This window comes from Numida meleagris, chromosome 19, assembly GCF_002078875.1.
Source record: "Numida meleagris isolate 19003 breed g44 Domestic line chromosome 19, NumMel1.0, whole genome shotgun sequence".
NCBI lineage: Eukaryota > Metazoa > Chordata > Aves > Galliformes > Numididae > Numida > Numida meleagris.
Window position 1 is genome coordinate 4,489,147 of NC_034427.1, and position 67,217 is coordinate 4,556,363.

Sequence of the window (67,217 nt, forward strand, 5' to 3'; positions counted from 1 at the left end):
GCTTTTTACAGAGAAGTCTGGTGATTTTTCACTGATCTAATGTCATTTTTGTGCTGAGAATGAGCTGCAAGATAACACTACAATTTCACTCTTCAGCATAAATATTTCATGTAGCTCTCAGCAGATGCTAAAGTTAGTGCCTGTATAAACATCTCAGATGAAATCCTGGCCTCCAAGTTGTCAGTGACAAAACTCTTATTGACTTCAGTAAAGCCAAGACTTCATCTTTGGTCTTTAAATTGAACTTAAATTTGTAGCGACCACTGGCAAGGGGAAACCCACTTCAAAGGAACGCTCTGACAGTTGGATGTTTATCTCCCACTGATCTAAACTGTAGTAATCTCTTTTTGTTTCTCAGGCTAGCTTGGAAATCACATTGAGAGAAGTTCATCAAAATAGTTCTTTTGTTCTACTGTTTTCCAGCAAATCCAATGAAGTAACTTCCCTCGAGGAATTTTCAGTACCACATAGGCCAACCCCAATAACAAAGAGCAAGTCTAGTAGGAAAAAAATAACAACAAAATGTTCATGCATAGAGATTAAGAAATACATTAGCATCCTTCAGAGACCCAGGGCACTGGTGAGTCTTTGATCTCTTCTTAGCTCTGCCATACTGTGCTGCATTTGTGGCTTTTGGACTCACAACACAAATCATAGTCTCTTTAGGGCTCATGGCCTATGGAGACCACGTGGAAGGGAAATATCTGGACACTCCTGGACCAAACATCTATTCTTCTGTAGCTATGAGGGGCTTATCTTCATTACCAAATAATCGATTTCAGGCCTGTGTTTCTTCAAAACACCGTTCTGCACATTGTTTCCTAGTAAGAGAAGCTGAACTGAATCCAAAGGCAAATACCAAAGCCAGAGTTCAGGTGATGGACGCTGTTTTCTACAATAACATAAAAAAAGGCACCCAGCTATTACAGTATCTTATAAAGTTCCTTGGAGGGAATCCTCCAAAACTGCCTTCCTTCACAAGGAGGATCAAAAGATGCTAGATGATTCCTCCTGGTAAATGTTTGTGGTCGCGAGGACTCTACAAATGCCCTGTCTGAAAATGAGCTCCAAGGAGCTCTACAAGGGGAAGCTGTACACAGGAATTACTGGAGAAGCATGGTCAACATGATTTCTGTGTACTTAAAGCCTCAAGGAATAAAATTGTTTAGGAACAAATCCTTGGGAATCTGCTCGGTTATTAGTGAGGAGAGGACATTTTGGTAGTTCCAAATGGCATTACACATTTGTGGACTGGAAATTACAGTTCAGTGTGTGGGCATACTTGATTGGACAGTCTCTCAGTTGATGGGTTCTTCTGTTCAATTACTATTAAAATTCATCAAATGGAACAGAGCGGTTTTAATGCCTGTAATTGTTGTACAAAATGCTCTGTAATTGGTCTTACAAATGAAGCTGAAGAGCAAGATCAAACTCCACTGAAAATGAAGCTGTCTTTCCACTGAAGAGTTCAAGAGTCGCTTTTAAAATCCATTTTGTAGGAAGGTGTTTAGCCAATTTCATCTCCAGTTCATTTTGTGTGGCAGTTTTTATTTGGTTATTTTGGCTTCTGATATGTAAATGAAATCACCAGCTCCTGAATTTGGCTCCATGCACTCCCGTGCCTCGTAAATCTAAAGCAAGGGCAGTGTTGCAGGCAGTCAACTGGAGACCAACTTCAACGGCATCTCAGGTGGATTTGGGGTGATTTGGGAAGTCCGGCACCGGGATGAAGTGAAAAGACTGCAGGTTTGTGCCATGCTGCCTCTGGTGGAGGAGCCAGATCCTGAAGTTCTGTCCTTTTGGCAAATCTTGCCAACTTCTGCCTCATGCTTTTTGTGGGTGGGAGAGAGTTATTTTTAACCTTGTCAGATGAAATGAGAGGTGATTTGAGAGCAGGGAACAAACAGACAGTGAGAATTTAAGCTACTTTTGCCACGAAAAGCGCTATCACCTGGAACTCTACTTTTAGTGAAGAAAGTGGGAAAGCAAGCATGATACTTAGTCAATTTTCAGAGCATCAGTCTTATCAGATGTTCCACAACAACCTCATTGAACTGTTGAATCAAAAGTATCCCAAATTTTCATTTAAATATTTTCCTGCACAGCAAATGCTTCCCTCAAATTGTGGAAAACATGGATGCAAGTCTACTTGACTGCCATTCAGTTCTTTGGTGTCACCAACCACTGGACCCATCATCCCAGGAGCCAGTATTTACTTCTCCATTCCTTTCTCTTATCTCTTAAAGACTTCATACAATAACCTCTGTTCAGCAGCTTTCTGCAACTCCCTTCTCTCTGCCCCTACCCCTCACCCCAGCTTAAAACTTCCTGGTTGTCACCATCCATTCTGGAAAACACAGCTATTTGTTCATACTGCTTCTGTCAGGTCTTTTCTGCTTTGTCTACTTTGAAAGAATTAAAAAGAGGGCTCAGAGGGGATCATTCCTCTTTGTACAGCGAGTCGAGAGCTTTCCATGGCACCTCCTCTCATGAAATGAAGTGATGGCTGTGGAAGAAGAGCAAAGCAGATCTTAAACTGAAAAAGCTACGTTACCACTCCAAAGCAGTTTAAAATCCCTCTCCATGTTCCTGATTTGTTACCAGAGTATGCTATTCACACATACGCATGCTGAATTTATCATCATTAATCTGCACATGTGAAAGAAGTTCTGTACAGCAGCTCCTGAGGAAAAAAAGAGAAACTGTGCAAAAGCACTACAATTATGTATCGCCCCAGGCATGTCTACAAGCAGGTAGCTGCAGGAAAGTGACTGCTTCTAATTAAACTCCAAATGTAAATTGAAAGACCAGAATTTCAGATAGCGCCTAACAAAATTAAGAAAAGGTCGCAGATAAAGTAGTATTTTTTAAAACCTGCCAGCTCTGTTTATCAAATGTGATTACTTAGTACACCATTCAATGCTAATTGGCACACAAGTTCTTTTGTGCTTATTTACTTTGAAAAGTGTCCATGAAGCATCAGGAAAGGCCCTAACTCTGCCCCCAGACCCACAGGTGGCTGAGTCTGTTCCACCATGAACTTCTGCAGAGGATGAGCAATGTGAGAAGTGGCAGAGGGCCTTGGGTTTGTTGGGCCCAGAGCAGAGGAGTCTGGGGGGAGGCCTCATGGCGGCCTGCAGCTCCCACACAGCAGCCTGCAGCTCTGAGCTCTGCTCTCTAGGGACAGTGACAGGGCTGGAGGGAACAGCATAGAGCTGTATCAGGGGCATTAGGGAAAGGTTCTGCCAGAGAGGGTGGTGGGCATGGAACGGGCTGCCCAGCAGGTGTGTCAGCAAGTGTGATGAGAGGCACCTGTGTGCCATTAGGGTCACAAAACCTTGCTCCTTCAGGCCTTCTGTTGGGGGAGGGTTTTTATTTGTTTTCTGGTCAAAGGGTTGTTCTGTGGTTAGGGGGCATTCACAGCTCTTTTGGGATTTTTATTTTTTCTCCAGGAATCAAAATAATTGTGTTCAATTTCAGCAGAAGACAATTCCATATTTTGGTAGGAAAAGCCACTTGTTTGTGGAAAAGGTACCTTGCTATGAAAGCTGTGATTTAACTACAGTTTAATTATGTGTCAGAGCAGCCATTCTGATTGCAATGTTCAGGCTGTATTAGTAATTTCTTCTAGTTTGTGAAAATTACACCCCTTTGTAGCCACAAATAGTTTGAAATTCTTTTTACTCATTCATTAAAAATAAACCTGAATTTCTTCAGCAATTAATAGTTAATAAAAAATATATATGTCAATGTTTATGGTCACCTGTGAATCAGCACCCAGAGAGCTGTTTTGGGCAGGTGGCATTCCTGTTGTTTGCTGTTCTGCCTGTAGCTAAGCAGCAAGCTGAGAATTGTTTTAGCTGAGCTCTGAAGGATATTACAGCTTGCCTCATGCAGACTGGTAGGTGAAATGCTGGTATTACAAATGTGAAGATGAATAGGTGTCTTTGGATCAAAACGTGCCTTCAAAGTCAAACAAAAATTACAGGCTTGTTTGAGTCTATTTTAATGACAATAACAACAGAAGGAGGAAGATAAAGGTCTTGAGCAGGGAGTTTGGGGGAAGCAGGAGATTGCTAGAAACAGTTTCTGAGATCAATTGATTTGAATAATACTCTTGGGCACAGAGAGCATAGAGAGGTAATGCCTGAAAAGAATAAATCAAACATCTCATGGCATTTTATGCATTCATTCCTTTCCTAGACATTGCTTTTAGTTTTCAAAAATATGAACAATTCCAGGCAAGCAGAGAATGGCCTGTATATTTCCCACCCTGTGATGAATAGTTGCATGTTAGCCTGTTCATTTAATGACAGCTATATATAGTTCCCATAATAAATCAGACTCCAGGACACAAATGTCCTCCGTTTACTTTTGAAACACTGTTTGTTTTGTTTTGTTTTGTTTTTTTTCCTGAGACTTGTGATTGTTGCAAAAGTCTGATGCGTCTACCCACACACAGCTGCACCCAAACAGCTTGTCACCTGCAGGTTTCAGTCCAGCAAGATCCTTAGTCCTCCTAGTGCTGCACGATGCCCCAAGACGCCAGTGTCTTGCAGGATCAAAGCCTGCCTGGGTTGCAGAAAATGGACTCAGCCCTCTGTGAGCAGTTAAGGGGAAAGCTCAGTCTGAACTTTGCATGAGAAGTTTCTTTTAATCTGACTCTCGGTCAATTAGTTTGATCATTACATTATAAACACTTGTCATCTTTTGTAGTACATGTCTTTGAAAAGCGATGCTTGAACTTCTCAGCCCCCACAGTAGCATATTTTTAACCTGAAGTACTCTATGACTTCTCTGCATGATAATTTACCAATATATTTCTATACATACATATATATACTGAAATTCTCTTTCAATTTACATATTAGCAATATTATTTGGGCTGAAAGGTGCCCAAGTTAAGCCATTCTATACCATCCTAAGTTAGAACTGCGACTTCCAGATAGCTGGTAAAACACTAATCATTGTCTAATAAGATGATCTGACTCCTACATGCAGGATGAGAAGCACATGAGATGCATTCTTACACTGCTATAGCCCCAAAACATTATTCTCAAGAGAAAAGGGGGGAATTTTGATCTTTTTTTATTTATTTTGGGAAAACTTTCCATGCAAATAAATGTAGTACAAAGTATTGAGAACTGCTGAAAGACATACAGATTATGTATATTTTTATAGCCACGAAGTCATTCAAATGGCTTTCCTTCCATTTCATTGTTTGGCATAGATCACTTATTGTGCATATGTTTTCAGATGGAAATGCTGAATTAGAGTATGGCAAAATGGATAATGCAGCCCTAATGCTAGCATGAGCTAATAAGAAACTAGCAATGAATCTACTGCTGCAGATTGAAGTACATGCATTTCATATTATTACTCAAGGCTTGTCTCTTCGATTAGATGATTGCATAACCCTAATATTATAAATCTTGCATGATGTGAATTGTTCAGCTGTAACCATAATCAGTTTTTACTAAGGTGGCATTTCTGTCATCTTGTTAAACACAAACATTATATATACGCTAGTCATAATTTTATAACAGTTGCTTTTAGCAGGAGACGGTTTTGTCAGTAAGGAGCCGCAGTTTAGCACAGGGATGCAATGAAAGTGCTTAAGTTGCTCATAATGTCAGTGTTTGCTTCAGAAAATATCGCTTTGTATATTCTTTCATTTTCTGAGTGCAAATTTCTCTTCAAAAGAAATGGAAAAACTTGCAAGCTCTTAGACAGAACTCTCTGAAAACCACTTTTCAGATCTTCTGAGACCCAGGTTTATTTAATCAAGTGGAAGCTGCATGCTCTGCAGAAGCTGCGGCACCCTGTGGACCTTCTCCAGTGCTGCGACTCAGCTTGGAGAGCCCCAGTTATTTCAACCCCATTTTCCACAGAGGAAACACGGTCGATCTCCTCATGTGTAAATTACCTCTGGCAGGGCTTTATGGGGATGCCGCTGCCACCAGCATTTAAGGGTTTAAGACCCCCCCTATAAACCTCAGCAAGGTTCTCCTTGCCTATCAATTCACCAGGGATTTGCGCAGTTAAATCTCACAGCGGGTAATAAATTTCCTGGCACATCATGGGATGAAGGGGACCCGACTGGCACTGATGTGCTGCGGCGCTGATCTTGGTGGGTTGAGTCCAACTTATCTCCTTGACAAATTTATTGCCTTCATCAGGTGCTCTGGAGAGAAAAAGCCAAATCTTTGCCTTGTAATGGGCAATTTCCTATTTTTTATTGTAGATCTTGTGTTGAGATAGGCCTTAACAAAGTGGAACATGCTGAAGAGATAAGAGCAATTCAGGCAGTTCCACATGCTATAATGCACAGAAGGCCCAGAGACTGCATAACCAGGGCCATGGGATTGCAAAAGAAGAGTTACAAGCTCTCCTCAGCTCCCTGGCTTTACAATAAATCTAATCAAGGGAGATTTCTCATTGGTCTTAATGGCAGTGAAAATAGCCTTATACTCAATAATTTCATATTCAAAATCACATCTTAGGTCTAGGCTGGTAGAAAAACTAAGTCCAAATAACTTTTATCAGATGATCTGTTGACATGATTTTCTTATAGGAGTTATAAAACAATCAGTGCAGGGGCCTGTTTGGAACAGAAGAGTTGTTTTTGTTTCAAGCATGTTTAACATCACTGGCAAGCTTGACAATGTAGAAATCTGTCTTCAGAGATAAGTACCAGGCATGAGGCAAAGGTAAGGGGGGAACACCAGGACTACAAGATTTGACTGCACAGTGCCCCTTTTGACTCAATCAGAATTAAGATGAGATAGTTACCTTGGGGCTCCCTGACTGCTCGCCGCTCAACCAAGGCTGTGCCAATAAAAGTTCATACACTCACCAGCCATTCCCAAGCCACTTGTGCACATCAGAAATTTTTCTGGCAGCTGCTTGCTCTCAGCCTGTAGAATTCTTGCTGTAGCTACAGTAGGACTTGCAGAGCCTTGTTGGACAGTTATTAGCTGTATGGTCCAGAAAGGGACCAGCAGCAGCGTCCGGCTTCCAAAGCCTCTAAACACTGGGTAAGTCCAGATGCACATCTTAAATTTTATACCCAGATCTTACTGGAGCTTTATTTCACAAGTCCATTAGGGGGAGGGAGGGGTGGCTTGTGTGGCCACTTGTCCTGCAGTAAACTCTGGCCAGCAGTTTGTCCACAAAGTTTGCTGCACTGAAACCCTGACTGACACTGGGACAGATTTCTAACACGGTTGGGAGGAAAAAATAGTTTTTAATATCAGTTTAAAAAAAAAAAAAAAGAATGTATGGCTCCTATAAACTGTTAAACTTCACTTTATTGATCATAAATCTGTGTTTTGCTCAATGCAAAAGTTTTTCATCTTACACAGAAAAATGCTGAAACAGCTACAAATGCCAAAAACACAAAGTTTTCTCTCTTGGACAATTTATATGGAAGTTATTGGATTTTTTGTTGTTGTTGTTGTTTAAAAGCATTCTTACCACACTGTGCTTGCCCACTGGGTTTGGAGAAATTGCCTTTCATTGCCAAGCTTTGTCCCTGACCTTCTCTGATGGGAAGAAATCTGAAAAACAAAGCTAGCCCCTTTTACATACTGCTGGAGTTGAAAGGGTTGAATAGGATAAGAAGTACAAGCGATGGGAATGAGGGTTCAGTAAAATCAGGGAAGGACATATGCTTTTGCAAACGTACTGCTAAAGTAGTGCACAGGCAGCTAAACTGCTGTAGAGCACAGGGCTCATTGCAGACAGGCACCTTGTGCCCAGCTTTATCCCATGGCCCACTCCAAAAACCAGCCCAAAATACGATGGATTCTGTCAGTGCCGGACCACCAGGCACCCCATGGGGACTCATCTGAGAGTGAATGTGGCCCCTGGGGTACAGCCCCCTGCTCAATGGCTCTGGGCACAGACCCATCTGTGTCCCAACCTCTCCTTCTACAAGTGGGGTAATGCACCTTGGGACCAAGAGACTAACAGCCCTGTCTTGGTATTAATGATCTGCAAAAGCTGGGAAGGTGTAGAGCAGGCCAAAGAAGTCTTGATTTATGAATAGTAAAACAGAAAACTGGAAAGAAAAGAGTATTCTAGACCAGCCAAGGGTGGTACCGAGACAGGGGAGCTTTACCCTCTGAAGCATGTATTTAACATGGGTAATCTTTATAGAATTGTAGAATATCCCAAGTTGGAAGGGACCCACAAGGATCACCGAGTCCAACCCCCGGCTCCATAAATCCAAACCCTATGTCTGAGAGCAGTGTCCCAATGCTCCCTGAGCTCCAGCAGCTCGGGGCCGTGCCGACCGCCCTCTGGGGCAGAACCTGTTCCTAACATCCAACCTGACCCTCCCCTAACTCAGCTCCACGTTGTTCCCTCATGTCCTGTGTCAGCAGATTGAATACACTTGGTCTCCTGGGATTTTTATTTTTTTTCATGAAAGCCCATTGAGGAGGAGGAACAATAGGATAAAGTTTTTCTGTTATTTTGGGATTTTTTCTTTTACATTTAGTTGTCGCAAATGATACGAATTATGCTTTTTTTCTGTTGTAACCTGGAAGCCCCCTTTTTTCTGCTTGTTCTCCATCATGTTGTACATCATCACTCTGTGCTTCCTTACAGTGGTCAGCACCTCCGTCGAGATAATGGACTGGATCATCACCTGGACAGTGTTTCTCTTCAGTCATAAATCATGACGGGAATACTGTAAACAAAGCCATGAAATATGAACCCACATAAATAAAGGCAAGGAAGGACTGAATTGCCTGGGGAAATCTGTGCAAAGAAAGGGAGGAGGGGGGAGACTTGCACTGTCAGAGGAACCTCAACAAATGCATATCCTGATTTTAAAGTTTAACTGTTACTATAATTATTAAGATTGGCCTGCTCATGTGTCTCACAGGAAGAGGCTTTGTTCTCCTTTCTGCTAATTTCATGTGTTTTCTGTTCCTCTTGGGTTTTACTTTTATTTCTGTGCTTTTCCCACTTCTAGTATTTCTGTCTACAAATACCTTTGTTATTTCATCATCCTTCCCAGCACACACGGCCACCAGCTCTTGGGCAGTTTCTTCTTCCTTTGCCTCTGTTCTGCTAAATTCACATACTTCTCGGTACCGAGCTGAGACCTCTAGACAGCTCCTACAGTGAAAGAGGTGGGTCATACAAGTCTCGAGCTTTAGCTCTCATTCTTGTTCAAAAGCTGGGATACATGCACGCTGGCATGCTTAATTAAACTCAAAATGTCAAATCATCCTTCACAACCACCAAGCCCTCACGAATATGAGCAGCTCTATGGTTTTAGAGAATTTTGTGATAAAGGACACAGCATTTAGCAGATGGTACTATTAGGAGGAAAAGTAAAAAAAGGAGGAGGGGAGAAGAATGTTAAAAATTAGGAAAAAATAAATAGCCTTGAAGTCCTAGACGGTGTAGGGATTCCTTGATGCTAAAATTGTTGTTAATCCTGTAAATGAGATTTTGCTCTTTATGTTTATTGAAACGGAGGCGAGGGGAAGAGAATGCATCGCTGCTTTACACCAGTAACTGAAGCAAATCTGCATGTCCAGTTCACTGAGGAGACAGCTCTGTTTTCCTCAGCATCACTGTAGACATACCAGGAAGTCCAGAATACTTTGGGATTTAAAATTTTGAGCAGTTATTTTATATGTCATATTCAGTGGTTGACCTTGCTGTCCTGAGGCTACTTCCGTATGACAGCTTAACTGCTGAGTGCTTATTTAGCTTAATACTGGCTGCCACTGCTAATTCCCTAGCCCGTGGGATTCAATACTTTGTGTTTCATAGAGCTGAAAGACCCTATTTTTAAAAACAGTAGTTGTATCGAAAAGTGATGCCAGTGCATCACCAGTCTTTCAGAGAAGGACTTGACGAACCCTCACTTTTAGTGTTTTATTGAAGGTTTGGTTCAGTTTCCTTCTCACGAGCAAGGATTTTCACATGGGTGTAGTTTTATTTTCTAAAATAACAAACATCTGTCTGTTCGGTGATGTGTGTGTATCAGAAGACAGAGTAAAATAAACAGACTGTGGGGCTTTGATTTGGAGCACGGTTAAGCAGTGCAGGTAGAGCTGTGTTTCTCTTGGATCAGCTGCTTTGCTTTAGCTTTGCTGTGCACTTAAATGCTGCAGACGGGTTTTTCAGAGCTTATAAACTTAGCAGAAATAAAAAGAACTATGGGGCCTGACAACTGAGAGAACCTTCTAAGTGGCACTGAAAGCCACTGGGTCCCCAGCTGCTGGGGAGTATATCAGAGCCTTTGCAGGGTTTATAAATTCTGCTTATTTACTGGCAGGTTTCTATCCTGGTCATAAAAGCCATAGGTCAAAAAGCTCTTTTGGATGGGGAACAAGAAACCCAGCTTTCATTTAACTGCAGCTTCTTGCACAAGCCTGTGTAGCTCATCAGTGCAGCAGTGGTGTACTGCCCTACGTGTCACTGGGGACCTCTTGCAGTACAAGTGTCCATAGCTCTTGGCTTTGTGTAGAGCAGATCCCCGAAGAAGTGAGCTCCTGTTCAGTCTCTATTTGCATCAATCTTTGCTTTTTACAATATGGGAAACCCTGAAGGTTTGCTCAGATGGGTTTTTGTCCGTTCATCTTAACCCACTGCCTGGGCTGCTCCCAGCCCCTGGGGTGTGAATCAAAGCTGTTGTTTCCTTCCCCTTCACGCACCCATGTCCATCTCAGGAAATCTGGGATCATGAATAGACCAATTTGTCCACGGGAGCCCAACGAGCTCCTCCCCGGTTCCACATCCCTTGGCATTGCTGTGGGCAGGCATCTGCCTGGCAGCAGGACTAGGAATCTCCAGGATCACATCGGGTTCCTTCTGCGTATCGCAGTCCCGGCTCAGCTCCACCCCACCTGACAAGATGCTTTAATGGATAGGCAGTGGCCTTCCGTGGAGGGGCTAAATTTAAAACTTTCCTCTGCTTCTCTTGTCAAAGTTAAAAGCTTTTCATGCCTGTGTTAATGTTTCTTTCTTTTTTTTTTTTCCTCCTGTCTTCTGGCACCAATGACAAATACTACATCTTGCATTGAGTAACAGTATATTGAATGGCTGGCAGAGGCAGAATACGGCACCTGTAATTTATCTCTGGGAGTTTGGGTTGGATGACACTGCTGGGAACAGACGGGGGCTCTGAGCTGTCACCTGATTACTAATTCTAGGATTTCTCCTCCGAGAGTGAGAAGGAGTGAGCTAGGATGAAGGGTACAAAAAGCAAATCAATAAACAGGTTAGTGTTTGCATCATTATTAACACTCGGGCTGTCAACATACCCATTGAAACTATCGCTCAGGGCAGCTTCAGATTTAATGGTCAGTGTAACAGATTTACTGTAAATGTTAGCTAAGGCACAGCAAGGAGTGGGGGGGTCTCATTGACAAATAACAGAGATTTCAGTGGGACGCATGAAGCCGTTTATGTGTGTGCATAAATAACGCGGCGATCCGCGCACAGAGGCGGGTGGCTTTCTGCAGTATTTCTTCCTGCAGGGCTGTGGCTCGTCCCTGCCCGCTGCCTCCCCTCCGGCAGCCCAATGCAGCCACACATCAATTCAATCACAGAGAGCTTTGATCCCAGGACCCCATCACAAGCCCTGTAATAGCCTGGAGGAGGGAGGGGAGGGAAGGGTGATGCTGCCATCTGCACGCTGAGTCAGCCCATGGAGTTGGGTTTTGTTGGCTTTTGCTCCTGTCATCTTCCCTTCTCCGTATACAAAGTCGTCTTTGCAGAGGTTCCTTGGGAGAGCTCCTGGCATTTCCTCTTCCCTGACAATGAGTCATACCTCTATGGGTAATGGGCAATGGGTCCTCATGCTTTCCACAAGTAACAAACAACCAAGCAGCTCCGAGCACTATAAATGAACGTGTGATCAAGTGTTTCTGCTTAAATTACCAATGAAATGATAAATCTGCGGCAGAGTAAATTGGCTGAAGATGAATCCTCCTGACTCCTGTCTGTGCTGCCGCTTTTTCAAATGAAAACCCTCACAAAGAAATTAAGCTGGTTGAAAGGAAAAGCACCTAAGTTCTCATAGCTTGCATGGTGGAGGGTTTCCCAGATTGCACAGTCATCTGGGTCAGACCCTTCTTCAGGAACACTCTGCTGCTTCATTGTTTTTTGTTTTTAAGAGGTTCCCACGGGCACAATTCTGATGGTGCTTCGATCTCCAGGTTGCTGTTTCTGCTCAGTGTTGCTGCCAGGAGAAGGGACCTGGAGGCTGAGGGCAGCACACGTATGCTCAGACTCAAGGGCTGCTCACTGCCCTGTAGGTGTGAGGCTGATGGCAAAATGCTGCTCACTGCTTTCATCTTTCCAAACTGCAACTTCATCACCTGTCCTCCAGGCAGACATCTGACATGGGCTAAGTCTCCTGGCCTCCAGAATGAAAGGGTCCATGCTGGGATCACCTAAACTATCTGGACTGTGGCACCAGAGAATCACAGCATCGTGGAATCATGAAGGTTGGAAAAGACTGCTAAGATCATCAAGTCCAACTGTCAACCCATCACCACAACATCCACAAAACCATATCCCTAGAGTGGACTCAGACAGTGTCAAAGATGCTTGAAAGTTCCTAGATACATCCTAAAAATAACCCAGCAAAGATCTTTCAGATGCTTCTCATAGGAAACTTCCATTCAGAGCATAAAGGGATAGCCAGAAGAAACTTGGGGCAGCATTTGAGGCTGTTTGAGAGCTGTGTTTCTGCAGGACATGGAGCAGGGCTCAAGGAGGGGGTGAGGTTGGTCACCTGGGAGGTATCTTAGGATCATGAGCAGCGCAGCTGCCTTTCTTTGGTCTGCCCCAGACTTACTTAGCTGTCCTCAGCATCTCTAGATGCTTTTTCAGCTTAGCTTCCTACTGCAATGTTGATTAGTTCTGTAATTAGTGCAACCAGTCTTTAAACACAAAATAGAGAAGAGAGAGGTATCTCTCAGTTCTTAACTTCATTAAAAACAAGCCCAAGATCATAGGGTCATAGAATCATAGAATCACAGAATCATAGAATGGCTTGGGTTGGAAGGACATAAAAGATCATCATGGCAGAGCTCCCTGAATCCTTGTCAGATAGGCAAGGTCCTGTGATGAGGCAGAGGATGATCCCATTACCACCAGCATCTCCAGGCTCTGGGATGGGCCGTGCAGCACCTGCAAGGGTTTTCCACATTTCATGGTTCCCATCACCTGCTGGGACCCTAACTCCTGCCCAGGCTCACTGGGAATGAGCAGGAATCACTGGTTCTGTGGGATGCAGAGGATGCAGACAGGGTTGTCTGGTGTTATAGTTTGTAAGTGCAGTTATTAAAATACTCCAGCACTTGCTCAGCCTCCAGTAACATGGATTTCTGTTCTCATTGCTTGATTCTGTGTTGTTATGTTGTGGTTGAAACCCACAAGAGGTACCATAATGCTGCCCCAGCTGCTAGAACCAGTGCAAGAACTCAAGGGTTACCACTTCAGAGTGGTCAGTCATTGGAACAGGCTGCGCAGGCAGTCACCATCCCTGGAGATGTTCAAGAAATTTGGAGATGTGGCACCGAGGGACATGGTTAGTGGGCATGGTGGGTGGGCTGGAGTTGGACTTGATTATTTTAGAGGACTTTTCCAACGTTAATGATTCTGTGATTCTATTATTCTATTATTATATGAAGTCAGACGAAGATCCCAGAAGTGCCTATGGGACAACCTGAGACTGTGCCACCCACACATGCCCCACTGCCACTGCCCAGCTCCTCGCCGCATAGCATGTCTATTTGTGCCACAGAGATGTCAGCTCAGCCTCCAGGGTTTTGTGAGACTCTCAACATTAGAAGCTCAAAAAAAATCCCCTAACAAACAAACAAAGTAGCAGCTGCAAAGCCAGCATTAACGTGCTTAGGTTTGATTTTGATTTTTAAAGGGCTACTGACAAAGGAAAGCTCTGGCTCTGGAGCTTATCTGCAGAGTTGAGATCCAATGCTTCTAGAAAAGAGCAGCCCCATGAATTCAGAGCCGCTTGCTTCCTTTAATCTGCATCCTATTGACTAGGGCAAGAACACCCCCCTGCAAGCATTAATTGGAGCAAGCGGTGTCTGACGACTTTTGTTTAAACTGTAGAGGACTCCTCCCTGGTGGGAGATGTTCAGCAATCAAAGAGAAGACAAAAAACAACAAAACCTGCACACAGGCTGGCTGTGCAGCAGATAACCCAGCAGAGAGCGGCCCTGGAGCTGCGGGGTATTTGGACAAGGTGACCTCGCACTGAGCACATTAGTTGTATTATCGGCCTATAAACTGTCTCGCTGCTTTACGTACCCGTATGGCCCACATATTGAAGGAGAAGATTAGCTTGATTATCAATGGGGGAATGAGCCAAACAATTACTTTCATTATTGAATATCCAATTAATTATTCAAGAGGCCAATCAATTATTCATATCTCATTTAAACTGGGTGGGGGGAGAAGTGTTGCCACTTGGCAGAGCTGTTCGCAGCCTCTTCAGATACAGCAACAATTCTGCTGCAACAAGGTGGAATGGTGGTGGGAGCAAAAGCCAGCCCCCCCACATGATTTTCCCAATAGATGTCCATCATTATTGCCTTGTAGCATGGTCCAGAGCCCCTTCCAGCTCAGCACTGATGGGCATTCGTAGAATCATTCAGGCTGGGAAAAAAACTAAGTTCCCCAAGTCCAACCCACCCCACCGTGCCCACTGACCACATCCCTCAGTGCCACATCACCACGGTTCCTGAACACCTCCAGGGACAGTGACCCCACAGCCTCCCTGTGCAGCCTGTGCCACTGCATCACCGCTCATTCAGACAAGAAGTTTTTCCTGAAGCCCAAGGGAACGTACCCATGTTGTGTGAGCACTGACACATTGAGGATGTGGAGGTATTCGCTTTTATTTCAAAGGAAAAATGCTTTCATTGAGAAAGCAAGAGGGAGCCTTCTGAAGAAATCAGAGTCTTAACTGCTTTTCAGTGTCTTATAGCATGATGCAAAGTTTTTATCAGCAAAATATTGGTGTCTTGCTTGTTTCATTTAAATAATTAATAATAATAACCCTCTGCTTGCATTTGCTATGCTTTGTTTTGCATATTGCGCCTGTGCACGGTGCAGGACGCAGGAGTATGCCCAGGCTGCAAATGGCAAAGAAAGGCCAAGGTCTGGGAGCTCTGCCCTTCCGTCAAACCACCCGCACAGGCGGCCACAGCTGGCTGCAACTGCTCCAAAACCAGGAACCAGCAGGAATCGCGCCGCGTGTGCAAGACAAATGGGTCCCTGGGACATTTCATGCCTGGGAATGCTCCTTCTCCCTGCTCTCTCACACAGTCACCCGTCCTCTCTGCAGCCAAGGCCCAGCCCTCAGCTAATCTCAATTTTATTTTATTTTTATTTGTTACACAAGCAGATGTGAGTGATACCGTATTGGAAACAAATTGTCAATTACCAAACAATCAAGCCCTCCATTTGTTTGTTAGATTGGCTCTCAAATAGTCCGATTAATTATAACAGCACTAATTATTAAGATACACTGGTAGTCATCTCCTATTTCAGAGAGAAGGAGAAAGTCCTTCCTTCTGCTTTTGCTGTCACACAGTAGCAGCCTCATCCAATAGGGCGATTTATCTCTGTCAAGCCAGTAAAATGATAATGCCAATTAAATCACACAAGTAATTGCTGCCTGGGTCCCGGTGGATTTCCCTAGCAGGCCGGTGAATACGAATGCTGCTGGCTGCTGTGCGAGGAGCCCCATGCCCTCCCCACCATCACGCTGGGGACCCCAGGGCAAAGTTGTCCCCTGCAGCTCATGTCACAGTCAGCAGTGGGGAAAGTCAGTTGGTCTCAGATAGGGTTGCCCCTGAGGAACCCTGGCTCCTGGTCTGCTCAGACCTGAGCTGTGTCCTCATTCCCTCCAACCAGAAACTCAGCTGAGCTTCCAGCCAGGGCCAATGTACATATACACTGTACAAAGATATATATATGTGCAACACATAGACACATGCAACCTGGTCCAGAAAACCTGGTTATTCATGCCCACAGATGCAAAAGGATGTGTGTGTCCACAGCTCCCATCCCGTGCCTTGCACTTGCTGTAAGGAATCGACATCTCTGCACCTGGGCAAACCCCACCTAAAAAGAACGGTGTGATCTAACCCAATCTTGCTTCTCATTCAATTAAACCCCATGAAAGCAGGCACGTAACCTTGTTAATACCACATTTATTAGAGGGATGGGGGACAGAAAATTAAGATATACTTCATGTTGTTGCTAATTAGAAAAATTGAGACTTTGCATCTGTGCAAGGCAGAGCAACATGTGGCATTAACAGATGTGAACTCATTACACAGCTGCATGGCAGGGAATTGTGCCACCACAGCAACAAAACCTCAAAATCAGATTTTTCCCAGTGCCTCAGCTTCCCCTAGCCTCCTCCTCTCTTCTTCTCCAGAAGTTGGTTCTGTTTTTTTTGCTGCTGTTGCTTTTCCCCCCATTTTCCCAGCTCGATGTTAGAAAGCAGGGGGCAGCGCTTTTTGAAAAGATTCGCTGCCCAGCTCCTGGGAAGCTCAGAGCAGAACAAGCCAGGCTGCAGTGTGCCAGCATGGGCACTGGCTCCTGGTAAAAGACAAGCAAGAGGCCCTGCGTGGCTGGAATAGAGTTCCTCCTGCCTGCCCCCAGTGCAGGGATTCCTGCAGGGGGAGTGCAGAAGGATTCCAGATTTCCCTGGGGTTTACGCTCTGCAAAGTGGAGGAAAGCAGGAGTAATACCTTCAACGAGGTGTCACAGATAGAGTGTTTCGGCTCCTCCCCTGGGTGCTGTCTAGCACCACCAGTCCACTTGTCATCGACAGCCAAATGGCATGGAAATAGGTTGCTTTTGTATTGTTTCCTCTGTGCGTTCTGCTCAGCTTTTTGTCTCCGATGGCAGAAGCCAGTCCCCGGGGGCTGTTAGGAGCCTCTGGAAAGAAAGCAGAGGTCAGCCTTGGGATTCCTTTGCTACAGGCTTACCACGGGGGGCTCTTTGCTCTCCGGCACAGTTGAGAGCAGCCCAGTAAACTGCTGCATAAAAACACAACAACTTTGGAAGGTCTCATCTCTGTTTTACTCAGCTGGGTTGTCTGACAAAGCTCTTCCCTTCATTTGTGCAGGCAAAGAGGTGGCCAGCCTGGATTTTATCCTAGCTGCTCTGAGCAGCCGCTGTAGCAATGTTCCTCTCTCCACCATTTTATTGGGGCCCTTTATCCCTCCTTTGTCCCGTGCAAACACACAGCACAGAAACCCGTCACCCCACACGCTGCGGAGGCCTTCAGTCCCTTTGTGCAGGCTGTTTCATTTCATAGACTCAAGGGTCACTTTTATTGTGGTCTCTGCTAAATGAAATCACAAAAGCAATTTAAAATCGCTTAAGCAAATCATGAAAGATGCAATATGAGGAAAAGGCTGTGAATAATGGTTAGCCTAAAGCATTGCAACAAAGGGAGTGACTGTGCTTCTATCGGGTCCTTTCTCTTGGTCTGTATCCTTCATGCTGAATTCCTCATCTCCTGCCTCAGATTTTGGGCAGGAACTCATCAAAAGAGAAAGACACTCTTATCAGATTTCTAACATTGCCTGCTATTCTTCATGGGAAATGATCTCCAGGATGTAAAGAGAGCTGCACCTTGGTGCAGCATTTCCGATATGCAGTAGCCAGAAAAATAATAAGAAAAACACAGGATTCCAATTTTATCTCACAGTGATTTTGCTGGGAGAAAAGCAATGCCATCATACTCCGTGCACTTCATCTTTATCTGACCATCTGACATTGCACAGTGCCTGCTGGCTGCTGCCAAGCTTTGTCCTAGAGCTCAGTGGTCCAACATAGAACGAAGGCTGCGAGATCAATTTTCTGCTTCCCATCCCACTCCATCCCATCAACAGGGATATGCTTCATAGGATATTTTAGTTGTCACTTGCATGGCACCGGTCCCCATGCTGCCATAGCCTCCAAGCTGAGCTACCACGTTAGCTCAGATTTTCCAGGGTGCTCAGTACAGCCCAGAGAAGACGACCTTTCTATCTCTTCCCTCAAGAAATGATTCAGTAAATGCTTTCAGCATCCATGCCAAAATAAACACCCTCCTTGTAAGCATATGCTTGATAATAACATTTCTCACTTCTTCAATTAGCTCAGATAATCTCGCTAAAAGCTATTAATAAACCACCTTTAGCTGAGGGCACATGTGCACCTGTGCGTGCAGGAAGACAAGCCATCTCTGGTAGAGTGAGAGCGTCAATGAAAAATGAACTGCCTGAAATTAACTTTAAGCATCCAAGTGATTAAACCATTGTGCAGTGATTGTGTACGATACTCCCTTCCTTTAGCAATTAGGGCTGTATTGATCAGATACCGTAAGGAAAAGGACTAGCGGAGTCATACTCATTCAGGCTGCCATAATTAAGAGTGATCATCTATTGTTGTGGAGCACACACAGCCCAGCCCCACAGCCACATGGACACGTGGATGGAGCATCTGCTCAAAGTCAGACTGGGAGCTGGCTGAAGTTGCTCTGTAGCACCAGGATGAAATCCGTGTCTTCCCCCAGCAAGAAAAAACACCTAGAAGAGTTCTCCTTGCTGTCATAATGAATAGTGGTCAATATTGTTTTGGTTTTTTTTCCCCCTATAGTATTGAAGGCCATCTCCTGTCCATAGATGCCATTTGAAGCTGGCTCCTTGAGCCTGTCTTTCCTAGTGAATTTGTTTCTTGCAACTTCTACTGAAACCTGACTAAGAGGCAATGTGACCAAACTCTGCTTTACCTTTTTTGTGGTGCATGGCTCCAGCCTGTGAAAACTGGCATGAAGTAACAGCTGGCAGACTGTATAGAATCATAGAGTCACAGAATCAGTAATGTGGGAAAAGATCTCTAAGATCACCAAATCCAACCCTCCCCACCGTGCCCACTGACCACATCCCTCAGTGCCACATCCCCGCATTCTTCAACACCTCCAGGGACAATAACTCCTCCACCTCCCTGGGCAGCCTGTGCCAGTGCATCACCACTCTTTCGGTGAAGAAATTTTCCCTAATATCCAACCTGAACTTCCCCTGGTGCGACTTAAGGCCATTCTCTCTCCTCCTATCACTGTTACCTGGAAGAAGAGGCCAACCCCCACCTCACACAACCTCTTTTCGGGTCATTGTAGAGAGCAATAAGGTCTCCCCTGAGCATCCTCTTCCCCAGACTGAACCATCCCAGTTCCCTCGGCCGCTCCCCATAAGACCCCATTGTGCTCCAGACCCCTCACAACCCCATTGCCCTTCTCTGGACACGCTCTAGGGTCTCAGTATCCTTCTTGTAATGAGGGGCCCAGTATGTTCGTTATTTCTATGAGAGAAGTCCTTCAGCATTTAAACTCTTGTGGTAAGAGATATTTCCTTGCTTACTTATGCTAGTTTCCCATATCATTTCTCAGTGTATTGATGTTACTTACTCTGAGCCTCAGCAGTATGACATGTATCAACAAAGGTGTGTTAACTGTTGGTTTGGGAAAGGATAAGGGTCATTTCCTCCCAAAGACCACAGAACGCAGCATGTGGAAGTGATGCCATGGTTTATTATTCATCCACAAGACCTTGCAAAATTTGATGCTGGCATCTAAAAAAAAAAAAAAAAAAAAAAGGAGCAATAATCACTGATATTTTCTCCTGCTGCTGTGGATATCAAAGTCAGAATGGTAGGGTAGGGTAGGATAGGCAAGCAGGGATGGTGCAGGGGTGTCTGGTCATGCAGTCCATGTTCACATAGAACACTCTTTTGATAAAAAAAATAAAGGAAGGATACAGTCCTGCACTCATTTAGGCAGGATCCATTCATTTCAAACACATCTCACTACTTTATTCAGTTTATGTTCTAGCACATGTGGTATGGCCTCACCACTGCTGTCCCTGTTCTCCCTGCTCTGCTCTCCCTGCACATCACTGCTCACCTCCATGTCAGCTGCTGTTCTCTGCTGAAGGTGGGTCTCCTTTCTCCCTCTCAGTGAGGAGCACTTGTGTTCCCTTCTGTTTGACAAAACCCATGCCCTAGTTAACCAGTATGCCCAGGTGCTGCTAAGCTGAGCCTTGGCATCATGCCATTCTGTTTTGCACCAATTCTGTTTCCCTGTATACTTCGCAGTGTATGAGCTGCTGCAGGATGAGATGGAGATCTCTGCTTGCTCTTCTCTCTCACAGCTCAGTGCTACTCAACAGCTCACGCCCAGGCAGAGCAAAGGGTTAAGCACGAAGAGCTGGAAGAGACTGTGCTGTCCTGACACAGCGCTGCCCTTTTGCCTCTTCCTCGCACACACACGCTGTTCACATAGCCTGCATTCCTCTCCAGTTAACACCATTAAGCTTTGACCTGAACGAGAGATAGAGCTAAATATGTGTGCACCTGTCCTCTTATAATGACCTGCTATTATCATTTTCCACCCCTCTTTTTTGATTGATGGATATTATATGCATAATGACCCTCGGGATTTTTTTTTCCCTTCTTTTTGTTAGGCTTTGCTAAAGCAACCTGCAAATTAATTTAATATCTTCTTTTGGTTGGGAGCTATGAAACGAGGGCTCGAGGCTGATGATGCGTAAACCATTTGTGGCATGTATTTAATCTCCGGACAATGGATAGAGATGTTAGTGCATGCTACACTAAGTTCTATTTACGCTGGCTATTAAGTGCAGTCAAGCTGAAGGCAATTGGAGCACATTACAGGGCCTAATGGGAGAGGATGCTACACAACAGTACATTAAAGACTGAAAATGAATTAAGAAGGAAGCATGGCAGAGAAAGCAGACAAGGAAAGGGTTCTGTATACAGATAACTCTTATTGACAGCACAAATATTCATGTACTCTGAGTTCCCAAATCCAATTTTGGTATCGGATACCACTCTAGAGGGAACGTTTTGAACTCCATTTTCATGCAGATACACAATGACTTGCAGTCTGCCCCCTCCCACCATGCCCTCAGCAGCTTGCATAACCTGATGCTGGGAAGTACATCCCTGGTACAGACTGAGCTGGATTGTCCCTGACCAGCCAAACCAGACAGACTTTTTCTTCCTGCTCCCCAAAGTGCAGCAGGGCCCAGGAGTTCAGAACACACCTTGCTGAACTCCCAGTCCTGGTCGTTTTCTCAGCATGTTTTGCTCTGGTTGCTGCACAGTGAGAAAATTCATTCCCCCTGGGAAAGACAGGTGAAAAATGCATCATGGGAGAAGCAGATGAGTTGTGAACACTGTGTCTTCGCTTCTGCTTTTTTTCCCTATTATCATGGTGAGAAAAATGTAGAGATGACAAAACACTGGCCTACTGTCTTTTCAAAAATCAAGATCCAAGAACCTGAAAGTATATTATTTATCCACTCCCCACCATGCAAACAGAATTCTGGGAGTTTGTTTTTATGCATAAAAGTCTCCATCACAAGAAACCAACTTGCTGTGTTCCCCTGAGTAAAGTGGGTTTGGTTTCACTGTTGGAAGAAAAATCCAGTTTATATTTAAGAACTTATGCACGAGAAAGAGAAGCAACGATAGCCTCCTGAAGGCATGTGCTGGCCCCCTCAGCCCTGCTCAGTGTTCCAGTAAAGCTCTTCCACCATCAGGCTGTGGCTATCCCTGTTCCCATGGCAGGGATTCACACCAGATCATAAAACGGCTTGACTTGGAAGGGACATCAAAGGTAATATAGTTCCAACTCCCTGCTGCAAGCAGGGTTGCCAACCTCTAGATCAAGAACTAGATTAGGTTGCCCAGGGCCCATCCACCCTTTGAACACCTCCAGGGACAGGGCATCCCCAACCTCTCTGGGCAGCCTGTGCCAGCACCTCGTCACCCTCTCAGTGAAAAGCTTCCCTGACATCTAGACTAAGTCTTCCCTCCTTTAGTTTAAAAATAGTTTAAAACTTTTTTCCCTTGTCCTATCACTATCTACCCATGTAAAAAGTTGATTTGTCTCCTGTTTATAATCTCCCTTTAAATATTTGAAGGCCATAAGGTAGTCTATCCACAGCCTTCTCTTCTCCAGACTGAAAAAACCCAGTTCCTTTAGCCCATCTTCCCAGGAGAGGTGCCCCAGCCCTCTGATCATTTTCATGGCCCTACTTTGGAGCCTCTCCAAAAGATCGACATCCCTCCTGTTCTGGGAGCCCCAGACCTGGACACATTTCTCCAGATGGGGCCTCACGAGGGCAGAGTAGACAGGGACAATCACCTCCCTCGCTCTGCTGCCACCACTCTTCTAAAGCAGCCCAGGATACTGTTGGTTTCCAGGCTCAAGTGCACACTGCTGGCTCACGTCAAGTTTTTCATCCACCAGGACCCCAAAGTCCTTCTCCACAGGGAGACTCTCAAGGAGCTCTTCCCCCAGTCTGTATACATATCTGGGATTACCCTGACCCAAGTGCAAAACCTTTCACTTTGCAAACACCACCTGACACATTCCCTGCTCCCTCAAATACATGCTTCTAGAGCACAGTTTGTCCATTCTCCTTTTGGCATCTATTTCAGGACAATATGAATCCAGCTTCCCTGTCTGCATTGCCCAGACATTCCCTGGCTGTAAACAGATCCCAGGGTTGGACGGTGGGATGTAGCTGTGCCACCAGCACCTGCCCCAGTGAAACTCAGCTCCAGTCCTGCAGACAAGACCAAGGTGTGTGTCTTTCCTTCCCAGGGACTTCCAAAGACCAGACTTGTCCCTCAGGTCACAAGCTCCTTGCTACTGTTGGCAGTGGTTTCTCCACTAACCTGGTGGCAACAGAGAATATCTTCCAAGGATCAGAAAAAGAAACATCACTCACACCCAGCAAGCGTACCAGTAGCAGACAGAGTCATGGAATCATAGAACCATAGAATCATTAATGTTGGGAAGGACCTCTAAGATCATCTAGCCCAACTATCCACCTACCACCAATACTGCCCACTGACCATGTCCCTAAGTACCACATCTACCCTTTCCTTAACACCTCCAGGTGCAGTGGCTCCCCTACCTCCCTGGGCAGCCTGTGCCAGCGCATCACCACTCTTTCAGAGAAGTTTTTCCTAATATCCAACCTGAAGCTCCCTTGGCACAACTTGAGGCCATAAATAGATGCATGCTCAGCAAGGAACTAATCCTGAACACATATTTAGACAAGACAAGAGAGTTTTCCTTCAGAACAGGAATATGTTACTGAACAATTTTTCTTTTTTAAGGACTCCAGAGTCTTACTACCTCCTCCTCCTCTTCCCTCTCCTTGGAGCACCGGTATAGAGCAAGAGCATAAAGGAATTGCTTTTCACATAGATGGTTTATTCTAAAAGCATGTCTGGCAATAAGAGGAGAATCATTTAGTAACCATCATGTTTTGACTGAAAGGGAGAGCTTTAGGTCTCTTAAAATGCTAACGGTAGAAATATATCTATATATCAATTTGTTGCTAACATAAACGTGCCAAAACCAATACCTGAGCATAAAATGCTATGTACACAGGAAGTTAGGCTAGTCAAGCAAGGCATTGACTAACAACGTGTACTACTGTCTGTGACAATTTCAGCACCACCTCCCGCACTATTCCTGTGCCCACAGCCCAGCACACACAGCTGCAGACACCTTGATCCATCCACCCTGCCCTGCTCACTGGTAAACCACCAACATCGCTCTGGGGCCACACGGATGGGCCCGTGAGTAGCACAAGGCAGGCAGCACTTTGTACTTTGCCTTCTCATGAGTTTTATACAGCTTAACAAGTTCTCCACGGTTCAGCGAGTGCTTAAAAGGTTCAAAGTTTCTGGCTGTTTATAAGAATGTCTGTGGTTTATCACCAATGCAATAAAATTGCTGGAAAAAAAAAAATAATCATAATCTATGGATCCAACCCAACAGCAATGTCACAGCACAGCTCAGCACCCTTCCCAGCCAAGATACAACAGTCATTTTCAGATGAGTAAACTCCATGCTGAAGCCAAGATGAGAGCCCATTGTGCAGCACCTCTTGGTGACATGGCACTATGACATGGCTATTTCCCAGCCGTGGGAATAGCTGTGTGCTGGGACCAGCCTCACCTGGAAGGATGTCACACCATCACCATGGCACATGCACAGCTCTAAGCATTCCACACGCCCACAGACAATGGTTAAACCACTCCTTGGAACTGGCTCACATGTGCTTACACGAGGGAAGGGAGCAGAGCAATGTCACTGCTGACGCTGCACCACCATTGATGTAAGTGTACTGCTCTAGAAAAATAAACACGTTTTTCTTTTTTTTAAAAAAAAAGATCATTTTTAAAACACAAGGATCAGTCACCACCTCTGATTGTGGTATTTATGTTCAGGGAATTGTGCCATTGCTCGAACAAGCACTGGGAAGTCCCTTTTTTGTGCATGTAGTGCATTTGTAGGGTGTGCATAGAGGAAGACAGCAGAACAAGCAAACTCAAGGAGAAAGTAAAGCCTTCCAGTGAAGGTACAGGTGAAAGAGAGGAAGATGGAAAAGTAACAGATCCTCTAAGTGAAGTGGATGGATTCTCTGCCAGGAAACCTCACTGCTTTTGCTGCCCCAAAGCTCTGACAGTGCTGGTGAGCAGAATTGGTGCTCTCCCAGGCCCAAGAGGCGCAGAACAGAATTACAAAAGTCATTATAAAACATTAACTCAAGATCATGAGCAACTGACCACCCACACCCCTCAGTTTTGTCCTCCAGGTCACAGGCTGACATGCCTCTCGCCCAGCTTCTATGCTCTGCGGCACCTGGCAGAGGGGTGGAAAGTTCACATCTCCCGTACAAGCGACAGAACACTTCTGCTTCACAAGGTAATCCATATTTTCCATTTGTCCTGATGACTTTGTGATAGCTCTCAGGAGCTCAGAGGCTGCGTATGCCCCTGATAACCTTGGGGAGTGGGGTACATAGGGGTACTGAGGGTAGGAAAGCACAGTGTCCTGATACAGGAGCTTGATATGAGGGCACAAGGGACAGCACTTAGAGCAAGGTTGGCAAGAAAGGGGAGAAGAGCCTGAGTTTTTGTAGAGAAAAAAATCTTTGTCTCAACAAAGTTGCTGGAGAGGTAAGGCATGGTGTTGCATAAGCATACCAAGAGTAAGAACCATGTGTTTATTTACCTGACTTAAAGTCAATGTAGAAGTACACACAAAGGCTTTTGGATTCTGAAATGTCATCACCAGCACAAAAAAATAAGTGCTTAGGCATTGGATTACTCTATTAAACAGGAAATTGTTCAGCTTTCCACTGAATATCTCTTCCCCGCTTCATTTTCCACCTTCTTTTGCCCTCTTCATCATTCTGGAAAGTCAATTTTTAGGATTTCGCTAAATGACCACGGCAGACAGGCTTGGCAAACACAGCTCTGAGGAGAAAGGCAGACCGAGGCTCTGCAGCCCTCGTATCAGCCCTTCCTGCCATGGGAAAGTGGGTATTTTTACTTTTCTGATTTCCCCAATGAGTTTCCCATAAGGAACAGCCTTTGCCCTGTAGCCTGCAGGTCAAGCAATTAGATTAGTCAGATCCATTTACCAAAACCTAGCTTTCCCTTTTTACATTTTTAATATATTCCTTAATCAGAAATGATTGAAATAATTATAGCTCAACATTTGAATTTCATAGAAGTTTTTGGGAAAGCTCCTGAAAAGAAGCCTTTCTATCCCTTGTGTTGTTTTCTTCGTCCCAGTATTTGTTGTTCCTCTTTCTGTTATCCTCATAAACTTTATTCCATAGATTTTCTTTGAGAAGGTATGAAATCTGATTGTTCATCTCAGCTCTCCTATAGCTCCTAGCAGCCCATAATGATGACAGCTTTTCCAAGGGTCATTTTTACATATTTTTCATAGGTTTGTATTTAATCTAGTAAAATAAGAAGCTGGTTCACCATCTATCCGTCTTCCATAGTTCTACCCTGAGTATTTTATAACATCTCTGGTATTCCAAAAAACAGCCCTCTGCCTCTCTCCTTTCCTTAATGTCATGTTTCATGAAGCAGCAGTGATAATCTGAGCTGCCGCAATCAGAGAATCAATAACCAAAAATCCTTTCCTTACCTCTCTCCATAACGTGCTGAGCATCAGTCCACAACACTGCCTGGATCATACGTGTCAGTAGTGCTGCAAGGTCTGTTGTACCAAACTGAACTCATCTCAGCCCCTCTTTGTAGGACCACACACACTCTTCACCTACACATCCCAAGCAGCCCCTGCAATTAATACCTAATTAACAAACAAAAGCAGAGATGCCAGGTGGAACAGCACAAAGCCATTCACAGCTCACAAAAGGGAGCAATTATCTCCTGCTAGTTAAGGATAGTGAGAAAAATGTTTTGTTACAGAATGAGGCGATATGGCCGAGATTGTGTTTAAAAGAGAAAAATAGGCTCCAGCTCAACTGCAAGATGTGGGCTTTGGTTCGGGGGTCAGAGGGGTGTAAGAAAGAAGGGGACAGGCTCTTTTGCAGGGTCTGTTGTGACAGGACAAGGGGAAATGGTTTCAAACTGAAAGAAGAGAGATTTAGGTTGGATAAAACGTTGATAATGTTTTTTACAGTAAGGGCAGTAAGGCACTGAGGCAGGTTGCCCAGAGATGAGGTGGATGCTCCATCCTTGGAGACAGCCAAGGTCAGGCTGGACAGGGCTCTGAGCACCTGATGGAGCTGTGGGTGTCCCTGTTCATGGCAGGGGAGTTGGACCACGGGGCCTTTAAGGGGCTCTTCCAACTCAAATGATTCTATGATTGCTTATGGAAGGCAACACCTGGACCAGTGGCCATTCTGAGCCCCTTCTCGAAATGGGATCTGGAAACCCACTGCCCCTCCAGCAGGTTTTAAAACAGATTACTTATGTCTTTCCATGTAAGCTATGGAATCACTCCTGCAGGAATGGGACCTGCGCTGCCCACCCATCTCCACTGGGGTTTTCGGGCCCCGTGATGCGATTTGCCGTGTGCCACATGCCAAAGCCATCAGCAACCCCACAGCACACACAGCTCCCTGTCCTGCAGGGGCCAGCCAGTAAATCAGGCCTGTAAAAGTATTTTTGGCCTCCTGCCCAGGACGTGTACCTCTTAATCCCTAATTCCAATTGTGTAAACAAGGCATGACATAACGGGTGTGCCATGGAAATATGCTCTATAAAGTTGATTACCACGCTTCGTCCTACTAAAATAGCAGTCACTGGAAAACTATAGATAAGGCTAAAGCAATTTATTTGCATTTCCAAAGGAGATGGGCACATTTTGGCTTTTCAGAGTTTGATCAAACCTGACAGGCAGACCCTAGAGCTGCTTCAGAGCTCTCATAACAGCTCATTTTGACTTGTACTGGGCAGGAATTTTTACATCAGGTCTCTCAAAAGGTCAGATTTGCCATGGCCTTTGCGCAAGTATGCAAAGAGGAATAGTGCAAAAAGCATTGAATTGCTGGGGTGACCTCTTCTTCTATCTGCAGTTCCAGCTCCAGCCCCCAGCTCTCGGTGCTCGCGTGGTTGTAGGGCCAGGAAAGCAAGAGCCAGCACTATCCCTGCTGCAGCAGATCCCCATGCAGCCAAGCTGGCTGTGTTGAGATGGATTTGTGCCGTGATGATCTGGGGCAGCTGTGATGCCTTGGTCCATCCAGGAGCCTCTAACAGCCTCATCTTGCCCAGAGATCAGTGTCAGTGACAAACTGAGGCAGGCATCCCCCGGTCCCATCGGCCTCTTGCCAAAGGAGGAGGACTCACAGCAAGACTTTCTGCTTTCCTACAAGCCCACAATGCAGACACAAGGCTAATTTTTCAGCATCCTTCAGCAGGGTGCAATCTTTCCCTAAAACTCTTCTGGGACATGGGCTCCTAGTGAAGCACCACTCTAGATCTGAGCTAAGCTGCTCCAACCTTCTGTCTGGAGGGAGCATACCCTTGAGCTGAGGACCCCATACAGCCTGAAGGCATGGGATGGGCTTTTCCAAAACTGCACAAAATCCCAAGTCTGCCCCAAGTGTCCAGTGAGCAGAACAGCTCCGTGGTTTCAAGTTCCACTTACAAACCTGTTCTGAGGAAAACAGCCCCCGTCGTTGAATGTCGGATATTAGGAAATAAGATCAGATTACAGCTATCAGCTTGGATACTGGGGAAAATTTCTGCACTGAAGGAGTGGTGAGGCAGTGGCACGGTCTAGAGCAGTCACAGATATGGGATGGGGTTGGACTAGACAATCTTAGTGGTCTTTCCAACCTCAATGATTCTATGATTCTACGAAGGCATTAAAAATTGATATAAATCACACAAATTGAGGGGATATATATATCCATTCACGCATGAGTTCAAATCTCTTTTTAAAGGTAGAGGAGCCCAGAAATCTTCCCATTATCTCAAAAAGGGTGAGATGAAGTCCTCTGTTCGTGGAATTAAGGCTGTAGCAGCTGGTGGGGTTACTGAAGCAGCAACAGCGAGCTCTGTTCTGCGTTATGAAGACATCACTTTCGCTGGAGAAGAAATGTTAACGTGTGTTCACAGACGCATTTCTCCAACCTGATTCTTCAGGCACCCCCCACCTCCCGCCCTCTCCCTCTGTCACCTCTTGAAAAGGTTTTTTTTTTCAGGCTGGAACCGCACTCAAATTCCCTCTAATTGGAAGGAAACGTGAGACCCAACTCTCGGTTCTCATTGGCATGGAGACACTTGCGTACAATCACGGTATGCAAAGCAGCAGAAGTCTGAATTCATAATTGGACGTTCCAAAATGTAATTATGAAAGATGAAATGCTCCTTTCAATGAGAAGGCCGTAAATAGAATAATTAATTTTGTGTTTGCTTGAACAATTCTGTATTATGGACCTTACACTGGAACTGAAATTAATTAAGTGCACCAGGATTTATGGAGGAGGTGAAGAGAGAGGGAAAAAAAAGAATTAATCTGAAGTAAAAGATAGATGACTTTGTGAGTGTAATGATGCGTTAGTCTGGGGTATTCTTTAACAAATTTAGCAGGCATGTTCTGGGTACAAACAGCACTCACTGACAGAATTATCTCAACTAATGCAGCTGCTGGACTCTGAGCAAATTGAGATTGCAGATGAGTACTCCAGATTTAGAGCTGTTAACCCTCCCTGTGCTGGGGACTGCGCTTTGGTTCTCTCCGAGGATTTGTCTGTCCTGAATGAATGAAGGATTTCAGATTTCCCAGCCTGGCAGAGACCCCCGCGACACAGGGTGAGCGCTTCCAGCATCCGGAGCAGTCACTCAGAGACACCTCCACTCCCATAAACGTGATGTCTCACCGGATCATTTGGAATAAAGGGATGGCTCCGGCTATAGATCGGTGGCTGATCGATGGGCTCGGCAGCAGCACTGAGGACGTGGGGACGCGGGGCAGCTCAGTGCGTTGTGTCTCTGCAGTGTCAGCTTTCCGGAGGCTGGGACGCGCTGAGCAGCTGTAACCCCTTGGAATTTTTGGAGATTCCGGGAAGCGACTGATGAGGAAGCACTGGTGCAACTCCAAAACAGACAGATAAACCCCAGGGGTTGAAGAGAGGATCCCTTATCTTTGATTTATGGCTGGGATGTCTTTGCTGGGAAATGAACTTTCCTCAGGTCTGAATTTATCCCGTTGTGGGATTGCGGGATAGGACCCTCCCTCTCATCAACATCTGTACAAATTGTACCAGTGATGATCCACACTCCTTATGGCAAACTTTACCCAGGTCCTTGCAGAAAGCACAGTGGGAAGCTCTGCTTGGTGAAGTCAGCAGGGTGTGGGAGGTTGGAAGCTCATAGGTCAGTAACCAGCATCAGATGGGACAGGCTCACACCACACAGCAGGATGGAGCCTGAGACTCATCCCTGTCCTTGTGAGGACCTCAGCATTACGTCCGGGCCTGAGGAGGCTCCACTGCAATGGGGTAACTTTGTCCCAAAAGCAGAAGCACAGCAGCAAGAGCTTATTTCCCCACAGAGACACTTCTGAGAGCCACCAGCTGCCTGGGTGACGGCTGCCCAACAGCATACGTAGAGCCCTCGGTAGCAGAATGCATTTGGGTTCAGCGCCTGTTTCCTTCCTGCTATTTATTTTCGTTTTCCACAATAAAATGCTAAATATGAACTATAGATACTCTGCTTTAAATTGCAACAAGAGCTGCATTTTCCACTTGCTTGGTTATAGCTCTTTAAGTGATACATTATATTGTTTGCCAGAATACTTCTACAAAGTCTTTGCTTCATTTAACTTGTAGAACAATTCAGCCAGATTGGTCCATAAAAGGTGTACTTAAAATCAGGATTACCCTGGGACTCAAAAGTGCTGGGTGCTAAAATGCAGCCTCTCATTTCCCATGGCCTTCTGAGCATTCGAACATATTTATACCTTCTGCATTGCAGCAAACTTAATCAGAAGGACAGGCTTGCTAACATCTGTGCATTCCATTCACTTCTGGAGTCGTCTCAATCTCTTCTGAAACCTGATTCTGGCTGTCATAACACATAGCTCTCCACGCTGGGCATTATTCGGACATTTAGACATCTGTCATCAGGAAGTGTGATAGATGGTTTTATTAACCCGCAAAGGCAAAGGCTGTGACAGTGAAGGACTCTGATGCAGAGAGAAAGTATTTTGCAAACCTTACAAGTGCGCCTGATGCTTTTCCCAGCCTACGGCCGCAGTGGAGACCAAGCATTGGAAGTGAAAGATGTGTTACGCATTAGCTGGAGCTGGACAAACCCAGCAGTGTAAGTGTTATGTTATCCCCAACAGCAGCAGAAGAGACTTTTCTGAACCACTCTCCAGCAGCAGGAACTCCTCCAGGTGGGAATTTTTGCAGCAAACTGCACACTCCCAGGAAGGCTGAGCTTCACAGAGGCGTTTAAGGAAAATGGAATTTTGTTTTAGTAAAAATCATCACAAAGATTTCGTTTATATTGTTCAGGAAGTGTACACAAATTCACCAATTAGTCCCTACAGTGTTTTTTTTTTATCCTGTTCAAATTCTTTCTCCTTTAGGTTTCCCACTCAGCAGTCACCCCTGGGCAGGGCTCTACCCACACATGCCTATGGCAAAATCAGGGTGGAATTTGGGGATGCTGAGTGTGAGGGTTCTGCTTGCACCCACAGGTAGATTTAGCCCAGTCAGGAACAGTGCTCACTGCCTCACAACCTTCCAAAAAAGTTCAAGCACAGCCAATCCTTGCTGGTTTTCCATCCCCTGTGATTCTAAGGTTCCCATACTGAGGCCCTCAGAGAAATAAGCGCAGCCAGAGACACAGGAACATCCCCTGCTCTTTCTTGCCATAGAGCCTGCAGCCACCAATGGCTCCTGGCTGGGAAAGGCCTCAGTACTGCAGGCACAGCCTGGGAGATCTGCAGGACACTGGAATGACATCCTCTGGGGATCTAAGGCAGAGGGACCCGAGCAGCCTGTCCTGAAAATCCCAGCAGTGTGCTCGTGTTAGTTCTCATAAGTGTGAGGAGGAGGATGCTTGCATTTGGAAAACTGCAGAATTTGGACAAATACAGTTTCTGTTTACAAACAGCTTTTCCATCAAGTTTCCTTTGAGATCCAGATAAAATCATCTACACTGAGTCCTGGAAAGGACCTGAGCATTTTTCTTGCCTGGGCAACCTCAGCAGGGGTTTTGCTAGCCCCACGGTTTGAGCCGGGTGTGTTCACAGAGCTACAAGGCTGGTGTCTGAGGTCCGTGGAGCTCCGCTTTCCCCTCTCCTTGCTGTGATCAGACTGCTGGGAATGAGCCCCTACCAACGCAGCAGTGCACGGCTGTTACATACATGTGTGTGTGTGCACATCATACACAGCGTTGGTACAGAGGAAGGTGGGGTGCTGGTAAGCTTCATCTTCCCAAGAAAGGTAGTTATGATAAAATCACTTGCTTCTTTTTTTTCATTTGTCATGTGCACGCAGTGTTTGTCTTTGCCACTGGGGAAAAACTGAATGCAGAGCTTTAGATCTGCAGGTTTGAGCTCATTATATAACGAACATTTCAGGAGAACCCATGTTGTTCGTGCTGTTAACTCCCATGGCACTGGTGCAGACTGTGAGAGATGGGCATGCAGTGCTCAAAGCCCCTATCTCTGGAAACAAATCACTGCCCAGAAACCTCAGCTTTCATTGTGAAATGGGAGAGAAAGAGAGTGGTAACATTTCTGTGTACGAGGAATTTCAGGACGTGATTTAAGCAGAAACAAAGAGCAAAGCAGGTGGGATCAAAGAGTTTCTATGCAGCAAAGGAGAAAAGCAAACTCAGAACCGTCTTACTCTGATTTTTGTGCACTCGCTTTGACAATGATGCCACGCGCTCTGCAGAGAGTAACATGTTTTGTCTCATGCAGAAATGCAAAGGCTTATTTTTGGAAACATGCTCTCAATAGAAGCAAAAAAAAAAAAAAAAGGCAAATCTCTCCAGTCACTGTAACAACATAATTCAAACTAATAACACAACACAGTTGTGCAGTTTTAGATTATCAGAAGGAAAGAAAAAACCTCCCCGGTTCCCCTGACACTGATTCATCAAATAAATTAACTCTGTTCATCAGTTAACTCTCACTGGTCAAATAGGGTTAAAATTCCTGGATCTAATTCACATTGCTAATTTCGCAGAGGGGAAAAAAAGCACACAGGGATAGCAAGAGCCAAGTACGTTATCTTGCTGTGACTGACTGAAGCTCGGGGGCTGGCGTTTTATTCTTGCAATATTTCTTTTAATAAAAAAGTGCCTGATTAAGATACCCTTTTAGAAAACATTAATTCAGGGTCTGAAAAAAAAAAATTCAAATGAACTCAAATAGATTTTCTCTGGTACGTTAGCATTGCATTTAGGATAATGGATAGGGAGAAGGATGGATTCTGTAGGTATAAATCAATAGGCAAGGGGGTTGATGAAATTGCAACCTGTGAGAGCGAAGCCCTGGCGGTTTGTGATATCATCAGGAGCCCAAGATTAATTTGTTTGACAGCCCAGTCTCCTGCATTCATTATTTTAACAGCACGCACACAGGACCAGGATGCACGTGTTAACCCGTCAGCCAACCAACATTCGCTCACAGCCTCTCCAAGCTCCTGGCTCAGGGCGAGTTCAAATGAGCCAGCCAGGTGCTGGAAACCACACATAGTCATACAGACTCTCCATTATCCATGCAGATCTCTTGCTGCTCATTTTTCTTTCAAGCACACAAGGAAATCCTGCTCACCCCATGCTTAATCTAAGGGGCTCCAAGGCCCGTGGAAGCGCCATTGGTTTCAAGAGCTGTTGGATCAGACCTTTGTTCTTGGGTATAGCCCCATTCATTTCATGCAGCCTGTTTATGTGAGTGAGCTGGGACTGATCTGGCCTGAAGTCAGTGACTTTCCCAGCCCTGGGAAAAGGCAGCGATCCCTGCCACGTTCTGCTGTATGGTCTGTTCTGTCCAGCTGGAGCTAAGTGCACCTCATTACTCAGGGAAATTTGGATTTGGACAATTCTTCACTGATAAACAACATATTGCCATAATTAGCAAGCATGGACTGGGAATCCTGGAAATGGAGCTTGTCCAATCTGTCAATTTAGGACCATATTGTTTAATTTACACAGCGCAGCGCATTGTGCAACCTGAGAAGGCTCACCCGGCCTGCCCGGAGCAGAGCTCTCTGCTGCGTTCAATTTATAGAAACAGCTCTTAGTTTCAGACTCTAATTTTGACACTCTCCTTTTTCCTCTTGGCCTCCGCGTCCCAGTTGAAAGCGAACATGTATGGCTGAAAGAGGCCATGCACGGTTCCTGTGCAGGCACAGCCAAATTACTTCTCACAGCTAAGCCCTGAGGGTCCCCATTTTCCAGCAGGAAACTCTCCCAGCACAGAATCATAGAATCACAGAATCATTAGGGTTGGAAAAGATCTCTAAGATCATCAAGTCCAACCCCAGCCCACCCCACCATGCCCATTGACCACGGCCCTCAGTGCCACATCTCCACTGCTCTTGAACACCTCCAGAGACAGTGACTGACTCCCCCACCTCCCTGGGCAGCAGATACTGCATCACCACTCTTTTGGTGAAGAAATTTTCCCTAATATCCAACCTGAACCTCCCCAGGTGCAATTTAAGGCCATCACCTCTTGTCCTATCACTGATAGCTGGGAGAAGAGGCTGAACCCCACCTTGCTACAACCTCCTTTCAGCATGGGAGTGTTGGTATAAGAGGCATTGCGAGGGGGAACAGTAGGACCCAAACAGTGTCAGATTCAACATTCAAGACCCCATGCACTGACAGTCCTAACCTGCCTCAGCAAGAGAAGCGAACCAGCACAGAGGACAATATGGAGTCCAAGGTGAGCAACCAAAACCTGCTCCATGGAGTGCTGTTGGCTTTGTTTGCAAACTCCTTCCATTACTGCGAGCTGAAATGCCAAGAGAAATGCGCAGCCTGGCTGTTTTAATAGAAATATGTATCAGATTTCCACCCTACTTGACCAGCCTGCTGGAGCACCACACCTCTCCTCACGTTCTCCAAGCCAGGTTCTTCTTCCCCTACCAAGCTTCCCCTTCATCATTCTGTCTGTCTTCTAATCAATGCAAACCACTCCAACTTCTAAATGAAACTAATTTTCATATTGTCCAAATATACATACAGTTAAGAAATTACAGTGACAGTGATAAAAAATGTTAATTTTTCTTTCCAGATGCTTGTAAAACAGCCTTAACATATGTCCGCTGTTTAATTAACAGAGCGGCAGCATGGTGGAGAGGAGCCAAACTAATAATTTAAAGAAGCATTCTCCCTCCCTTGATTTGAATCCCAAAACACATCCATCATGTGCATTTCTGAACGTGCAAAAGATTTAATTTTCTGAACTTTCAGCAAACATCATAAAACAAGTCAAAGAGAAACCTGGAGTCAGGAGCGATCGCCTTTGAGAGAGTTCAGCTTCAGAACCAGTGCAGGAAATTCATTTCGTTAAGTGACTAAAAAACTCCAGTGCTTTTTTTTTTTTTAAATTAGCTTTTATTGTCATCTCCTGCTGGGTGTGGGCGGCCAAGAGGTGCCACTTTGCTGCTCAGGTTCCTGAGCTGCCTCCCCGCTCAGATTGATGAGGATGTAATTCCTCCCCATAAACAGAGCCAAGATCACACGTTCCAGCTGCTTTTCTTACAATATCTGTGCACTGCAAAATTCCTGGAGTATCTGTCGTTACCCTCTAACTGTACCATTGAGGGAGTGAGCATGAGACAGAGCCATGCTAGCAGTGGGAATAGCAGCAGTGTGGTCTAGGAAGTACTGTACACCCACCATGCCCAGACAAGGTCGTAGAGGTGAGGTGAACACAAAACCTTAAAAACTTATAACTTGCAGAATTGGCATGGAGATCATGTCTCTGAAGCTTCTTCTCAGAAAGAGCGTTGATGCACTGGCACAGGCTGCCCAGGCAGGTGGGGGGTCACCATCCCTGGAGGTGTTGAAGAACCATGGGGATATGGCACTGAGGGCCGTGGTCAGAGGGCATGGCGGGGTGGGCTGGGGTTGGACTTGGGGATCTTAGAGGTCTTTTCCAACCTTAATGATTCTGTAATTCTATGAACCCCAGACAGAGATTGCTCCCACCCTCTGCAAAGCCAGTGAGTTCCCCTGAGGGACCAGCAGCCCTGGGGAATGGAGATTGTGTTGTACCAGGTGGAGGAGGAGATTGCGCTCCCAAAGAGACGTGCAGTGCAAAAGGTAAAGCAGTGTGATGTCCACTGGGGAAGCGTGCCCTTTCCTTTGTGAAGAGAAAGAGATTTGTCAAAGGGGATGCTATATTTTATTCCTGTATTCAATGGAAGAGCACATAAAAAGATTTCTGTTAAATATTAACCAAAATGCAGAAAGGCAGGGAGAGAGCCCCTTCCTTCTATGCTTCTTGTAGGGAACACTGATCACCAAGCAACTCAGAAATTAATCTGCTGAGTGTTAATTGACCCTTTGATCTCCTAGTTGTTATTTTGGGTTGCAGGAAGGGCTGATAATGAACCTGAAGTTGTTGAACGAACAGAATTGCAGCACCTGCGCCAAAGCCTGCAGTGGGCTTGCTGCTACCATGGCCTTGCTCGTTGCTGGAGCCACGATCAGCCATCATTTCTCCACGCAAAGGTGGACATCTTGGATGAAGATTCTTCTTAAACCAAAAGCTGGAGACAACCATTTGGGAAAAAAATTCCAGGCAACGAGTCAGTTAACGTAGCGGTGAGTGTCTGCAGAAAGCTGGCCAGCTCTTTCCATTAAGGAGCCAGTCTTTGGCTAGCTCTCCAAAGGAGGCTCGGTGACTGTGTACATTAAAAATGCTATCACCATTATGGTCTGTTCACTAAAGGTACAAGAGCATGACAAATATATGTAATTTGCAAATTGGCCGGTCTTTTGCAATAATTTAGAGACACTAGTTAGAGGCAATAGAAATCTAACAATTACTGATGTTTAAGGTTTGCATTGTTGCTCTGTGAATATTTCATGCATAAATGAACTTCCCCTGGACCAACTGCTGTTTCTGATGAGGCGCTCTGAGGCTTTATTGCCAAATACACAGCAGGGCTCCCCCAATGAGCCACATAACAGATGATGCATCGTCTTCGCGGCTTAAATAATGCAGAGTATCTGCATTCTGTAGAGTGGTGGTACCGTTTATTTACATATCAATGGAGTGGCCAGGCCAAATATGAAGAAATATGTGAAGAAAAGGACAGAGCACTTTTAATATTTCATATTCACCCTGCAAAAGAGCCTAGGCCGGCTGGGTGTGAGTCGGAGTGCCTGGTTTGTGCGTGCATGCGTCTCCTTAACAAAATCTCTTGCACACCTGACAAAATGCATGCTTTCTGCCGTGCCTGTGAACTTTCTCAGAGCTAATGAAAACAAAAGGGGTGTTCTGCCAATCAGTGGTGGAATCTCCAAGTGCTGTTTGTTAGGAAGAGAAACAAGCCCACCCTCAGGTCTCCTCCTGTTCCGTCTGGGGCTGATGGGAGATGTAGTTTCATTCTGCACTGCTCCACAGAGGATTTCTGCTGCGTGCTGCAGCTGTCGAGGCTGCAGCGAGGCACAGAGCCCACAGGAAAAGCATCACCCGAAGCACGGAACTATCACAGCAGTTGGTGATGGCTCCTGCATACACCCGTTTGGGTTCATGAAAGGGGAAAATAATCAACAAAAATGGGAATTGCACGTCGCCATGCACATAGGACTGGGAGCTCTGGGTATGGGTCCTCTCTCTGGAGTTATGTAGGATTCAGGCATGACCCACTCATGGAATCCCTCTTCCTCGCAGATGGAAGCACCTCAGAGCTCTGCTCCGTTGCACAGGGCACTGTTCCAAGTGCTGGCTGCCATCATCCTCCCCCTGTAGCAAAGATTTCCAGCCTCCACACATCAGCACCGAGATCAAATGAATAAAACAGCAGCCAGCTCCCTCCCTGGAATTAGTCGCTCTATGGAGAGATGGGCACAACAAGGTGCAGGTGCTGGTGGCCCACCTGCAGGACTGGGGGTGTGCTCCTGCCAGCAGCCCCCCAGCTCCTGCCCTGCCCAGCATCTCCCTGCATTAATCCACACATGAAGAAGAACTGATGCGCACCAGTCCTTTCTTGTACGATCCCATTAAAATTCCAATGCAAATGACCAGATTCATAATCCGAGCTTCATTGAGAAACACAGTTTCCTGCTTTCCCCTGTAATGAAATTATTGGCTGTGCAGATGCTCCATTTCTGAGCTAATTCAATCTCCGACTGTTTCTGTTCGGAGTGTATGTGTGAGGGCAGGGCTGTGCGGAGCGGGGCCGGGTGTGTGTGCACACCCCACATCTGCACAGCGTGCTCCCCGTGCACAGATAGCCAATTATAATTATAAATGCAGTGGGAATACGAGCGGTGTATTCGATAGGCGTGATTGAAAGTAAACTGGGAAAGCTAAAAGCAGCTTAGTCGCCAGAATGTAATACACTACAGGGGCAAGTTGTGGAAATGCCTGATTATTCTCTTTTGCTCGCTGCATCCCTGGGGGACCTCCCTGAACTGCTCCTTTAACTGCTCAACTTGCCTGTTCCACCGTGATAGTCAGCAGATGAAGCCCTTCACATTTAAGTGTAATAGTGCCAGAGAGACCAACTGCTCCTCAGAGTTACGACCTATAAATGTCGCTTCTGTGTCAGAATGAGGATGTGGCACTGAAGATGCTGAAGTCTGCAGAGGGTTTGCTTGGCAATTCATGCAGGCCATTAAGCTCACTCCTCCCCTCGTCCCCCCAGCGTTGTGTACACTGGGATTTCTTGCTTGCTTTCACAGCTTGCCGAGTGCTTCTTCCAAAGCTGGCAATAACCAAGCAGCACATCCCCGGGACAGGCTGCTCTTCTTGTCACTGCCGTGGCAAATGGGAGCTCTGCGACAGAGTGCCTGTGTTCCCCTGCACCCTGTGGGCAGGGAAGGAGGGAGGCACAGGATGTGGCATCTTGCCCAGAGAGGTGGCTACGAGCCAGGTGCAGTGCTGCCAGATGTTTGTGGCCAAGGGAATGACCATCTCCCACCTCTCTGCCTTGGTCAGGACTCGATCACTGCTCAGCCCGCAGGGTAGAGGAAGAAGAGTGACAGCTGAGGGCGGTGGCATTGGTATTTCTTGGCTCCTAGTCTTAGCTGGAAACCCAAGCAATCACTGCCATAAGCAACTTCTCAAAAGAAATGCAGCATTTACACAACAACAACACCTAGCCCAGCACCCAGCTTTGCTTAGGTACGAGACAGAGATCTCAGATATTTAGTTTTTCCATTTGTGGATGGCTTTGGGGCTCAGTACAGAAAACACCGCTCCGGGAGGGACCGCAGCAGTCACCCCAGGCTGGCGTCAGCCTCTCCAAACTCCATCACCCCACGCGTGGGGCTCTGCACGGCTGAGCAAGCAGCTGATCCTGCAGCCACCTGACTGCAGCCACTGGTTGGAGCGGGGCTGGGATCCTTTTGAGGCCACCACCTGGGACTGGCGGCACTTCTACTAATGCACAGTGAGCGGCTAAATCATACATTATTGATTTGTCAGACGTATTTGCATATAAATAAGCATGATCATTCATACAAACCTTAATGTTGTTGTTCTCCCTTTAGTGTTGTGATCACAGATGAATGACTCTAGTTAGACACAATTCAGGAGCGCTTGTACCACCGCAGCAAAGTAAGCTGCTGATTTAAAACTACATTTATTGGAGCATGTAAGTGTGACAGTCTATTGGTGAATTTGGGGATAATTAGTCTAAAAGACAAGATAAATGAATCCTGAAAGTGGTATTGTGATGAAGAAATGATCCCTCCATGCTAGTAAAGCTTTGATGCCAGAAATATTGTAAATGATAATTAACTGGGAAACACAGAGGAATTATATTTCAATTGTGTTTTCAAAAAGACTTAGGGTTTTACAGACAAATTGATTGGGTTCTCCCCCTCCCCCAGCCCTGTGATTATGAAAGATTGTCTAATTTACAACTTGAACTATGAAGCGTATGACAAATCACTGACTTGCTTTTATGCCTCTTGTTTGTAGATTCTCCCTGCTAGATATCTGCTTCTTGTTTTTAAGCAAACCAAGACGTGTATTTTTCAATTAGTCTTTCCCCAGGCCTAATCTAGACAGATCTGCAGGCCAGCACAACACGCTGACCCATGACAATTATATCTGCTGTATTAATTCATTAAGCATCGCAGGATCAAGCTGTAAGATCTCGCTCCCCGATAACATCGGCAGCATGAGCCGGGTTAGTCTGCATCCCTCCCCTGAAAAGAAAATATTATAGATTGTGCAATGCAGGGGAAACATTGCTTGCTAACACTTCATTTTAATTGTCCTAAATTAGAGCTGAAGACTTACAGAACTGTGCGTGACAGCCAATGAATACCAAATGAATTCATTAGGATCAGTGCTGTTACAATGAATAACTAACGAATCTGTAACAGCGTCTGTACCCTTTGTGCCTCGCTGCCGGCTGCAGGACCCATCCTGGCGCGGCTCCCTCTGAGTGCAGGGCTCACTTGCATGCTTGGGGTCAGCGGATGGATGCTGCTGCACGGCGTGGGCACGGCGACACAGCCTGAGCCACCTCGTGCCTCCTCCCGAGGGGTGGGCCCATCTCACTGGTACCATTGGGCCAAGAAGCACCCACCCACCAGCAGTGTGCCTGGAGCACCCCGGGCCGTTCCAGAGGCTGTAAGCATCCTGGGGGCTTTGAGGAGGTGATGGTAAAGGGGGACAAAAAGGAGAAACGGCTTTGTGTGAATAAATCTTTGCCGTGTATTTCTTCTGTAGGAGCCACCATAACTCGCACATCTCCAACGGGCTGGGGCAGCGAAGGAAGGGGAGGAATGAGGGTTTTAGGACTATGCAGAGGTTTTGTTTTCCAAAGATGAGGATCACTTTTTTTTTTTTTAAGGGAGGTGGGGGGAACTGAATGTGGAAATAGAAAAGAATGGCTGCAACTGTGTGGGGCCCGGGAGCCTCATGGCAGGGGGACATCCCCCACACCCCGCATGGAGCACCCTGGGGTGCACCAAAGCAGGAGTGGGCTCCTCCCGCCCAGGATAAGGTGCTGCTGTAATGGATGTCTGCTAATGGGATGTTCAGAGGGCCACACGCAGAGCCAGGGGAGCACCTCGCTTGGCACCAACACTGTCAGCTCCGACATGATGCTGAATTCTTCTTCCCCTGGTAAAATCTCTCGTGTTCCTAGCGTGTGAAGAAGGAGGGAATATTTCTGATTTCCAAGAAGCCCAGAAATGTGCACGAGCTCCCAAGCTGTGGCATTTGTTGCTGTTAGAAAGGGATGCCCTACTCTATGGGGAGCTCGCCGCCTCTTGGTGCTGCCATGCTGGGGGTAGGTAGTGAAACTGTCTTTCTCCCCAGCCCCAAAAAGTGGTCACTGGCCTCAAAAGGAATCCATTTTGAACGCTAACTACAGCCCTCAACTTCCACATATCTCCACCAGCACCACCAGTGGAGATGTGCTTTGGAGTGGAGCAGGATAGCCAGCAAGAGACGATTGCATCTCACCTTCCTTGCAACAAAACTTTCTGAGCCAAAGCATCTTGGTCAACGTTTTCAAGACATATTGAGCTTTTTGAACAGAACGCTTGGGTTTAGCACAAAAAAAAAAAAAAAACAGTCCTGCTCTGTAGGAGCCTATGGGAAGGCTGAGGAAGGAGTGCCAGCCTGGAGATGAAGACAGCAAGGAAAGTGGTTGCAGGTGGTAATTTTCTCTGAAATGTTTTCCTGGGCTGCATTGCAGGAGCAGGGCCCTGCCCTTGCTGATTTGCTTTTGGGAAATGTGGTTCGTCCTGGAAAAAGAAAGTAGAATTGGGAGCCCCTCTGGTTTGCAGCCTCCGCCTCCGTGCAGGCTGTTTGCAAACTCTCTCCATGCTTATCATCATGTAATTGAAATAATGCGTATTGACAGAGACTTGAAAACAACTGCTCAATTTTCCTCAAAATTCAATTAAACTTCGTTTATTCTGGGGATCGATCCAATTAAAAGGGGGGAAATTTCAGATGGTCCGAGCCTTACAATCCATCTTAACACACTGTGTCTATCACCGTGATGTAATAATTCCCCCAATCAATGCTTTAAAAGCATTTAGCAGTCTTGATAATTAACTTTTGTCAAAATAGCCTTACAAAGCAATAAATGAGAGCAGATTAATATGTAGTCATAAAGCTATGAATGGTTTAACGCTTTGAAAGGGTTGCTTCATAAATTTGACTTTTTTTTATTTATTTCTCTACCATAATCTCTCCCTGTGATACTATTGCTCACGGTTTTGGTAGATGAGAATAACCTGGGCCATTGGGTGAGCTCGGAATGGGGTGATATAGTCATAGAGTCATATCATCATGAAGGTTGGAAAAGACCTCCAAGATCATCCAGTCCAACTGCTGACCACGTCCCTCAGTGCCACATCCCCACGGTTCTCCAACACCTCCAGGTGTTCAAGAACAACACCTCCAGGGATGGTGACCTCACCACCTCCCTGGGCAGCTTGTGCCAGTGCATCACCACTCGTTTGGAGAAGAAATGTTTCCAATATCCAACCTGAACCACCCCAGCCAGAACTTAAGGCCATTACCTCTCTAAAAGCTGCAGCAGTGCCACTTCCCCCCATGGAACTGACCCTGTTATGCAGCCTCAGGACTACCAGAAATGTCCACAGGGCCTTTCACAACCGCAGGGTTGGGAAACACGCTCTGTTCTGACACCACAGAGGGTTGTGCAATGGCTCCTAATTGGGGCGCTTCTCTAGGAAGTGCCCGGTTTAAATGTTTGTCTTCCCCGTGACTTAAGACATTAAATCTCCCAAATACCACTGTGGTTTCAGGCTGATCCCAGCAACTCCCATCCTGCTTTGTAACATCTGTGCATACCATACATTGCTATTCTTAGAAAGAATTAGTGCCTGAATAGTTTTCTTCCTGCATGCAACTGCATTTAGAAGATGCATCCATCTCCCCTAGCCCGCTCTTTTCACAGCTCACCTAAAGAGCCAAAATTGGCCTGGACCTGGCTTAGCAATGGGAACCTTTCCTCTTTCCTGAGCTGTGCAAGACAAGAGCAGGAGAAAACCTTCTGCCTCAAAGAGAGGTCCAGATCTGCTTGTGCAGAAATGCACACTTCCATTTTAGCATTAACAAGTTCCTCCGCTACAACTCTCTGTGGGCAAAGTCCAGTGGAGAGCAAGCTGTGTGCACGACCCCACTGCTGGAGGCAGACAAGCAGATCTAAATAATCTATCTCATTCTTTTTTCAGTGCTCACAGTGTGTGGGTGGTGTCAGAGGTGACAGCTCCCAGCATCTCGGCAGGCAGACAGATGTGTGCCTGCTCCTCCCTGGGCTCTCCCAGCAGCAGTTGATGCACTGGGCAGGCTGGGAATGAAGGCAGGTGCTGCAGATGTGGGCTCTGCACCTCCCCTCTGAGTGCAGCTGCACTGGGCTTCAGCACTGCCCTGGGGCAGACAGCAAGGAACCCAGGTCCCAGGCTCTGCTCTGCAAATGTCAGCATGCCATTAAGGGAGGGAGCCTTAAACCTGTGCATTTAACAGCAACTGATCCGGTCTGCAGGGATGCTGCGGCCGCTCTTGTCACTAAGCTGCGTGTGGGACCTGGCACGTGCTGTGCAAAGGAGATGGTCCATCTTACACAACAAGGTGCACGCCTGCAGTGAGGCACGGCGGTCATTAACCACCTCACAGCAGCAGCCCCGTCCACCTGAAGTCACCAAGTGGAGGAGGAAAACACATCACACTGCGTGCTGTCTATCAGAGGCTTCGTGCCATCCCTCGGCCCCCGTGCCCTGCCAGTGCCTGCAAACCGGGCGAGTCTGCACGGTGCTGGTCACAGACATCGGGCTGGGACTCAATCCATGCAATCTGCACAAAACCCACCAGCTAAGCAGAGAGCTTGGGCAGCAGCAGCATTCTCTTTCTGCAAACCCTCAGTGGAAACATGTCATCTGCATATGCAGTTAGTTGCAGGAGAAGCAAGCATGCTCCTCCCTATCCAGCCCCAGTGGTCGGTGGTGGTGTTTTCTGCAGGGGCAAGGGATGGGGGTGAGGGGTGCAAGTACAGCGGGCAGAGGAGCCGGCCCGCTCCAATTGCTGCCTTCTGAAAAGATCAGATTCTCAGATAGGTTTCTGCTGACCTGGATGGGTCTGAAAACCCAAGCGGGCAGCAGTCGCTGCAGCTGCACTGGGCTTCCCGAGGGGGGAATTGGGCCCTTCCTGCTTCTCTTCTAAGGGTTTCCATTTCATGTTTTCATTTCCAGCAGCTCGGTATTTCGGGGGTGGGTAAGGGAGGACGAGCACATGTAACAGAAGTAATCTGTTCCTCAGCTTTTGGTCCCTTGTGTCTTTTTTGCTGTTCCTTTGAAATAAAGGCATATTCAAGCAAACCAGGAAAAAAAAAATGATTAAAGGATCCTACCGAATGCCAGATAAATGTATGTTAAAAAAACACCCAGGTGGAGTCATACAGGTTAAAATTAAACTTATTTCTTCTAAGCGTCACCAAAAAAAAATATTAAGACCCTTCTCGTCCCTCCCCCATGAAACATATCGGTTTGATACTGAACGTATTGCAGCGGCTTTAAGGGACCCACAGATCAAACATCATTTGGGAAATTTCAAAGGGCTGTTTCAACAGTATCACTTTCTGCCATTCCCCACTCCCCATCCCTTCTTTTTTTATGCTTCGGTTCCTGATGAAGTTTCAGCTGCTCCTGAAGTCAGTCCTTGTGTTCTTGGCTATCAAAGAGCATTGCAACATCAACGTCAGAGTTAAACTAAAAAAAAAAAATCTGAAAAAAATAAAAAAGCATCCCTTTTCCTTTGGAGATCAGAAAGTCAAATAAAAAGGATGCTGATTTGTGGAATAAAGGGTGGGATTCCCTGCTGAGACGATAGGAATCTTCTGACTTAACTGAGTTAAGATTTGAATACATTTGGCCCAGACAAGGGGAGGAAAAAATCCATTAGTTTTGAGAAAAGCCTCACACCGTTTCAAAAGGAAATATGTTAATATAAAAAAATATTTAAAAAAAAATATAAGAAAAGGGGAAAAAAAGAAAAAAAAAGAAACCACCAAGATTTGTATGTGTGTTTCAGAGGCCGGGAGTTTAACACTATCAGCCAGAAGCAAGGAGAGAAATTAAATTACGTGACCAGCACCAAGTCCTGTTGCCCACTGCTGCGGTACGGGTGGGGGCACATGTGAGCCCGAAATGTTGTCTGCTGTGTGACAGCAGTGACCCTGACCCAGTGGGGAGTTTAATCCCGCCTGGCACAGCAGGGTGTGATGCTGCCCGCCCATCCTGCAGGATGATGCATGGAGCAAGGAGCCCGTGGTGCTGGCTGCTGGAGCGACATTGCTGGTGGCCCAGGCACTGCTGCCATTGCTGAGGGCAGTGGGACAGAAGGCCCTCCCAGGCACCAACCTTGCCCATATCCCCTCCAAAATGCCATGTTGATCCCCAGAGCTGCTTCGGTGAGTGGGCAGCAACTCACACAACATGTGGCTTCTTGCCACTTAACGCGTCCCCTGCACATCACCGCTCTGTGGGCATAGGGTGTCCCTCCTTTCCCGTGGAGATCTCTGAGTGATGCTGAGGTTTGCACAAGGAGTCACCCCCAAATAACACTAACGGCCAGAGCTCACCTCTTGTTATGAACCAGGGAAGGGCTGAGCCCGGCTGTGGCATGGCTGCAGGCTGTAATGCGGGGCTGTCAAAGGAGCAGCTCAGTGTTAAATCCTTTTGATGGTTCTCCTGCTGAGGGAAGAGATGATATCTCATCATTAATGGAGTTGAATTAATATAAATTAGCTGAGCATCTCCTCGCCGCTTCCGTTCAGGCAGAGAAAAGGGGTTTATTGGGGAGGCAAAAGCAACGATGCCTTTCACCTCGCATTCACTCTGCCATCCATAAAGATGCTGCTGACCTCGCAGTCTTCCCTCTCCTCCTCCCTCCTCTGGCAGGACCGAGGTGATGTAAAATAAAATGATTATGTGACATCCCGGGAACGTGGGGACTGTCCACAGCACGGACCTCGGGTGACCTTTACCCAAGTGACAGGTGACCTCCCTAAATCAGCCCCATGAGATGGGACATTGCCAGCAGGGCTGGAGCATCCGCAGCATCGCCAGCTCCAGAGCGCAGTGCTGGGTGCCCGCTGGGCCACGAGGGCTGCTCCTTCTCCTTCCCTGCTGCTTGGCTTCCTCCTCCTTCCACCCTCACGCTGAGCTCCATTCCTCCAGGCAGGAACAGCACCGAGAAATGCTCACAGCCTGTCCTGAGTTTACAAACAATTTGTATGGCCAACACTGAGCCCCAGAGAAACTGCCTGCATGGGAACTGCCCACCTCCGGAGAAACGAAGACAGGTACTTCTTTACCAAGCAGGTGTTAATTCTTTAAGCACAAGTCTAAACCTTAAAGTGTAGTTCAGCAGCATTTGAAGGTGGCTGAGTGTCTGTGCACGATGGTGAAATGGTTCCATACGCCAGAGCATACACCTGAGTCATTATTTAAAGCTATTCTAGGCAGGCAGGACATGCACTGTATATTATATCCTGCACTTATAAAAAGCTCCATTAAAAGAACATCATTAAGGCTGTCGAGCCCAGCACTCAGCAGCTGTGCTGTGCCCAGGGCTGCCTGCCCAGGGCCATTTGAACCCCTCCTGCCAGTGAATCACGGCCCAGCCTGACAGAGTGCTTTGGATACCTGCACCATCTCCCCATGCTGGATACAGGATAGAGGCTTTGTGCCGTCTTACCAAGCATCTTCTACCCTGTTATTGTCTTATTGCCATAGCCATGGGCCACATGCATGTACCAGGGTACTGCTGTGGGGTATGAGCACTGGGAGTGTGCTGTACCTTGAAGGAGGCAAAGAGAAAGAAGAGAATTCAAACGAACCAATTTCTTGTTCTAAGACCTTTTTGCCTCTTTGCAGCTGCTTCTGATACAAAGGCAGAACCTTATCTCCCCGCTGCACGGAGCCAGCACTACAAACAACTGCCTTGTTGTAATGCTCTGAATGCAGTATTCGCCGCAGCCCACACAGCGTGGGACACGTTCCCTTCCCATCACCACCGGCCTTTTCCCCCTTCTCTCTCCCTAGCTTCTGTAGTGTCCCTGCTTAACAGGGGGCTGGGCGAGATGATCTCCAGAGGTCCCTTCCACCCCCTACGGTTCTGTGGTTCTGTGTTTGCTTTCAGCACCCTGCTGCCCCAGGCCCTGGCATCAGGGCATGTGAGTGAAGGGGAAGGCCACCAGGCCACGATCCATCCCAAAAAGCAAATACTAAGCAATGGGGCTGGCAGCTGAGCTTGTATTCTGGAGTCCCCTGATAGCAGCTCAGGTGTCCAGGCTGCGGTACTACAAAGGGTCTCTAAGGCTCCTGTCATAACATCACAATCCCTTACAACTTTTAATACAAAATCACAGAATGGTTGGGTTGGAAGGGACCTTACAGCCCCCCAGCTCCATCCGCTGCCATGGGATGGTTGCTCCCCACCAGATCAGGCTGCCCCACTCATGGTATAAAACAGGAGGAAATAAGAGACCAGGCAAAAGCAGGAAGATTATTTGCCGATGACTTGCAATCTGTGCAAGGCCTTAAAGGAGAGATGCTGAGGGCCCTTGAGAACTTGTGTAGAGAGATGTGAGCAGGTTGGTTCTGTTAACCAGGCCAGCAAGGGTCTGAGAGCTCTAAAAAGCTCTACAGGGTCTACCTGCCCTGGCAGGAAGGGAATTAGTTAAATTGTAAGGAGAAGCTGAGAAAAGATTGGTTGTGCACAAACTGGATGTAAATACATTCAGGTGTGAAACGGACAGATGAAATACCTTTGAGGACCCTTCAGAAACAAATAGTGGGCAAGAGATAGCAAGCTGCTCTCACTGGGGACTCTCAGTGCTTTGGAGAAGGGATTGGAGCTTGTTCATCAGCTGGAGCTTGTCCATCTCCGCTCTATCCATCAGGAGCACTTTCTCCACTTTGACTGAAGCCAAAATCCTGTAATTGTGATATTAAGGCAGAACATCAGCCTCTGTGTGACCAACAGAGCTGCAAACCACAGTATGGGCTAGAAAACCCTGTGATCTGACCACAGGTGCCCCAGGAACATGGTGGGACTCAAATGGGAAGCATGCATCAGGAGGAGGCCATGGAGATCCCCCTGAGGACCCCATTGTCCTTGCCATGAGAAGTCTTTGGGGAATTAAGCAGGAGATGGTCTGCACCACATCTCCCAGCTTAGAGAAGATGGTGGGAGGTGCTCAGATCCTCTGCAGAAGTAGCTTTTTCTAGAGTTCATGTATTCCAGTTAATACGATAAAGTTCCAGTCTCCTTGCCAGAATCATGCAGCTACCGCAAATACCTTTCATGCCACACAAAATTCCTTCTGAATGCCCCAGATCCAGAGAGCAGGAGGAGACCAAGAGACAGAAGGAGACAATGATTGCCCCAACCCACTCCTCCGCGCCGCTGAAGCAGGAATTTGCTCTCCAACTGGAATGTGGTCTGCTTAATAGGGCCACAGAAGCAAAGAGGCTGCATCTGTAATGTTTCTGTCAAAGCAAATGAGGTCATTAACAGACGAGTTCAGTGATGGAATTGTCTCTCGTAGTATTTATTATATGGTCCTTTTCCTGACACCTCCCACTGAGAGAATATTAAATATTTAATGCACACCAAGGCTTTGCTCATTTTTCATTCCCACTTCAGCATTTCAAGTCGGCTCCAATCTGCTGCTAGCTACAAAGTCGACTGGACAATGGACTGTAATGAATTAACTCTTTGGAAGCCGCCGTAGCATTTACAGGACTGCCATCAGCCTGGGTGCTTCATCATCTCTGCCTCACGCGTGTGCTCTGGAATTCAATCCGCAATTCATTAAAACAAAGTAGGGGGAGGAAGGCGAGGGAGGAGAATTTGGGAAATAGCTTTCAGGAACCATAAATAAATAAATAATGAAGGGGGAGATGGAAATGTTGACTTGCCAAGGTGACAGGGCTTCGTTTACTTGGTGCTTCTAGGGCTGCTATCGCCCAAAATGAAAGTTGCTCCTGTGAAATGTAACAGCCCTTCAAATCCCAAGCATCACATCCAGAAAGAATGGATGAAAATGGAGACTGCAGAGAAAGGAGCTTTTCTGTTCAGTCTGTTCTCCACTGCTTTGAACACTGATCCCAGGGTAAAGTGGAAGCAAAACCTCTGAGAAAGAGCTGACGGCCATGGCCAATAAGAAACAGGGCATCAAGGACTGCAGAGCAGGATGTCACCTGTGGTTTGACAAGTGCTACTCACGGCCAATGTCAACAAAATGTCTGAACTTCCAACTGCGACTTTGAAAATCTCTGTCCAAATGTTTGGTTGGATGGTGCCTGAAGAGAAGGCCCATTCAGTAAGGACATTGTAGCAGAAATGCGAAGTCACAGCTTGAAGCAGTGATGGAGCACCTGGTGGGAAGGCAGGGCCAACCGAGGGGAGATCAGGTGCATGCAATGTACCTGAGTGACCAGAGCGAGTGGAGCTGGGATCCACCCCTTCCCAGACGTCATTTAAGGGATGGTGGTGGAGGCAAAGGCATCTTGTTGGAGATCCATTCATAGCTGAGGTGTTCTGAAGGTATGCAGCTTCTTTCCTTTATTTCTGTGCTCCCAGCTGTTGCATTTCAGCAAATCCTTGCTTGCTGCAGGTTGGGGTCTTGTCACTCTGCTGTCATTGCTGTGCTTTCCATGATGTTAAGGCATGTTACTCTCTGAGGCTTTTGCTAGATTGCTTTGATCATTACAGTACCTGGGACTTCTTCTCACCACCCTTTCATCTAAAAAGGGAGAGTCTTTGTGGATAATGGTATGGCTGCAATGTCTCCTGGGTGGCAGGGACCATCAGAGCAGCATCTGTCAGGCCTGCAGTTGTCCCACCTCCTCCATACTCTGCCTGAGGAAGGCACCTACAAGTAATATTTTCCAGTGACAATTACTCCCTTTATTTACTGCTCCTCTCCCATCCCCCTACAGCACCATCACTTCTACAGAAACTACCATACACGTGATCCCTCAATCACAATGGGCAGGGAAAAGCACAGAAGTCCACTCAGACTGCTTTCACCCACAAGGCAGAAATTTCAAGGAAATCTAATCCTCACACACTTTTCTTTAGGGGGGAAAAAAAAATCCACTGGCAAATTACTCCTGCTTTTAGACTTACAAGCTCCCATTTGCTTATCTGGTTAACGCTGTCTGAGACACCAGGAAATCTGATTCCTGCTCATGGTGTGAGCACAACCTGTAGGCGCTTGACCTTTTTAATGTTCTGTAATTTGATTGGGTGGCTGTTCCATGTTTCCTTGTCACCTGCCCTAGTAATCTGAGAGGGAGAAGTGGAAAAGACAGCCAGCAAAAATACAAGCAACACAAGTAGGAATTAGTTGAAGCCTTGGGATTCCGGAATCACTCAAAGCATCATCTTCATGGAGAGCATGGCCCAAGCATGGCTTGGCTCTATGTTCTAGTGTCACCTGCTGCCTTCATTCAGCCCTTCACAATTCAAATTCCCAGTGTGGCTTTATACTGAACAGACCACATACTCTATTTTTGACTTAAAATATCTCATTTTCCCTCCAGTGACTGGATGCAGAAATACAGTAGCACAGAACCACCCCAATGCAGCCTGCGTTACGCCAGCCACTCGGTTTATTTATGTGTGTTTGATCATTTCTTCCTGCAGTCCTTAATGAAGTGCCATGGATTGAAATGCATACAACTGGAAATGGCTCCTCCCCTGCTCACAGAATGGCTGCTTGGCCAAAGCTCAGTGCGAAGGCCAGTGTTGACCTATGTATCTTCATGTGAAGATTTGTGCCTTTTCTGATACAGTGGCACAAAAGTTTGATTGTTTGGGGAGCAGAATCCTCCTAGAGAAACAGCTGGCAAGTGTATAGTTGTTTTTATAAGGTACCTGGCAAAACTGGGCCTCCAACCAAGGGCCTAAGGATGTGTAATTTTAATCACTGGAGTATGATTGAGTCAATATTCCATAAGGATTATATCCAGAGGCATTCCTGCTCAGCACAGGGGATTGCATGCGAACATTTCAGTTCAACTTTCTCTTATAGCCTTTGTGTTCCAATTCTGGAGATCCTGATCATCCTCAAATCCCATTTTAGGATCTTGTCACTCAAATGACCTTTTGAGGAGTTACACGTACTCCAGGTTTTACAGAGTTGCATCCTTTCTCTGTTCTCTGCCAATAATTAAGCTTTTTCAGTGACAAAATTTCCCAAATTGTTTTGAAGAATTAATTGTTGAGAAATTATTGTATCCCAGGCAATTCCACCTTAAAGGATTCTTGGAAACTGTAGGACATAGCCTCACTTTAGGGCCCAAGGCTTCATGTGCATGCAATGTCTCATGTTGATATTTTGTATTCCTGAAGCCAAAGGTGATGCTTCTGATTTCCATGCACAGGTATATCTGCAAACTGCAGTTGAGCACCCAAATCCCTCTGATTGTCAGAGGATATTGGACAGCTTCAAATCTCCCAGCCTTGGATGGCACCCAACCTGCATTAACTCTAAATCAGTGATGCCAATGAAGAGCAGAGAAGTGACCAGTTCTCACTGAAATCAGTAGCATGTAATTTTGCCTTTTTTTTTTTTTTTCCCCCTTCTCTGGCTCATGGGCAGTGATGCAAGGATTTCAAGCAACATAAAACCCAATGTAGCTCCGTTAGATTTACTGGCAACTGGAGGCTGTTCTTTGCCTGCTGCCATTCTAAATGGTGGATGCTGTGAAGGTCATCTTCTTGCTCTGATAAATCTCAAGTTAGAAGGATGGTAGCAGAGGCCATTAAGTGCAGGAGGAAGTTATGAGAGAAGAAGAACCTAGGACAGTTCTCTTGAATTTTCACAGCAGGGGTACCAGGCACACTTACCATGGTCTGGATTATAGAAAATAACTGCACTTTGGAGCCAAGAAAATTCTCTGACATCACAATGGAGAAAGAAATGCTAGCTGCTAATGTCAGATTTCTTGAGCATCCAGTTTGGTCATGTCCCCCGATGGTGTGATGTGACATGTCTGTGATGGCAGTGGGATCGTGGCTCTTATAACCAGGCAGATCCCCCAGAGACCTGGGGTATGGAGCCAGCCAGCTCTGCTGGGTGTTCTGCTCCGTGGCCGTTCCCTCAAAAAGAGGATGAAGAAAGTGTAGAGGCCAAAGGAAGGCTGCCTGATTTGGTCACCTCACATTTTTGTTTCTAAACTCTAAAATGCCAACATTGGTCTGTTTTTTGGCCAGGTGAAGCAATTCAGTTCAGCCTGGAGCATAAGAAACAGGAAGGATATTTTGAAATGCCAAGTTAATTTGAGCTGAGAGATCTGTTTATTTTGAAAGATTAAAAAGAAACACTGAATGGTTCTCTTTTGTTATTTGGTCCCAACAGTTGATCCAAAACTGAAGCTTGTTGATCAAAAGTTCCTGAAACTTTGCATGACCCAAATACAAAAGTTCTCACTTAAATGTGAGAAGAAATGTCTTTAATGAAAGACAAGAAGGTTCCTACTCAAAACGCTGGGAGCTATTTGCTAAGTGACTTGCTCCTTGCAGCTGATGTTCACAGGTATCCTTGCTCATGAACAGCCCTTCTCACTTCAGACCCCAGATGCATCTGCAGCTGGTAGAAATGGCCACAGCTCCAAGTCCAAGCTGGCTGAGGATCTGCTGCTACTTCTGTTCTCTGGTTACTCCACATCTGAGAACTTTTCATGGAAAAGTGAAGCAAAGTTCAGGACTTATCGCATACGACAGAGCATTATATAGAGATCTCTGGGTGCTTAGGAGACCTTCCATTAACTTCAGGGCTGTGGCTCAAACCTTTGATCAGCAAAGTGGGACCAGTACAGAGACAGGGAAGGTCTCCTGTGCTCTCAGCACCATGGATCCCCTTTGACCTTGTTTGAGTCAGACCTCGATTTCTATGGCTGTAAACGAGTGATAAGACTATTTACTGCAAGATGCCTGAGTACAGAAAGTGCCAAGGATCATCCTGGCTAATGGCTAGGTGATGTCAGAGGGGAAGGAGTTGCATATAATAAAACAGATTCTTTTTCACGTGGGTTCACTTAGGTTGCAAGCTGCAAGAACAAGCTTGGGATTTACCCTTTTTTGTGTGATTTTATGTGAATAAAAGAGCGTGCTAGATCTTCTATAGAACAAGTGCTTTGGTGAAATGAAGAAAATCATTAGGATATTACTGAGATGGAAGGAAGCTCCCCAGAGGGATGGGCACTCCAAACTCTCTTTGGTTCCCTCTAGAGTCAGATGCAAAGAGAGCATCTCTCCGTGGTGGAGATGAAGCTGTTGGCAGACAGTTACCCACTCAGCTTGGTTCTATGGGGGGGGGAGAGGACAGGACTGCATGCCAGCAGGCAGCCCCACCATCCAAGATAGACACACTCTGCTTTCTTTTAAGCTCCTTCAGTGATTTGCATGGCTGGTAGCAACATTTGGATTTCAGGCAATGCTGCCACAAAGCCACAGGCTGTCTTGTGATGGTAACATACCCATCAACAAGCTGCTGCAGAGCACAGCTCATCCAGATGGCTCTGGCTTTGCCTTTTCTGCTGGTAAGCTCTCCTCCTCCTCCAGGAGCGGATGCTGTTGCTCCTGTTGAGATCAGGCACCAGACAGCACTGCACAGCCATCAGCACTCTGAGAAATCCTCCAGATCTCCAGAACAAAATAGTGCATAAATCCAGGCTGCAGAAACCAGAAGGCCAGGCACTGTGTTCACTGGGAACAGCACGGCTCTCTCAGCACAGGTCCATTAATTTGTCCTGAAGGTCTCCAATTCATGTATTGTTTGGTTTATTTTAGTTTGCCTTTGTGTGATTGTGATATGGCTCTTGGTGGTTGGGTTTCAGTTTGGGGATTGTTTTTTTTTTTTATTCTTTCACAGCAGTTTTAGCTGCCATTTCCGTAGGAATAGTATCTGGGGAGCTCTGGAAACTGATTGTCAGCAAAGACTGAGCTCTGGTTTAGTCAAGAAAACGCATCCAAGGGGATCACGATGTGGGATTTGCCCCTCAAATTGCAGTATGATGATCATCTGCCTGCGGAAGGGGCTGCATACTCACCTCCCCCAGAGATGTCTTCTCATCCACTGATAAGGGCTTCACTTCCCCCCTCTGCTGACACAGCACCTACTGTGTAGCCTTGATCCAGGACCGGGCTCGTGATCGTTCCAGTAATGCACAGTAAAGGTGCCATTTTTCACCATAGATTAAACACATCAGTGCTGTTGACCTGGCCAAATGGCAATCTGCAGTAATTATATTCTATTAAAAGAGAGACCTCTGAATGCAGACTTGGAGCTCTCTTTGCATCCCACCTTGAGTGATGACATGCATTTTCCTGTCTGTAAACCAGTGACTGCTGCTGGATCTGCACTGCAGTGAAGAGTAGGAATGAGAAGAGGAATTCCCTGGTCTTTGTAGATCCCTTGGAAGGCAGCATTCTCAAGTGTAAATTCTCTAGTTAATCTATTTCCATAGTGCTTACGTGGTATTTGATATACTGTGGAGGCTACCGACAGAAACCAACAATGAAAACAGTTGTAGAGTCTTTTGACCAGGGAGGTGGTGGGGTCAGCATCCCTGGAGCTGTTCAAGACCCATGGGGATGTGGTCAGTGGGCACGGTTGGGTGGGTGTGGGGTTGGACTTGGTGATTTAGACATCTTCTCCAGCCTTAAAGGTTCTGTGATTCTATGAAGAACATAAAGATGGAGCGGGTAGCTTACCCTTCATGAACTGAATGTCTGTGGGTCCTCCTCCTGTTGCTCGCTATTGTGACAGTGAGGCCAACAAAGAATATGTGCAGAAAAGACTGTTTTCTGAGAAACATACTGAGAAACATGGTATGGCCTCGTAACCCTGGGAGATTCTACCATTGCCAGCACTTCAAGTGAGATTTACAACTAGCTGAAGGCTCAGCAAAATGAAATGAGTCCTTACCATCTGCTTTTAGCTCATGTTACAGCTCACAGACTGAGTGCTGTGGTTTCATAGGACTTTGCTGTGGCTGCTGATGCTTTCTGCACCAAAACTCGTGCAGTTTGTGTCAGTGATGCCCATGCTGGTGAGAGCTGTGGATCTGCATCCCAACATGCCCAGAGGCAGTGGATGTTCTGATAAGGAAAAAGTTTTGCTTTTGAAAGGCTTTGTTTCTTCTGGATTTTGCTGACTGGCACCTCCTGCTAAGGCTTGAGAAAAGCCTGAAGCCTTTCTGAGAACTTTTAGCAATGTTCCAGACACAGTTCATGTGAGCAGAGATTCCCCCATTACAGCATTGTTCTCCCCAGCCAGAACTGCCTTCCCCACATGTGTCAGTGCTCTCTGAAAATTAGCTAAATCTTCTGAATATATTGGAGGGGGGTAGCAGACCCTCCCAGAGCGTGAGCCCATAGGGTTAAGACTTATAGGAAGAAGCAGTATCTTCTCTCAGTCCAATAGATATTATTGGAGAAAGCTTGCAGGAGCACAGTCTCTGCTTTCGTGTGTGAAGCAGAAAATGTGTGGCTTTGGGCTATGAATCAAACCCTATCATTAGAGCTGGACAGGCTGCTGAGCACCTTGTAGTTCAGGCTGTTCTCAAATGCACCCCATGGTTTCCTCATTTGCCTCCAGGAATCCCTGTAACTACGGGAACCATTTTGTTTTGCTGATGGAGAAGGGAATCAAATAGTTGAACCCTTCATCAACGTGTAAACACAACTGGCAGCTTTGGATGATTTGTTGGCTTGGAGCAGAGCCACGAGACCTGGGGATTGCAGTCCAAGTTCCTAGAGCTCTGGCGCCTGACGCACAGAGCAGCAGATCAAAGTCAGGAGGAGCGAAAGTCGTTATCAGTTGGAGAGGCGGCCAGAGGGACTGCCAGGTGGGATCTCCTGGAAATATCTCCTGCCCGCTTCCAATCTGGCAATTCCGGCTGAACCTGGGTCACCTACTTAATAAAAATTCCGTGTTCAGTCCGTAGAAATGCTTCCAGCACAATTAGATCAATTTCCTCTAAGTAGCAATAAATGTGTTTTCCTTTAAAAGGCCAACACAAGCACATCATCACAGCCTATAATCCCCATTCTCTCTATTAGCTCAAAGTACATCCCAAAGGCCAAGGGTCACAGCTAAAGACTAATCAGTCTCATTAGCCTGTCTAATTTATCTTAACTAGGGGGACTAAACACTCTAAAACTGTTGGTGAGCCTTTTTGATCAGGATATGGCAGTCATTCATCTGGGCCCTTGGCAAGCCAAGGCAGCGAGCAGAGAAGCTCCCTGAGGATGCTCCCACCCCACACAGCCACACAGGATGGGGTGAGCCCTCAAGGGGCTGCTGCTATCCCCCCAGAGCCATCCCAGCAGCCAAACCTCTCATTAACACAGCCCTTAGATGTTGCCCTAGTGCCACAGCCCAAGGCAGTGAGGCTGGACCCAGGGCTCCAACCCACACTCCCATCCTGAAGGCTCCTGGCTGGAAGGAATTTCGGAATATGTGCTGCCAGCAAGGCTTTGTTGGATGTTAAAAGGTAAGGAAATGTGCTGCTTAGAGAGGAAGGAATCAGATTATTTAAGGAGTTGCAACAGGAGGAGGCTGGCCAAGCTCTAAATCAAAGCCTTCTCTTGAGACTCCTGGAAGAAAGGAAAAGGTTATCCATGAGATCCCTATTTATATCCCAGAAATATGTGGCTCTAGAGTAACTCCATTTTCAGGGACAATCAAGCACAGAAAGGAGCTCAGGAGGCTGCCAAAACGCTCTGCCCAGGATCCCACCTGGGAGGCGAGGCTCGAGGTGCGTAGCATCCTATGCAGAGGGTAAACTTCAGGAGTGCTGCTCTGGCATGAGATTTCACAGCAGTTTGTGTCATTCTGACTATTTTTCAGTCATCCACTTTGATTTTCTCACTTTCAGGATACTCAGATGGGAACTGTTCAGTGGAAATCATTCATGATCTTTTCTGTGCCTTTCCACGACACAGGCATTTCTGCATTCATGCCATGCAGCCCAACTTAGGCCAATCCAGGCAGAAGAGAATAGAGTGGAAGGTGGTTCAGAGGAGGTGAAGAACCCCCGTGCAGCTCAGACAGCAGAGCACTCACTCTGTGGTCCTCTTGGTGAGCTGTTGTAGGTGAGACAGAACCCCATGCAAGGCCACGTGGCTCTGGTTCCATGGGCAATGCAATTGATCGCAAACGTGGGAACAAGGATGAACAAGACTTGAAGATTTTGGGGGGGAGAAACTGTGGCAAATATAATTTTCCTCTTCACAGAATTTAAGGAGATTTTCAGGAAAGCCTGACAATCCCAGCCTGCCTGGATGGTGAAACATTTGAAATCAAGGCTGCGTTTAACCTCCTAGCCTGGACTTTTTAGGAGGGCTTGAACAGCACGTCCTCTCCAGCAGGGAAGAGTCATCTCTCTGATCTCAGATGCTTGTGTGGCTACATGCAACTCTGAAGGTGGTGGGAAAAACGTTCCCATCCATCCCAGTTCATCAGAGCAATCCAACACATGATTACTTTCAATCACAAACTTACACCTGGCTGAAGCTAAGCAGAAGCAAACAGTGATGTGTGAGCAACCACATAAACCCAGGCTTCGCAGGTGCTATGGGCATCATGTCTGCTTTTCCTTTTCTTCCACTTTTTGCTCTCTACGAGGCTGTTACAGGAAGCAGCCCATGGGTTTGTGACAGGACGCGGTTCAGGCGGACTCGTGTGGCTGAGATGTGGGCAGGAGGGGAGCTCAGTGCCTCAGCTTATCCTGGCTGGGCACCTCACCTGGGCTGGGAACCAGCTGCTGTCATCCAGGGAGATGCTGGGAGGCTCTGAGGGACGATTCACCCTTCTGTCTGCATGAGCATGTCGGGGCAGATGAGTCGGGTTGTGAGGATGCTGCCTTTTTCCCAGGACAGTCGAGGAAGTCTAGACTGTGTGCTTGGGTTAGTCAGCGAACTTCTAGGCAGCCCTGGGAAGCAAACAGCATTGCACCCCAAACACTTGTCAGGCCACGGAGGCAGCTGAGGTGAAACCACATCTCACTCCCAACACTGCAGGAGCCCTTCTGGGCGATGACTTATTGTTGAGCTATTTCCTGAGATCCACAGTAGGAAGTGCCTGCTCCTGTTCCCCAGCTCTGCTCGCAGTGGCCTCCCACATCATCACAGAGGGCACTGGCATGGAGCTGAAAGAGCAGAAGAACACAGCCAAGGCTTTGCCCCGCGTGCAGAACGCTGCGGAGCCAGGTTCCTGCTGAAGATCGTATTCATTTTGGCGTTAATCAGAAGGCATTTGTAATGTCCTGGCAACGAGGAGGAAGGCAAGACATGGAGGAGGTGGAGGGGAGGGAAGGAAATTCATTTGTTGAGATGATGGAGTGACTCCTTCAAAGGAAAAATTAATAATGATTAAAACGATGCCAGAGACTGTCCGTCATCCCCACCAGAGGGGTCCAGCGCTCGGCACCTCTCCCTGCTGATTACCATCGAGCTTCCAATTTTCATATAACCTTGAAACGCAATCATGTCAATGTATGCAAGAGGATTCTCTTTTTCTGTTGGGCAGAGAGATGTCAATGGATCTCTTTTCCTTCTTGCTTTCATCCGTTACTTAGAATCTGTGTATAAGTCCCGTCCTTCAGCATTTCCCTTTTAGAGGTCTGAAGGGAAGCTCTGCGCCCTCCCAGTGTGGTCTGTGGGCAGAGGTAAATCTACTGAGCACGGCAAAGCAAAGACGAGGTTTCCCTTCCTTTTCTGTGATGCCTGACTCAGTATTTAGGAAGACATTTTATGGCACTCAATTCCCAGGGCAGCAGCTGATGACTTTATTCTGCCTCCTCCTCCTCACTGCACCCATGCTGCTCCTCCTGCAGCGCTTCCTTCGCTGGAGATCCCGCTGTCTGGTTGTATTGCAATGCAGATAAACCCTCTTTGTATCATTTCCAGGGGAGAGAAGCAGAACAGAAGACTCTTTTTGGAAATCTGCTGCTTCTCTCTTGCACGCCGCCTTCCCCTGGCAGAGCACTGCACGCAGCATCCTTGCATTCCGGATCTTGTCCCCAACAAGCTTTTGCTGACTGCATAACCTTCACTAACCTGAAATTCCTGAGTAGTCCCCAGAGCTCAATGCATCTTGGAATAAAATTTTGGTAATGTCATTTAAGGGTATTCCTAATCCAGAATTATTGAGGAGGCCTGGGTCATGGGAATTGAGTTTGACACTTGACAAATTCTTGGCTTTGTGTAAATGGACAGGCCGCAGAAATAACTGCCTTTGGATGTCACATGAGGAGAAATTAATTCTTTATTAACTTCCGCAATGATAATCTAATAAACTCATTTGCTCTACTAGTTTCAGCACTTAAGGCGCTCAGTCGATTGGATGCAAATAGATTTTTTTCCTCCCCTCTGGAAAGGTGCCTCTGTAGCAGGAGAGGGGTGTTAGTGAACAGCCAGGCTGGGCGGCTGGGGCAGGGCGGGCATGCTCAGCTCCTGCGCTGCACAGTGCTAGAGAGATGGGCAGAGCAGAAAGACAACAGCAGGGGCTGGAAAAAAAGTATTGTATTTGGCTTTTTCTTTTTAATTAAATATTCATATTTCAAACAAATTTTCTTGAAGTTGAGTTCAGATCCCTTTTCTTCGGTCAGGTATTTCAAGATAATACGCAAGAAGCCAATGTGTTAGCTGTTTCCCATTAGTATGATAGCACAAGGCAGTAGTCGCAGCCACGCTCGGGCTCTGCTGGGAGCTGTACACAGCTGGAGTTCCTACCCCAAAACCTTTGTGGTAAATGCTAAGCTTCAAAATGGTTTTTAATGGGATGATGTGGACTAAGCAAGGCTCTAGCTCTAGAAGCCAAGGCCATCCAGAGGGAAAATAAAGCGCAGTGTGGGACCTGAGTGTCAAATCAAAACCAGCCATTGCCACCCAGAGGTTGGATTTCAAATGTCAAACCCCGAGCTGCTGCAGGCTGCCCAGGAGCCACATTCCAAACAAACAAACAAACAAACAAAACGGCTGCAGAGGGCAGAATGAAAGGCGAGCTCACCCTGTGAATGTCAGGGGATGGAGCTGCATCCCCAGCTCTGCCATGCCCTGCGAGAAGCAGCGAGCCATCACAGCCCAGCTTTGCTCCTCATGTCTCCTGCAGGGACACCCGGATTTTGGGACCAAAGCTGTTGGCAGAAGCATCTCTCCAGCTGGGAACCCCCTGCACAGCAGGTTGAAGGATGTCAAAGCTGTGCTACCAAGTAAATCGAGGTGTGGGTGTGGAAAGCTACCACGGTGCTGGGGAAGAGCAGGCTGGCAGCATCGCCACGAAAGCACCCTGTGCAGTCAGAGCAATTAGGAACTGAAATCACTGCGCGGTGCTTTCCGGCTCAAGGGGCATCACCCTGTCCTGCTGCCCCCCAGTTCCTGGGCCACAGGACAAACCCGCTTTGTTCCTGGGACTCTTGTTTTCTCAAAGAGCAAGAGAATCAGAATGGCATTAAAATAAATAACAAAAATCTCCTGCGTTAGAATAACAAACTGCTTCCTCCCGGATCGGATAACGGCTCTCAGGGAGGAAGACAGGCATTCATTACTGAGCTTTGTTTGCGAAGAAATGTTGAGCAATTGTTGGTAATAACAATAAATGATAGCCCTGTACGGTTTTCCTATTGCATTAGTTCAGATCCAGTGGCACCACCTGTTTCATTTCACCTTTCTCCCGCCGATACCCCCTGTAGATCTGAGGACTGCCTCCCTGCATTTGTATTTGGGTATAATTTGAGGGTAACTTGATTGGTAATTAGAGCAGAATAGAAGACTGAGTATTTAACTACCCATATATCTCTCTCTAATTTAAATAATTCCTAATATATCTAACTGGTTTGCCTCATACTGCACTGATGTGTATTGAACTGGCGATAATGAAATAAAGAATGTGAGGGGGAAAAATGTTATTTCAGAGTCGGAAGATCACCAATTAATGACATGAAAAGCCTGGTGGGAATATCTGTGCGCTTCATGCCCCTGCTGCTTCGAATGTAATGCGGTCAGAGCCATGGCACGAGAGCTGTCAGAACAACGTGTGTTTCTGTGCAGCTTCTGAACAGGATCCAGTGTCCCATGGCTTTGGGATGGGGCTTACACACAGAAGGTAGGAGGGAGGAATGTGGCCCTCGGTACCTTCAGCTCACTGCCAGACAGACATCAGGGCCTGGAGTGTGTCCAGAGAGCGGCAATGGGGCTGTGAGGGGTCAGGAGCACAATGAGGTCTTATGGGGAGCGGCTGAGGGAACTGGGATGGTTCAGTCTGGGGAAGAGGAGGCTCAGGGGAAACCTCATCGCTGTCTGCAACTCCCTGAAAGGAGGTTGTGGCAAAATGAGGGTCAGCCTCTGCTCCCAGGTAACAGCAATAGCGTGAGAGGTGATGGCCTCACATTGCGCCAGGAGAGGTTCAGGTTGGGTATCAGGAAACATTTCTTTAAGCCAGATTGCTGGCTTAAAAAAGAAGCCTACTTACGAGATGTTTAAAGTTAGGTGGGATCAGCTCCGTGACGTGTGACCATTCATCCCTGGGGAGGTACCAGGGCCAGGGTGCTGCTGAGCTGCCAAACAGTCATTGGCTGGGCTTTATTCTGCTGAAACAGCACTGCTGGATCTCATCCTGCAACGTGGACATGCTGTGTATGTAACAGTGGGCATTGTCTCTCTCCGCCAAGCAGGGCGGGTGCTGGTGGCCATCAGCACAACACAGCCAGGGGCAGGGCAGGGCTCAGACGCGGCTAGGGCTGAGATTTCGGGTGCTCACTCTGTCTTTCTTGTGGAGGGAGGTGTGAAATGGACAGTCCTGGAGTGTTCGAAGGGTTAAAAAAAAAAGTTTCATTTTGGTAAAGACTTTAAGTATGACGTCGTTTGGTTGCTTTTACACAATGTAAAATGCAGTGGAATAAATCGTAGCACACAACATGTGAACTATTGAAAAGCACAGTGCCATGAGGCTGGATGCCAGCTGCATATTGGAAAAAGCAGTGGCCATGGAAGTTTTGCCATTCCATTGACAATTTCAAGGAAATCCATTCCATGCGGTGGAACGCTTTGATTTAGACAGACCGTTATTTTCAGTAGAAAATGATTTATTTATTTTTTTCATGAAATTTTCAATCTACTTGAATATAGCGTAGAGCAGAGCAGGACAGGAGCCTCATAATCCCACCTCTGTGAGCTGCTGCAGACCCAGCACGTACCCCCAGGGTGCAGGATAGCTCAGCTTAACACGATTGGCGTGTATGTTTTGGTGTAGGCAGCCAAAGGGTGGCAATACCCTCAGCATCCCAGGGTACACTCGTAGCCCACTCCCATCCCATCACCCAGCTCCTACCCATGTGCTTCCTCCTGCTCCGTGTCAGGGCTGTGTCTGTACAGAACAGATGGGCACAGGCTGTCTGGCAGCCCTCCCCCAGACCCCGCGGAGCGATGCATCACCGGAGCAGGGAGATCCCCACCCCTGGAGAGGGGCAGGTAAAAGTTTAACCAGGCTGCCTTTCAGCGCTGGAGGCAGAGCCGCCTTTCATCGCCGTGATAAATTGCTCCTGTCAAAACTACATGAATGCTCATATTGAAAAGCTCTTCTTTCTTTCTTTTGAGCTTGCCCCCTCGCTGCAGTCTCACGGCGTCTCTCGGTTGTTAGCCAACATTTAATGCCCACTTAGTCAAAGGGCACTTCCACTCCTTCTCGGCTCTGTCCTGTCCCCTGGGGCTCTGGGGCTGCATGGCCACAGAAACACTGACAGGGAATGAAATCAAAAGGATGGGCTGGCGGAGAGACCCTCTGATGGTTTTAGGGCTATTTATTTCATTTTGGTCCTCCTACACGCTGTCCCTATCCAAAGTGACCATAGGATGGGGAGGTGGACAGACAGATGTCAGGAAAAAGTATTCTCTGAAAGAGTGGTGATGCATTGGTGCAGGCTGCCCGGGGGGGGGGGGGCGGGTCACCATCCCTGGAGGTGTTCAGGAACCATGAGGATGTGGCACTGAGGGACGGGGTCAGTGGGCACAGTGGGGTGGGATGGGGTTAAGTTTGGTGATCTTAGAGGTCTCTTCCAACCCTAATGATTCTGTGATTCTGTGATTCTATATTTTCTAAAGAAGCCTCCAGTTATCTGTAAGCTCCTAGCTAATAGTTATATTTTGCAATATTTTCCAAATGTAATAATGAATGTGTAACACAAAATAACGCAGCACAGCTCCTCTCCAGCCTCCGGAACAGAGGACAGGGTAAGAGTGTGGCCTGGGTGTCACCATGAAGATGCTGGGAACAAATTGTGCATTCTCAAGCTTGGGACTGGTGGGGAAGATGGAGGGCTCCTGCCTGGGAAGCACAGACCCAGCTCAGCTGCCTTGGGGCCACGTCTCCACACCAGGCAGCAAAGTCCAGAGGGAGCAGAGCTGGCTTTGCAACTTGGTCCTGTGCTGCGTTTGCTGCTGGGGCAGCTACCAGCCTCTCTGCTCCATATTGTGCTGTGAGGACGGGATGCAAGAGGCTGTGCAGCTGTGCCCAGCTGTGCTGCGTGGTGCCCGCAGGCCGTCACTCAGCCTCTCCTGAGGGGATGCCAGACCTGTTCCCACTCTCCTCTCATTCCTTCCCCCCCGTTTTCTGTCCGGGCTGATATCCAGCCATTGCCCAGCACTCCCGACCATTCTCTGGAAGGTAAATACAAATGTTGCTGCTGTGACACCAAGATCTGACTGTCAGCTCTCCGAGCTTCATCCTCCAGTGACAGGTATTTCCACTGTGGTCCTCAGGGCTGGCTTCAGTGTCACCACCCTCATCACTATGGGCCTCCATAGTGTTAAGCACTGCCCGCCTCTGTGTATGCAGTTGTACCCATACAGGCACAGTACATGTGCGCGCAGCTCTTGCCCTGCTCTCAGTGCAATATCAAACATGATTAGAACACCTGGGTTTTCCACCCCTTGCTTTGCCTCCCTCCCTTTGCTTTCCCTTCTTTGCCTTCTCCTGCCCCCCGTCACCCTGGAAGTTTTTAGATGCACTTCTGCACCACTGCAACAAATTGCACAGTGGGATCTGAAATGATTACCCTCTTAAATGCATTAAGCTGTTCATAAAGCAATTTGCAGTGCCAGTTACCAACACAGTGTGCCTCCCAGCCCAGCACCTCCGTGGTACAGAAGGGCTCTTGGCAGCCAGGCCCTGCTGCAATGCTCTCGCTTGCTGGAGCCGATGCCTGAAACGTAGGAGAAATCAATGCAATTATAGATAGGAAGGTCCAATTACTGCGAAATGCGATCGGCCTTTATCTCTGAGTCCCTCCAAGAAAACCAGAGAGGCCTTTTCCTCTTTGCCTTGTGAAGGGAGCAGCCACACCATGCAAAAGCATCCGTCAGCAGCAGAAGGCAGCAGGGGGACGGCTGTCACTGCACACTAGTGCTGATGCTCCCCATCCTGATTTCCCCTTAGCTCTGGTGAGATGACTCCTGCCTTACACCTCTGTGCATCCCTTGTGCCCTACCATCACCTGGGGCAGTGTGGCTGCCTCTAGCCCAGATTCATGGCACAGTTTTGCCCATTTGGGGTTTCCTTGAGGAGCTCTCACTTTCTGGCAGGTATAGGATGGCTTGGTTTTCCCCAAAAACCAGGGGAAAAAATGAGGTGCCCTCACCACGTAGCCAGTATGGGAAGGCTCTGTGTGAGATCGAGCTGTTTGACCTTTGGCTGCCGAGTCAGAAGAATGACTCACTTGGAGTCTAAAATGTAAATAAATGTATGCATTGCTAAATAAATCAAACACTAATACACGAAGCCGAGCCTGATAGATATCCTTATTAAAATCACACTGAAATAAATGGGGCAGATTATGAGGCAGTGGGCTTAAAAGCAACGATTTCAAGGTATAATTCAACACAGCACATGGGGTAATAACCAAATCGTTTTAATCTCTGATTTTGCTGTGCTAAATGCAGTGCATTCTTTCCTGCTACAGCTGTTAACTAAACCCTACCTTCACTGCAAAAAGAAATGAAATACAGTTGATTGATTGACTAATAAATAATTCTTTTCTTAATTACTGGAAAACACTCCAAACATGCTAAACTTTCTGGTTCAGCACAGAAAAGTAAAGAGCTGGTATCTTTGTTAAATAATATCTCTTTGCCACGTTCCTGCACAGAGAGAGAGAAAAAAACTTGATTCCAAGCACCGGTGCTTTCCCCTCTGGCACTGAATTACCAAGCGCTCCCCCCAGTTACAGCCTCCAAAACCATTAGCAGTTAAGAGAAAATAATCCCTGCGATGTGTGAAGCAATAAGCGTTATGTACGACCCAGGAGCACGCAGGGAGCCCAGCCTGGCTCAGGACTGCCCCCTCCCTGCTCCCTCGCAGCAATCCTTTCTATGTATGGATGTTATGCGTAGAGGTGTCCCCTCGTGCTTTGTAGGCGCTGAGCTGTCGCACTGGGCACCTCCAGGGATGGGGCACCCACCATTCTTTGGGATCTCATCAAACGAGCAACAGGTTTCCAAAACCTGTGTCAGGTGAAGGAGCCCAGTACAAAGCTGTGCAGTCCTCAGATGTTTAGTTGAAGCTTGTTGGTTTTTCCTGGATTTTATCCACTCCCGATGCGCAAACAAAGGAATGTTCTTGAGCAGAGCAATTAAAATAGCATAAAAATGGATTTCTTTTCACGAATGCAGTTAAATAGAAATATTTGCATTGCTTATTGAGGTTATAGAGCTGAAGTAAGGAAGCTGTGGTGGGTTGGAAGTCGGCCTTTGTTCCCAGGTAACAGCAATAGGACGAGAGGTGATGGCTGTAAGTTGTGCCAGGGGAGGTTCAGGTTGGAAATTAGGAAGAACTTCTCTGAAAGAGCAGTGATGCACTGGCAAAGGCTGCCCAGGGAGGAGGGGGGGTCACCATCCCTGGAGGTGTCCAAGAACCATGGAGATGTGGCACTGAGGGACACTGTCAGTGGACAACATTGGTGGTAAGTGGATGATTGGTCTTGATGGTCTTAATGGTCTTTTCCAACCTCAGTGATTGTATGATTCTATGATTCTCTGCCTCCCATCCCAGCCAGTCACCCAGGTTTGCCCCAGCACGGAAAACAAAGTTTCCCCTCCCTCCTCCTCAGCCTCCACACTTGGATCACGCTCCCAGCAGATGTGAAATGTTTGCAGCGAGATGCGCCAGTGCCGTCAGCTCACCACAGCAGCTCCCAGTCACAATGTTTGCATGCACACTTCAGAGTATCATTTATCTTGAGGGATGTCAACTCTAAAAATGTTAGCGCGTGTCACTGTCACGGCAAATGCCAGAAATTAGCTTTCTTTCATCTGAAAGAAGAATAATTAACTTTGCGACTGTTTCCAAAAGTGCTAATTAATGGGTTTCACCAACTTGGTTTGTCAGGATACATCTTGATTGGAACAACAGCTTGTTCTTCCCCCCCGAGGATTAGGGCTCTTCTTCTGGACTCCGTTCCTCATCCACCAACGTATTGTGAGTTGCAGAAAATGGATTTCACTTAGAACACCAAAATAAACACGCAAAAAAGGGAAAGCCCCAGAGACACATTAACATTTATTAGTTATTTGTGTGCATTATTAACAATAATGTAAAAACGTAGCATTCCACATTCACAGACCAATCTTTAAAGAGGATGGGATTTTGCTGGCTGTTCAGTTTTCTGATAATGAGGACAAGCTTCCACCCCAAATGTCTGTGTGTGGGGAAGTCTCCTCCTGGATCAGCTCCAGAGAGAACATTTTCCCTATTTAAATTCCTCCAACATTTTGCACAACATATTTCTTTTGCCAGGCTGTCCACGGTGCTCAGGTTCCTTGTCTTTCTATACTGAGCACCTCCCCTGCTACCCCACACCATAATGTGAGTGCCCTCTGCCACTTTTACATTGAGAGGAAAAGCAAAATGCCCACGTGAGACAGTGACCTGAGGGCTGCAGGCTTCCCGATCCCACCACCCATCAGTGGTCAGCTCCCATTGCCAACACAGTCATGGAATCATGAAGGCTGGAAAAGCCCACTAGGATCCTCTAGTCCAACCACAATGCATCTCTGCAGCCCTTTGATAACCCAGACACTAGGATGAATTTCATGACTGGAGAGATCATGGCCTGAAGAAACAGTGAGGGTCATGTTCAGACTTCACATAAACTACTTGACAAAGGGTAAGCTCAGACCTTGTATGCGTTCCTGGAAATATAATGTAAATCAGGAAATCAAGTGGAAAATCCAGGAGGTTATTATTAAAAACCCACAGCTCAATTATCGTTATAATAAACCTTACACCAGAGGTCATTTACATTCACGGTAATTAGGGAGGCAGGTTATGGATGGAGAATAACGGTATATCAGCTAAAGAAGAATTTTATTGCAGAAGTCTTCTCCCAGACAGTGTTACCTATGCACATTGATCCAGCTAGGCTGGGCTGGGCTGGGCTGGGCTGAATGTCCCCACCTGTGGGCAGAGCTCCTGGGGCACCTGAGCCCTTCTTGCCCTCCCCAGGTGGAGGAAGGATGGTGTATGTGGGCCCTTTATAAAGAGCCTAATGGAGGCTCTGGAGCTGGGTTGAGCTGGAGAGGTGCAGAAGAAAGGGTGGATCTTTGGAGA

General features: G+C 46.7%; 2 long non-coding RNA genes across 4 annotated transcripts; both read left to right on the forward strand.

Annotated features, from left to right (window-relative positions):
• Window positions 24,064-30,247, forward strand: LOC110408268. Of its 3 annotated transcripts, XR_002444263.1 has the most exons (5): window positions 24,064-24,233; window positions 24,701-24,823; window positions 28,332-28,494; window positions 28,593-28,686; window positions 29,035-30,247. It is a non-coding gene; the product is annotated as an uncharacterized LOC110408268 (long non-coding RNA). The 3 variants fall into 3 exon arrangements; XR_002444261.1 differs by lacking the exon at window positions 29,035-30,247 and having other exon boundaries at window positions 28,593-29,025; XR_002444262.1 differs by lacking the exons at window positions 28,332-28,494; window positions 29,035-30,247 and having other exon boundaries at window positions 28,593-29,025.
• On the forward strand, window positions 48,382-59,110 carry LOC110408440. Its single transcript, XR_002444346.1, has 3 exons — window positions 48,382-49,147; window positions 56,561-56,710; window positions 56,853-59,110. It is a non-coding gene; the product is annotated as an uncharacterized LOC110408440 (long non-coding RNA).